Here is a 72,089-nt window from a genome sequence, read left to right as displayed (position 1 = left end):
AGCTGACAAGCACTGTAATGTGGGGTGAAGCAAGTAAACTGCACTAAAAGTTCATTCTCAAACATGCTGAACATTCAGTTCCCAGAACTGAACCAAACATAGCTGGTAACTGCAATAGGTAGACATTCTCTCACAGCTAATGCTTGTTCTCAGCCAGAGCACTTGTCATTTGATGGATGCAATGCTTGACAGTTAAAATTTTGCCAACCTTAGGAATAATTATACATTGGTCTTTATTACTGCCATAAATTATGAACAGCATCCCCCTGTGCCACAGTTCACACAGAGCTATCTGACATAATGGACATATTTTGGGGGCTGCCTTACCTGGAGGTGACCAACCAATAGAGATGAGAGTTGCTGTCCTACTGGGTCATTTCTCTTAACTCCTAAATGCAGACTGCTCACATGTATGCTTTTCTTCTCCTCCCACATTTTGTCATCTTGCCTCATTACAGAGGTGCTCATTAATGCCCATTACTGTATATTATTGACACCTTCAGAACAAACAAAGGAATAAGGTTTAATCCATATGATGAGCATGCTACCAACAGACTGTGATGGTAAAGTACTCCAAATACTGACATAACTTTATTAGCATACCTGTGCTTCTCAACCAGTGTAACAATCCCACAGAGACTAGATGGAACAAGTTTTACATGCAAAGGTGCAGCTTCCGTGTAACAGTCACATTAGGACTCTTGCTACCATGGCTCTGGCAATCAGAGATTGCGCTGTTTCTCTCACATGGTTTGTCTACTGGAGTTTGCTGTGGCAAAACAAAACACCCAGGTGAGTGTTAGGCTGACTCACAGAACATTCAACAGCTGGCAGCATATGTGACTGGAAAGCAGGACACACATAGAGAGATGGGAGTGGACATGTCCAGCCCAGAAACACAGTCAAATTGTAAATATGTTTACATTTAGGTACATTGCCTCTCTACTGAAACACATACACCGGAGCTTGGATCTGAAAGAACCTAGCAGCTCATTAACAGCACAGATCATAGAATCATAGAAACAAAGAACCACAGAATGACAGAATGGTTTGGGTTGGAAGGGACCTTAAAGATCATCTAGCTACACCATGGGCAAGGACACCTCCCAATAGATCTAGCTGCCCAAAGCCCCATTCAAGCTGGCCTTTTTTTTCTCCAAGCTGAATAACCTCAACTTTCCAAGCCTGTCGTCACAGGAAAGGTGTTCCAGCCCTCTGATCATCCTCTTGGCCCTCTGGATTCACTCTGATAGATCCATGTCCTCCTTATAGTGGGGGCCCCAGAGCTGAATGCAACACTCCAGGTCTCAAGAGCAGAGCCGGGGGGGGGGGGGGGGGGGGGGGGGGGATGGGAATCACCTCTCTCATCTTGCTGGCCACGCTTCTCTTGGTGCAGCCCAGGATACAGTTGGCTTTCTGGGCTGCAAGCTCACATGGCTGGCTCATGTTGAGCTTCTCATCAACCAACACCCCCAGGTGCTTCTCTGCAGGACTGCTCTCAATCCATTCTCCACCCAGCCTGTATTAGTGCTTGGGGTTGCCCTGACCCAGTAGCAGGAACTTGCACTTTGCCTTGTTGAACATCATGTTCACACAGGCCCACCTCTCAAGCCCATTGAAGTCCCAGTGGAAGTCATCCTTTCCCTCCAGTGTGGAAGAGCACAGAGGTGGGTTTCAGCCACAGACTTAGACTCATAGAATCATAGAATCATTTAGGTTGGAAAAGAGCTCTAAGATCCGATCTAGTCCCTACCAAGTCCACCATTAAACTATGTCACTAAGTTCTACACATTTTTGAAGACACCCAGGGATGGTGACTCAGAATCACAGAATCACAGAATCGTCTAGGTTGGAAGAGATCTCCAAGATCACTGAGTCCAACCTCTGACCTAACACTAACAAGTCCTCCACTAAACCATATCACTAAGTCCAACATCTAAATGTCTCTTATAAGACCTCCAGGGACGGTGACTCAACCACTTCCCTGGGCAGCCCATTCCAATCCCTAACAACCCTTTCGGTAAAGAAGTTCTTCCTAATATCCAACCTAAACCTCCCCTGGCACAATTTTAGCCCATTCCCCCTCGTCCTGTCACCAGGCACATGGGAGAATAGACCAACCCCCACCTCGCTACAGCCTCCTTTAAGGTACCTGTAGAGTGCGATGAGGTCGCCCCTGAGCCTCCTCTTCTCCAGGCTGAACAACCCCAGCTCCCTCAGCCGCTCCTCATAAGACTTGTTCTCCAGACCCCTCACCAGCTTCGTTGCCCTTCTCTGGACTCTCTCGAGCACCTCCATGTCCTTCTTGTAGAGAGGGGCCCAAAACTGAACGCAGTACTCGAGGTGCGGCCTCACCAGAGCCGAGTACAGGGGGACGATCACTTCCCTCGCCCTGCTGGCCACACTGTTTCTGATACGAGCCAGGATGCCGTTGGCCTTCTTGGCCACCTGAGCACACTGCTGGCTCATATTCAGCCGACTATCAACCAGTACTCCCAGGTCCTTCTCTGCCAGGCAGCTTTCTAACCACTCGCCTCCCAGCCTGTAGCACTGCTTGGGGTTGTTGTGCCCCAGGTGCAGGACCCGGCACTTGGCCTTGTTGAGTTTCATACAGCTGGCCTCAGCCCATCGGTCCAGCCTATCCAGATCCTCCTGCAGAGCCTCCTTGAGCAGATCAACACATGCATGTAACTTGGCGTTGTCTGCGCACTTACTGAGGGTGCACTCAATCCCTTCATCCAGATCATCGATAAAGATATTAAAGAGAACTGGCCCTAGTACTGAACCCTGGGGGATTCCACTAGTGACCGGCCTCCAACTGGATTTAACTCCAGTTAAATTGAACTGGATTACAACAGCAGGTGTGCTTCCAGACACAAGTGGTTCAGAGGAACATCTCTGCAGAGCCTTGCAAGGACAGAACCCCCCCGGCACCTCGCTGCGCACAAGGGGCTCAGCAGCCACTGCACAGCGTGCTTGCGCTCCAGCCGCCTGAGCCTTGTGCATGCCACACCACTGCCAGCCTCTCCCCAGAGGGCTGCCATTCCTCCCCCCGCCCCACAGATTGTGGGTAGGTGCTCCAGCTGACCCAGCCTGGGCCAAAGGTGCCACGAGGGACTCCCCCTGCAGACGCAAAAATGTCTCCAGTCATCTCTGCTTGGGCAACACTCCGATAAAGTACGATTTCTGCTTCTCCAGCCACGGCCAGGCCAGGAATGCCTTTTTCCAGAGAAAAAGCCAAAGAACATGGCAAACCACAGCCTGCTGCACCCTGAGGGGCAAAGGCAGAGCAAACCCCAGGCTGGCGCAGCTGGGAGCATCCCTGCAGAGAGCTGCAACGTCCCTGACAGCAGTTTTGTTCAGGGGGACTCGGGGCCAGGTGGGACAGCCTCTGGTGTGCCTCCCACTGCGCGCTGCAGCCTCTCTCGCCTCCAGATGGGTCACTGTTCTCTGCAACGTGCCGTGCCCTTCAGCACACTTTCCCCGTCTTTTTCCTGGGGAAGAAACCTCTGACTTACTCTTACACGTTCGGTATTTGTGGGTAGGGAAAGGAGGAGAAAATACTCTGTATAGAAATGCCTTCTCTTTCTTGTGGGGAGGCAGCAGGCCATCCAGGCAGCGTTCCCTCATTCCCATTACAATTGCCTGCTTTATTCTAACCTGGCTCTCCGCAAGAACGCGGGCTGAACTTCCCAACGGTCTGATGTGCTCATGCAGCAACATGGAAGCTGCTCTGCAAGCTCCGTGCATTCACTTATGGTCAAACGAAGCCAAATGCCACTTTGTCCTGGTAAGCGACCAACAAGGGTCACTGAAATCTGTCGCTGGGGCTGGGGACCCACTGCGTGGGGAACTCCACTGGTTTCAGCAGAGCCCCCCTGCACGACGTCAGGCAGAATTCTGACCAGAATTGGACTGATTTTGGTCACACAAAGGCTAGAGGTCAGACTGATCTTAACGATGTCCTTCAGTTTCCTTTAGGAGTATCCTTTCTGTTAAGGGAAGCGTCCCTGCAAATGATGTATAAAATTGACACCACTTCAGCTGCTTTTATTTGTAGTAGAGTTTTGGGATTTCTTAGTTTTTCCTCAACTTTACTCTTTAGCTGAAATAAAGTTCATTTCAAAGCAATTTCTGCTACAGCTACTCGATTCACCTCCCCAGAATCACAACCCGGGGCTTTGGGCTTTTCCATGTTTATTATTCACTTAGTTCTTCCTTCGTGCTTCCACGGTGGGCAGGAACAGACGTGTCCCCCTGCGCGGCGATGGGGGGCAGCCGGGGGGCTCCTCTCTGCTTGCCTCTCCTCTTCCAGCCGCACGCACAGGCAGCGATGGGACGGAACCGGGACACGCTCCTGGCCTCTCCCCCTCGGCGGGGAGCTCTCAGAGCTCTGCAGGGCAGGCAGCACAGCCCCACCCGGACCCCAGCACGCTCCCACAGCCTGCTGGCACGGCCCTGCAGCCCTGCACACACCCCTGGGTGCCTTTTCCACCACCCGGCCCAGGCCTGGGCTCCGTATCACCTGCTGCCACCCCGCAGTGATGCACTGCCCATGTCACAGCAGGCAGGGGGTGCCCCCTGTCACAAAGGGGCGCGGACGGCCTCGGCCCCGGAACACTGGCCCCAACGGCCACGCAGGCCTGAGATGGCTGCCCGTGCTGACAGGGAGGCTGCTCAGCTGCCTGCTCCTGCTGCTCCAGCCTCAGCTCTGGACACACACTCAGCCAGAGGAACTCAGCTCGTCTCTCCTCTCTCCTCAGGCCCACACCTCAAACGGCTTTCAGCACCCTACAGGACACTGACCGAACCAAACCACCGCACACACCTGGCCACTCCTTTCCAGCACTGTGCCGGACAATAGCCCACGCTCTACAGGACAGGTAACATCACCCCAACCCGCACCCTACCATGCAAGCAGCCAGGTGACACGCTTGGGACAGGATGGCAGTGACCGCTCCATCAGGACGACGGGACACGGACAGCCTCGGTGAGACGCTGGAGACTCTTGGGCAGAGAGGCAGGGGCTGCCCGTGGTCACAGGGGGATGCTGCTCCGTTTGGTGCTTCTTCTCTTTCAGCCAGAATCACGCAGCGATGGGACCAGGCCACAGCACTATCCTGGCCTCTCTCCCCTTGACAACTCAGCTCGAAAAGATGCCAGCACTCTACAGGACAGATAAGACAGCCCCATCCCATTCCCCACCATGGTCTCACTGCCAGCCGGACGGTGATGGCTTGGCCCAACACAGCTGACTCTTGGCTGTCAGGAGACACAGGATGGACAGCATTAATGTCAGGCTGGGAGAGCCTTAGGCTGGGAGGCATGGTCTGCTCCTGGCCACAGGGGAAGGCTGCTCTCTTTTGGCTTCCTCTCTTACAGCTGGAAACACACACAGCGATGGGACCAGACCATGGCACGATCCTGGCCTCACTGCCCTCGACCACTCAGCTGGAAGGAAGAGCTGCTAATGCTCTACGGGACAGGTAAGATCACCCCAACCCACACCCACCACGGTCCACAGCAAACAGACAGGTGAGACGCTCGGGCCAGGACGGCAGTGACCGCTCCATCAGGACGACAGGACACGGACAGCCTCGGTGAGACGCTAGAGACTCTTGGGCAGAGAGGCAGGGGCTGCCCGTGGTCACAGGGGGGTGCTGCTCCGTTTGGTGCTTCTTCTCTTTCAGCCAGAAACACACAGCGATGGGGCAAGACCACGGCACGCTCCTGGCCTCTCTGCCCTTGAGAATTCAGCTGGAAGGAAGAGCTGCCAACACTCTACAGGACAGGTAAGCGATCCCCAACCCATACCCCACCACAGTCTCACAGCATGCCAGAAGATGACACGGTTGGGCTACGAGGGGCATCTCCTGGCCGTCAGGGAGACGTGAGATGGACGGCCTTGGAGTGAGGCTGGGAGAGCCTTGCTCAGGGAGGAAGGGATGGCTTTCAGTGTTGGCAGGGGGTGGCTGCTCTGTTTGTCACCTCCTCTATTACAGGTGGACTCACTGAGAGTGAGGGAATGAAGCCATGGCACACTCCTGGCCTCTCTCTTCCAGCACTCTGATGGAGAATTCACCACGCTCTCCAGGACAGATAAGATCACCCCAACCCATTCCCCTCCCCGGTCTCACTGCCTGCGGGAAGGTGATGGGCTTGGCCCAACACGGCTGACTCTTGGCTGTCAGGGAGACACAGGCAGGACGGCCTTGCTGTCAGGCTGCGAGTGCCTCACGCAGGGAGGCTGGGACTGCTCCTGGCCATGGGCTGGGGCTGCCCTTTTTGATCATTTTCCTTTCTCACCCCATCACAGAGCCCCGAGCACACCAAGGTGTGCCACTCTCCCTTCCCTCCTCTGCCCAATCCATCCACGGCCACTGACCTGAAAGCTGCTGCAGCTTTCTACAACCGCAGCCACCGAAGGAGCAGGAAGCACACAAGGACCCCGTCTCTACCCTACTGTGGTCCTACAAGCACAACAACGGGCCCTGCAGCTATGGACAAAGAGAGCTCGGCACGCCTCCACGCCACCCCACCCCATCCCATGTCTCTCTCTAATGTTGCTCAAATAAAGGTTCTGATTCACAACCTCATCGGCTGCTTTTTCCCGCCCTTCCTGGGGAAACCTTGGGGGGCTTTGCCTTTTGCAGAAGGAGCGAGTGCACCAGCCTCCGCTTCTTCAGACACTGGCATCAAGAGTATTTCAAAGCAGATTAAGGGTCCTAATTTAAGACCAGAGTCTGCAGGCGTGGGTCTGGAAACCAGTTTGCTCCCTCTTTTACCAAGGGACCACATGTGTATAAGGAAGGAAGAACACTTAACACAAAAACCTCATCTGCTCTGATGGAACTGCTTGAGGGAATTCCCCTTCCTGACATGCGCTCTGCACCCAACGTGCAGCCGCTGGGGGGGCTGCCCTGCTGCTGCAAATCAAAGAGAACCATGCTTTCTACCTGGGAAATTAAGCGCCTCTCCTAGCTTTGCTGCACATTTCTCCCACGCACCAGCCTTGCCAGGGCTGGCCATCACAGCTCACTTTAGGCCAACTTCTTCCCAGTGGGCTTGGCTACCTCCTGGTTACAAACCTGACTGCCAGAAGCAAACTGGGACTGATTAAAAACAAAAGCCCAGGGGACGGCGCTACTTTTGCACACTCATGCTCCCGCTCTTGTAGGAGACGCATCCAGAAACGCCCCATGCACTGAAACACAGACCTGCGCTGGGAGGGAACCTACAGAACCTTTCTACCCTCGAGCAGACCGACACATGCACCTACCTTGGTGTTGTCTGCAAACTTACTGAGGGTGCACTGAATGCCCTCATCTAGATCATCGATAAAGATATTAAAGAGGACTGGCCCTAATACTGAGCCCTGGGGGATTCCACTAGTGACCGGCCTCCAACTGGATTTAACTCCAGTTAAATTGAACTGGATTACAACAGCAGGTGTGCTTCCAGACACAAGTGGTTCAGAGGAACATCTCTGCAGAGCCTTGCAAGGACAGAACCCCCCTGGCACCTCGCTGCGCCCAAGGGGCTCAGCAGCCACTGCACAGCGTGCTTGCGCTCCAGCCGCCTGAGCCTTGTGCATGCCACACCACCGCCAGCCTCTCCCCAGAGGGCTGCCATTCCCCCCTCCGCCCCACAGATTGTGGGGAGGTGCTCCAGCTGACCCAGCCTGGGTCAAAGGTGCCACGAGGGACTCCCCCTGCAGAGGCAAAAATGGAACGCCAAGAATGCCTTTTTCCAGAGAGAAAGCCGAAGAACATGGCAAAGCTGGCAAACCGCAGCCTGCTGCACCCTGAGGGGCAAGGGAAGAGCAAACCCTGGGCTGGAACAGCTGGGAGCTGAGAGCTGCAACGTCCCTGACAGCAGTTTTGTTCAGCGGGATCCAGGGCCACGTTGGACAGCCTCTGGTGTGCCTCCCACTGCGCGCTGCAGCCTCTCTCGCCTCCAGATGGGTCACTGTTCTCTGCAACGTGCCGTGCCCTTCAGCACACTTTCCCCCTCTTTTTCCTGGGGAAGAAACCTCTGACTTACTCTTACACGTTCGGTATTTGTGGGTAGAGAAAGGAGGAGAAAATACTCTGTATAGAAATGCCTTCTCTTTCTTGTGGGGAGGCAGCAGGCCATCCAGGCAGTGTTCCCTCATTCCCATTACAATTGCCTGCTTTATTCTAACCTGGCTCTCCGCAAGAACGCGGGCTGACCTTCCCAACGGCCTGATGTGCTCATGCAGCAACATGGAAGCTGCTCTGCAAGCTCCGTGCATTCACTTATGGTCAAACGAAGCCAAATGCCACTTTGTCCTGGTAAGCGACCAACAAGGGTCACTGAAGTCTGTCGCTGGGGCTGGGGACCCACTGCGTGGGGAACTCCGCTGGCTTCAGCAGAGCCCCCCTGCACGACGTCAGGCAGAATTCTGACCAGAATTGGACTGATTTTGGTCACACAAAGAGGTCAGGCTAGAGGTCAGACTGATCTTAACAATGTCCTTCAGTTTCCTTTAGGAGTATCCTTTCTGTTAAGGGAAGTGTCCCTGCAAATGATGTATAAAATTGACACCACTTCAGCTGCTTTCATTTTTAGTAGAGTTTTGGGATTTCTTAGTTTTTCCTCAACTTTACTCTTTAGCTGAAATAAAGTTCATTTCAATGCAATTTCTGCTACAGCTACTCGATTCCCCTCCCCAGAATCACAGCCCGGAGATTTGGGCTTTTCCATGTTTATTATTCACTTAGTTCTTCCTTCGTGCTTCCACGGTGGGCAGGAACAGACGTGTCCCCCTGCGCGGCGATGGGGGGCAGCCGGGGGGCTCCTCTCTGCTTGCCTCTCCTCTTCCAGCCGCACGCACAGGCAGCGATGGGACGGAACCGGGACACGCTGCTGGCCTCTCCCCCTCGGCGGGGAGCTCTCAGAGCTCTGCAGGGCAGGCAGCACAGCCCCACCCGGACCCCAGCACACTCCCACAGCCTGCTGGCACGGCCCTGCAGCCCTGCACACACCCCTGGGCGCCTTTTCCACCACCCGGCCCAGGCCTGGGCTCCGTATCACCTGCTGCCACCCCGCAGTGATGCACTGCCCATGTCACAGCAGGCAGGGGGTGCCCCCTGTCACAAAGGGGCGCGGACGGCCTCGGCCCCGGAACACTGGCCCCAACGGCCACGCAGGCCTGAGATGGCTGCCCGTGCTGACAGGGAGGCTGCTCAGCTGCCTGCTCCTGCTGCTCCAGCCTCAGCTCTGGACACACACTCAGCCAGAGGAATTCAGCTCCTCTTTCCTCTCTCCTCAGGCCCTCACCTCAAATGGCTCTCGGTGCCCTACAGGACACTGACCGAACCAAACCACCGCACACTCCTGGCCACTCCTTTCCAGCACTGTGCCGGACAATTGTCCACGCTCTACAGGACAGGTAACATCACCCCAACCCGCACCCTACCACGCTGTCACAGCAAGCAGCCAGGTGACATGCTCAGGCCAGGACGGCAGTTACTGGTCCGTCAGAATGATGGGAGAGGGACGGCTTTGGTGAGATGCTGGAGACCCTTGGGCAGCCCGTGGTCACAGGGGGATGCTGCGCGGTTTGTTCCTTCTCTCATTAAAGCCAGGCACACACGACAGCGAGACCAGACCATGGCACACTCCTGGCTGCTCTCCCCTTGAGAACTCAGCTGGCAGGAAGAGCTGTGAATGCTCTCCAGGACAGATAAGACAGCCCCAGCCTATTCCCCACCACCGTCTCACCTCGCTAAGTGGGAACGTGACACGGTTGAGCTACAACAAACGTCTCCTGGACATCAGGAAGATGCGAGATAGGTGGCCTTGGTGTGAGGCTGGGAGAGCCTCGCGCAGGGAGGAAGGAACGGCTTCCAGTGCTGACAGGGGGTGGCTGCTCGGTTTGTCGCCTCCTCTATTACAGCTGGACACACTGACAGTGATGGAATGAAGCCACGGCACACTCCTGGCCTCTCTCCTGTTGAGAAGTCAGCTGGAAAAGGTGTCAATGCTCTCCAGGACAGGTAAGATAGTACCAACCCACACCCCACCACGGTCTCATAGCAAGCAGGACAGTGACACGCTCAGGCCAGGACGGCAGTGACCGCTCCATCAGGACGACGGGACACGGACAGCCTCGGTGAGACGCTAGAGACTCTTGGGCAGAGAGGCAGGGGCTGCCCGTGGTCACAGGGGGATGCTGCTCCGTTTGGTGCTTCTTCTCTTTCAGCCAGAAACACACAGCGATGGGACCAGACCACGGCACAATCCTGGCCTCACTGCTCTTGACCACTCAGCTGGAAGGAAGAGCTGCCAACGCTCTACAGGACAGGTAAGATCGCCCCAACCCACACCCACCAGGGTCCACAGCAAGCAGGAAGGTGACATGATTGGCCAGGACGGCAGTGACCGCTCCATCAGGACGATGGCAGAGGGACAGACATGGTGAGATGCTGGAGACCCTTGGGCAGAGAGGCTGGGGCAGCCTGTGGTCACAGGAGGATGCTGTGCGGTTTGTTCCTTCTCTTATTAAAGCCAGACTCAGACAGCGATGGGACCAGACCACGGATCACTCCTGGCCTCTCTCCCCTTGAGAACTCAGCTGGCAGGAAGAACTGCCAACGCTCTACAGGACAGATAAGACAGCCCCAACCCATTCCCCACCATGGTCTCACACCATACCAGAAGATGACACGGTTGGGTTATGATGGGCATCTCCTGGCCGCCAGGGAGACGTGAGATGGACGGCCTTGGAGTGAGGCTGGGAGAGCCTTGCTCAGGGGTGCAGGGGCTGCCCCTGGCCGTGGGCTGGGGTTGCTCTTTTTGATCATTTTCCTTTCTTACCCCATCACAAAGCCCAGAGCAGAGCAAGGTCTGCCGCTGTCCTTTCCCTCCTCTGCCCTCTCCCTCTGCGGCCACTGGCCTGAAGCCTGGTGCAGCTTTCTACAACCACAGCCACTGAAGGAGAAGAAAGCACACAAGGACCCCGTCTCTACCCTGCCATGGTCCTACAAGCACACCAACGGGCTCCGCGCCTTTGGACATTGAGAGCTCGGCACGCCTCTCCGCCACCTCACCCCACCCCACGTCTCTCTCAAACGTTGCTTAAATAAAGGTTCTGATTCACAACCTCATCGGCTACTTTTTCCTGCCCTTCTTGGGGAAAACTTGTGGGGCTTTGCCTTTCGCAGAAGGAGCGAGTGCACCAGCCTCCGCTTCTTCGGATGCTGGCATCAAGAGAATTTCAAAGCAGATTGAGTGTCCTAATCTAAGACCAGTCTGCAGGCATGGGTCTGGAAACCAGTTTGTTCCCTCTTTCACCGAGGGACCACATGTGTACAAGAAAGGAACAACATTTAACACAAAAACCTCATCTGCTCTGATGGAACTGCTTGAGGGAATTCCCCTTCCTGACATGCGCTCCGCACCCAACGTGCAGCCGCTGGGGGGGCTGCCCCGCTGCTGTAAATCAAAGAGAACCATGCTTTCTACCTGGGAAATTGAGCGCCTCTCATAACTTTGCTGCACATTTCTCCCACGCACCAGCCTTGCCAGGACTGGCCATCACAGCTCACTTTAGGCCAACTTCTTCCCAGTGGGCTTGGCTACCTCCTGGTTACAAACCTGACTGCCAGAAGCAAACTGGGACTGATTAAAAGCAAAAGCCCAGGGGACGGCGCTACTTTTGCACACTCACGCTCCCGACTCTTGTAGGAGACGCATCCAGAAACGCCCCATGCACTGAAACACAGACCTGCGCTGGGAGGGAACCCGCAGCTGCAGGCACTCGGAGTCAGGGGCCTGTTGGAAGGCCGAAAGGGAAAGGTTGAGGAGATTGGGAAGTTTTGTGTCAACCTCAGCACGGGGAGAAATGACTCCCCAGCATGCAGAGTGCTCCCAGTTTCCCCACAGCCCTCCTTCCTCTCAAAGAGCTTTTCAGAGAAGGAGAAAACAGTGTTCCAGCCCCAAACACGCTGACGACCACAAATGGCAACTCACAGAACTAAGCTGTGGAATTACTCAAGAAGGATGAAGAAGACCCCAGTGCTGCCAATGAAACAATGAAATGCTGCCACGGGGGACTGGGAGCAACAGATGCTTGTCAAGAACAAATCCTTGGGCTTTCAGGAGACATCTTTTCTATTACCACTTGTTTTAGGAGGCAGCAAGATAAAGGAGCGCAAAGCAAATTAACAAAGGAAAACACACATATATACAAACATATATACAAACAGATATACTATCTTGGGTTTTGAGATACCCATCTTCACTTGGGAACAAGGCCTTCAGTTTACAACAGACGGTTTTAAAAGTACTTCATTTTGGTGCTTAACAGTAGTTATCATTCTCCCTTAAAAAGGTTATTGTCAAACTGAAAAAAGTAAAAAAAAAAAAAAGGGCAAAAAACCATGAAAGTTATCTAAAGTACGAAGTAGCTACAAAAGGAAAAACAATTAAGCAAATCAGAGTTCTTCAGTCCAGAGAAAAGACTACTCCTTGGAAATAATAATAGAGGGTTAAAAAACAACAAGAGGCATTGAAGCGTTGCAGTAGGGATTTCTTGTTTACTCTTTCTATAAACACCAGGGAGCATCCACTGAAGCTTACAGAAGCCTCATTGGAGTCAAACAAGTCTTGGTTCTTCATCTTCTTTTATCATGCGCAAGATCTTTTGCAAGAAGCTCCACCAATTCACTGTATGAAATTTACATTAATTCAGCAGAAGATAGGAGAGATTATTCTGGAGAAGTGAGATATGAGAGATCATGTATTTAAGTTTAGAGATCATTCTGGAGAAGTGCTGCTGCATGCCATATTGTTCTATTTTTATTTTGGGTGGTCTTTTGCAGACAGGATACTAAGCTTGACCAGCCACCAGGCTTTACTCTGACCTACAGTCACAGATGTATTAGAAACAGTGCTGGTTTTAGATAGTAATGGAGAATGATTAATTGTTTAAAATAGATGTACAACAAAAATATGTAATTTATGTATGGATATTTTTCAGGTAAATATTCTAAATTTATGAAACTTCATGTAAGGTAGAGCGAGTGCTTTTAATTGCGTGTGTTAACTACAGTTGTCCTTACTATCATTTTAGGAGCATGATGAAGAAAATATTGAAAGTTTTCAAATGTGTTAGTCCTGTAGCAAAAGCAATGAAAGCAATTAACAGGAGCATAAATGGTGCAAGGATGTTACCTTTAATCCTGCAGTTTTCTGTTTTTCTTACTCCATGAATATATATTTTGCTTATCTAATTTGTTAGTTTTTTCTCAATTTTACTATTTCCCACTTGCTTTAGATGAGTGGTAAGTAGGGTTTTGCCAAAACCAAGAACATCTGCTTCCTAATTTCTGTTTTTATCTATGCGTTTCTTTTCCATTTAGGGGAGAGCATAGCTACTCAGCAATACTGAATCTGTGGCAAGTGCTGCAGTTACTCACATTTTCTTGCTTCCCTTCTTCAAGATTACAGATTATACACTCTCCAGGATGTTATGTGAATACAGATGGCTCTTTCATTTGTGGGTAAAGAAGAGCACACTAATAAGAAATTTGACCTAGAAGAAGAATCACAGAATCACAGAATCATCTAGGTTGGAAGAGACCTCCAAGATCACTGAGTCCGACCTCTGACCTAACACTAACAAGTCCTCCACTAAACCATATCACTAAGCTCTACATCTAAACGTCTTTTAAAGACCTCCAGGGACGGTGACTCAACCACTTCCCTGGGCAGCCCATTCCAATCCCTAACAACCCCTTCGGTAAAGAAGCTTTTCCTAATATCCAACCTAGACCTCCCCTGGCACAACTTTAGCCCATTCCCCCTTGTCCTATCACCAGGCACATGGGAGAATAGACCAACCCCCACCTTGCTACAGCCTCCTTTAGGGTACCTGTAGAGTGCGATAAGGTCGCCCCTGAGCCTCCTCTTCTCCAGGTTGAACAATCCCAGCTCCCTCAGCCGCTCCTCATAAGACTTGTTCTCCAGACCCCTCACCAGCTTCGTTGCCCTTCTCTGGACTCACTCGAGCACCTCCATGTCCTTCTTGTAGAGAGGGGCCCAAAACTGAACGCAGTACTCGAGGTGCGGCCTCACCAGAGCCGAGTACAGGGGGACGATCACTTCCCTCGCCCTGCTGCCCACACTGTTTCTGATACAAGCCAGGATTCTGTATATGACTTCTTCAACTTCTTCCCTGAGCAGCCTGTACTTCACAATGCTTTCTGTGAAGAATTTTTTTCTAATATCCAAGCTAAACATCCCCTGGCACAACTTGCTGAAAGTGCACACAAAGTGACTGTCCATGTCACCAACAAAGATGTTAAATAATATTGGTTCTAATCTGGACCTCCAAGGAACATTACTCATCACTGGTCTCCACCTGAAGATTGAGCTCTTGACTGCAGCTCTTTGAGTATGACCATTCAGCCAATTCCTTGCCTACTGAGTGGTCCATCTATCAAATCCACGTCTCTCCAATTTAGAGACAAGGGTGTTGTGCAGGGCAGTGTCAAACACTTTGCACAAGTCCAAGTAGATAATCCCAGGTAGACCATAGTAGCCTTAAACTGGCTCTTTTCCGGTGTTTGAATCACACCAATAGTTCTGGATGGTTTATGGACTCCAGCACCACTATGATCCCATCTATCTTCATGTAAACACTGCATTGTGCATGGACCACATGTACCTTTCCTCCTTCTCCTGGCCACCACAGAGACAGACAACCAGGAAAGCTGGTTGCAGCCACACTGTGAAGCTTATGTCATGCTGGCTGACACTAGATAAGTTAGTCCTGAAGGATTCAAGTCATAGTGTCTCTGCAGGGTGATCAATACATCCTTCACAGTCACTAGCATTTTTTTTTCCATTATCCAAAGCATCTCCACCTCCTTTGGCCTAGAAAACACATAGCTGACTATGTAGTCAGCCTGTTATACTGGTCCTGCCAGCAAACAGCACCTGGAAAATGTTTATCTCTAAGTGCAGAGAATGTTATTACTCCTGAGAAAAAACATAGGTAACACAATCCCTCCTGGCTATTTTTGAGTTGACTAAATTTATTCAAATTTTGGGCAACCAGCTCTAGGTAGCCCTGCCTGAGCAGAGGGCTTGGACCACATAACCTCCAGAGGTCCCTTCCAACCTCAACCTTCTGTGATTCTGTGATAATGAAACCTGAGTTCCAAAGGACTGTTATGGTAGGTAGACATCATACTGCTTGATTCCCAGGAGAGCTACCTATCTAGACAGGTGCTACATGTCTTCAGGCATTACAAAATGAATGTTAAAATTGTTGGGCCCAGATGGTATTCAACAAGGATTAATGAGAAAACTCAGGAACAAAATAGCTGAATTCATAACAGTAGTATGTTGCCTCTTGCAAAAATTGCACTTGAATGCTAGGAGCCAATGCATAATTAAAAGCAAGTTCTGCAGGGTCCACGGATCTATGATCCTGTGAGCCACATATCTGTACTGAGCCAGTTAGTAGAGGTTATAACTAGAGCCATCACTGTGGAACTTTTATATCTTTTTGGGCAAAGCCAGCTTAGCTTTTGTAAAGAGAAATCTAGGCTTAATAATGTTTTGGAGTTTTGGGAAGAAGAAGGACACACATGAAGATAAGGGTGATCCAGCAGGTAGTCTACCCAGATTTCCAAAACATTTCTGGCATAATTACCTATCAAAGGCTTTTAAAGAAAACTAAGCAGCTGTGGAAGGTCCTATCATGGAAAAGTAGCAGAGTAGAAGACAGAAAACAAAGGGCACGAGGAAAATGGTTGGTCTTCACAATGTAGGCAGTTCACCAGAGCAGTGTTGGACCTGTACTGTTCTACATTTTCATAATTGTTCTGAAAAAGTTTGAGCAGTGAGGAATAAAAGTTTGCCAAAGACACAAAGTTAGTCAAGACAGTGGGGACTTAGGCAGGCTGCAAATAATTGCAGAAGAACCTTGTAAGACTGACTGAGCAATGAAGAGACAGATGAAACGAATATGAATAACTGTAAAGTAAGGTGCATAGAGGAAAAACGTCCTAGCTTGCCATACAGAATTATGTATGCAAAAATAATTGCATGCAGAATTATGTGTGTTGCAAAATGACTGTAACTGCTCAGGAGTGATATGCTGAAGTTACAAGCAGTTGCATGAAAACACCAAAACAGTTTTCCAGAGAAGAAAGAAAATAAAATCAAACATTACGAGCTATTGGGAAAGCACCAGGGAACAAAACAGAAGTCATCACTCCATCATATGTGGCTTGAATATCATGTGTAGCTGAGGGACAGCACATAGGAAGGTGAAGGCCTTGGTGAATGTGTCAGTACTGGAGTGACTGAATTGGCCAAGACTCCTCAACCTGAAAATCAGCTGAGAGGAAGAGAAACTGACAGCAGCCTACAAAATTGCAAGTGGCAAGGGTAAGGCAGTTACGGGCTCATTCATCCTCCTCCCCTTTAAGAGCCAAAGTCTACCAATGAAGATAGCAGAAATGAGGCTTGACAGAGATGAGCCTTGGGGAGCGATGCCAGGGTTGGGGGTTAGGGCAATGGCCCAACTGAAGTGCATCTACAATAATGCACACAGCACAGGCAACAAACAGGAGGAGCTGGAAGCCATTGTGCGGCAGGCAAACTATGACGTAGTCACCATCACTGAAATGTGGTGGGACCACTCCCATGACTGCAGCGCTGCAATGGATGGCTATAAGCTCCTAAGAAGGGACAGGCAACAAAGGAGGTGCAGTGGCATAGCTCTCTATATTAGAGAGTGTTTCGATGTTGTTGAGCTCAGGCCTGGGAATGTTAAGGTAGACTCTGTATGGATAAAATCAGAGGATTCCAGGTAGGCTGAACACTCCTCAAGAAGGAAGTCTTAAAGGCATAAGAGCAGGTTGTCCCTGTGTGTCCTAAGATGAGCCGATGGGGAAGAAGACTGACGTGGCTGAACAGGGAACTTTAGCTGAGTGTCTGGGAGCAAAACAGAATTCATGTCCTTTGGAAGAAGGACCAGGAAACTCGGGGAGAGTACAAGGAAATTGCCAGCATATGCAGAGAGAAAATCAGAAGGCTAAAGTCCAGCACAAGCTCAAGCTGACCGCTATGGCTACAGATAACAAAAAATGTTTTTACAAATACATTAAAGAGGAGGGCCAAGGAGAATCTCCATCCTGTACTGGAAGCAAGGGGGAAAATGACTACTGAGGATAAGGAGAAGGCTGAAGTTCTTAATGCCTTCTTTACATCTGTCTTTACTAGTCAGACCACTTATCCTTGGGGTACTCAGCCTCCTGACCTGGAAGTCTGGGATGGAGAGCAGAAGAACCCTCCCACAGTTCTGGTGGAAACAGAGGCCTGCTGTTCCATCTGGACTGTCACAAGTCCATAGGGCCAGATGGGATCCATCCAAGGGTGCTGAGGGAGTAGGCGGATGTGATTGCTGGGCTGCTTTCCAGCATCTATCAGTGGTCATGGTCATCCAGAGAGGTCCAGGATGACTGGAGGCTTGCTAACATGATGGCCATCTATGAGAAGGGTTGTAAGGAGGACCTGGGGAACTAGAGGATTGTCAGCCTGATCAGGCTCAGTCAGCATGGGTTCACGAAAGGCAAGTCCTGCCTGATCAGCCTCATCTCCTTCTATGACCGGGTGACCTGCCTGGTGGATGAGGGAAAGGCTGTTGACGTAGTCTACCTAGACTTCAGCAAAGCCTTTGACACAGTCTCCCACAGTATTTTCCTGAAAAAGCTGGCAGCCCATGGCTTGGACAGGTACACGCTTTTCTGGGTTAAAAACTGGCTGGATGACCAGGCCCAGAGAGTGGTGGTGAACGGAGTGAAATCCAGCTGGTCACAAGTGGTGTTCCTCAGGGGTTCGTGTTGGGACCCATCCTCTTTAATATCTTTACTGATGTTATGGATGAGGGAATTGAGTGCACCCTCAGTAAGTTTGCAGATGACACCAAGTTTGGGGGAAGTATCCATCTGCCAGAGGGTAGGAAGACCCTGCAGATGGACCTGGACAGGTTGGATTGATGGGCAGAGGGCAATGGGATGAGGTTCAACATGGCTAAGTGCCAGGTCCTGCACTTTGGTCACAACAACCCCATGCAATGCTACAGGCTTGGGACAGAGTGGTTGGAAAGCTGTGCAGAGGAAAAGGATCTGGGGGTGTTGGTCGATGCTTGCCTGAACATGAGGCGGCAGTGTGCCCAGGTGTGCAACAGCATCCTGGCTTGTATCAGGCATAGTGTAGCCAGCAGGACCAGGAGGTGATCGTCCCCCTGTACTCAGCTCTGGTGAGGCCACACCTCGAGTACTGTGTTCAGCTTTGGGCCCCTTAGTGCAAGAAGGACATCAAGGCCTTGGAGCACGTCCAGCAAAGGGCTACAAAGCTAGTGAAGGGCCTGGAGCACAAGTCCTATGGGGAGCGGCTGAGGGAACTGGGGTTGTTTAGTCCGGAGAAAAGGAGGCTCAGGGCAGACCTTATTGCTCTCTACAGCTACCTGAAAGGAAGGTGGGGGGAGCTGGGAGTCGGCCTCTTCTCACAGATAACTAGTGATAGGACTAGAGGGAATGGCTTCAAGTTGTGCCAGGGGAGGTTCAGGTTGGAAATTCGGAGACATTTCTTTTCAGGAAGAGTAGTCAGGCATTGGAAAGGTTTGCCCAGGGAGGTGGTGGAGTCACCGTCCCTGAGGTTGTTCAAGGAAAGTCTGGATGTGGTGCTTAGAGACACAGTTTAGTGGGTGACATTGTTGGTAGGGTGATGGCTGGACCAGATGATCTTGGAGGTCTTCTGCAACCTTCATGATTCTGTTTGTATGATCCTGATTCAAAGGAAGTAAAATGATTTTGATTTTCACAGCAAGACATCTAAATGATGTTACTAAAATAGACCAGCCACATCAGATTTAATGAAGCCATTGTGCTGAAAATTGTGCTGGATGTTGGGAGAGTATTGTGGGGTATATGGCACTTGCTTGCGTTGTTTTTGCTCCTCTGTGGGTACTTGCCTATAACTACTCTTTGTTGCTGTCACACATGCAGTTTGAGTTACAGATTAATATTTAGTAGCAGCAGTTTTTCTCACAGATGGCAATGAGTTTAGCTCCTCCTGCCTTCATTTGTCCTCACCCCCTTCCCTTTTCCTCTGGGCTTCAGGGTACATTGCGACAGCTCCATAGCATATCATTCATGTGGCACTGCAATGTGACAAACTTCCCCAGCCACAACTAATGTCAATCTGTTACGTTGACCGTGTGCCCTGTTCAGCAGTTCTGCTGTTTTTTGACACAGCTACTGACATCTTACTGCCTTGCAGACCTCCAGAAGCATGGATGAGCAGGCTGTGCTCAGTGGGCTCTGGGTCTGAGCCAGCAGAGCCATTGTTATGTGTGGAGGTTCACTGCTCACTGTTCAAAAGGTTAGACAGAGGCCTCACAGCTCCTGTGCTTCAACTCGTCTTGCAGATCCACGGCTGCAGACAGTGAATGACAGCGACTGCCTCCCTCCCTGGTGTTCAGCCAAGCCCTCATCCAGCAAACCAGGCGGAAGCTGTTTCAAGAAAAAAGTAACCTTTGCCTCCCTCCAGGTTTAACTTTAACTGATTACTCTTCACCTATCCACCACAAGGTCATGCATGCTTGTGACAATATGAGGGAATGGTGTGATAAAGCTGTCAGGCCAGAGGAAACACCGCCTTACAGTCTCTTAGCTGCAGCACGTGCTCAAGCTGACTGTGAAACCATGACACTGTGCACACAAATTACATTGATTTCTAACTCCCTGACACTTTCAAGGATTATTTTTCACAGCATCCCAACCTCATATAAGCTATGAGTGGGGTGTGTTTTTTTTGTTTGTTTGTTTGTTTTGCACTGATTGGTGTTTAAACTGCAAAGTTAGCACTCAGGAAAATATTTGTATTTATATATAATATATAATATTTTTTTAATAGCAGAAGGTGACTACCTTTATACCAATCAGTCTTGCCTGAGGACACAGTTTCAAAGAAAGCATAGAAGCCTATCCCACCCTCCTGGGCTAACTGTTCTTGCTCCATTGCTATCTGGCTATATACAAACACAATTGTCAATTAAAAGAATTAATTCAAATTTCTGTAATCTTTAATTCTTTAATCAATCCTCTTCAGCAATGCTAGTTTTCTGTTGCATCAACTCCCTAACCTGCTTTCCTACTCAGCTGCATAAGAACCGGTGCCTGAGAAAGAAGGGTAAGAAAAACACGATTGTAGCACAGCAGCTGCTGTAGTGTAACCCAGCAGGCAGCTCAGCACCAGATAGACATTTGCGCACAGTGGGTTGGGAGAGAAAATCGGAAGAAGATAAAACTTGTGGGCTGAGATGAAGACAAGTCTAATAGGACAGAAGATGAAGGAAAAAAACATAGTAGTAGTAGTAGTAGTAACAATATTAATAATAATTATAATGATGATAAAGGCATATACAAAGAACATGATGCACAATGCAATTGTTCACCGTTGATGCCCAGCCAGACTCCGAGCAGTGACAGACCCCCAGGCCAACTCCCCCATTCCTATTGTCCAGCATGACGCCATGTGGCATGGGACACCCGTCTGGCCCCCTTGGGCCAGCTGTCCTGGCTGTGTCCCCTCCCAGCTCCTTGTGCACCTCCAGCCTCCTCACTGGCAGGGCAGCATGAGGAGCTGAAGAGGCCTTGACTTGGCGTAAGCACAGCTCAGCAACAACTGAAACATCAGCATGTTAGCAGCATTCTTCTCATCCTAAACATAGCACCAGCAAGAAAATTAACTCTATCCCAGCTGAAACAAGGACAAAAACCACCCCTTATTCTATACCATCTATGTCATGGTACCCCACTTTCCAATACATCCCAATTAATCGCCACTAACTTTCTTGTCTTTTGATACATATACAGACAGATATCATTCCTTCACAATATGCACCATCCTTCCAAAATGGCTCTTGAATTCATTTAGTTAATGGCTTTGGGCTCCATCTGTCATAACAGTCCTTCAGGGCAGAAGAGCTGGTGTTGGACTGCTGTATGCTGAAGCCAGTTCTGGTTCCATCACCACTGCTCTTTGCTCGGTTCCATCAAAATTAATTCCTCGTTAATCCAGTTGACTGTAATACCATTGATAGGGCATACAGCAACCATAGCAGTGATGACTTACAGTATTATGTAGCAATTATATAGCAACCACCAGAGAGATTAACTGTATCCCAGCCAAAACTAGGACAACAGCTTAAGATGCTCTTCCACGATAACAAGTGGCTTACAACATTCTAACCTCATATACATTTTGTTTAAACTTGCAACTTCTTTTATTATAGTCTGTATCATAGAGTATGACCTGCCTGTCCCATTAATGGGAGCAAATTTAACCCTTTATTCTAAATTAGGATAAGGATTTGCAATGCAGCTATAGATGGGATACCTGTATCAAAAGTAAGGATTTACCTTGCTACAATTTGTCCCTGTTTTGAGCTGAAGAAAAGCTGAACAAGAAAACAAGACAATTCTTATATGGGTTCCTCCTCTTTATCTGTAGTTTAGTTTGCTCTTTGTTGCACTTGGGTTGAGGCAAATTAAGACACACTTGCAGCATTGTTTATTTAGGAGATACAGATCTTAAAAACAGTTGAATGTTTGATTAAATCCTCAGTATCAGTTCTCTCCTAACCACACAGTAGTTCATTGCAGAGCATAATGATCCCCACGAGCAGTAGAACTCAGAATTTCACCCTCCTCTCCATCCCAACATAAAACCCAGATGATATCAGTAAAACAGTGAAGGAAAATCAAAATGGACTTTAGTGATCTATACTATAAAAAGAAACACAACTAAAAAGAGCTTTTCACAGCATGCAGTGAGCACATAGATGATTGTGGGCTCCTTGAACAGTCTTCTCCAAACTATGTCACATATGGTACAATCTCTTTAAAGATAAACCATTCTATTAATTAAAACTTTTTATCAAAAAGCTTTCAACTACACAATAGTAATGCCTAACTCTTATGCATGTCATTGGCAGACCTCTGTTGTAGGTAAGAGTTGAAAGACTCTTCCCTGCAACCTGCTTTTTCAATCCATAAGTGAGGAAGCACTGAAAAAGCTATGCTTTAACTTCTGGGATGTTACAGAAAGAAGTATTTTAGATATATTTGATGCAATATATACTGCTACACAAGATTGTAGTTTCTGTAAGTTGTAGTTTCTTCAATTTCTACAATTTCAGGAACACAACAGCCCTCCAAGACTGAGTGGCTATATTAAGCCTATTATTTTTCAGCAACGTAAGAGTCATCCATTGATCATGAGTGATATCATTGTGGTATTATGCGGACACTCACAGACAATTCATCACCTTTAAAACATTATCATGCTTTAACTCCAGCAGGCAGCTAAGCAACACACAGCCATTCTCTCACTCTCCCCAGGTGAGGTGGGGGAAGAGAATCGGAAAGATAAAAGTGTGAAAACTCAAATGTTGAGATAACAACAGTTCACTAGGTAAAGCAAAAGCCACATGCACAAGCAAAGCAAAGCAAGGAATTCATTTACTACTTCCCACCAGCAGGCAAGTGTTCAGCCACTTCCAGGAAAGCAAGGTTCATCACACATAACTGTTTCTTCGGAAGATAAATTGCATCACTCCCAATGTACCCTCCTTCCTTCTTTATCCCTCATTTTTATTGTTCAGCATGATACTATATGGTATGGGACACCTCTCTGGTCAGCTTGGGCCAGCTGTCCTGGCTGTGCCCCCTCCCGGCTCCTTGTGCACCCCCAGCTTCCTCACTGGCAGAGCAGCATGAGAAGCTGAAAAGTCCTTGACTTAGCATAAGCACTGCTCAGCAACAACTGAAACATCAGTGAGTTATCACCAAAAATCAGAGTATTTTTTGGACTGACAGCTTTTCTATTTGCTTGTGTTTGCAGAAATCCCGCTATACTTAAGTCTCAGGTCACTTTAATGCTCGTGCAATGTACAGCTTGGTGAAAATTACCAGGATTGCAAGATTTGACAGAATGTATCTAAATCCTACCAGCAAATGTATACCATCAGCTTTTTAGAGAAGTTGATATGATTGCATATTCATGAGTGATCACAAATGCGCGGGGGAGGAGGATTTAAGATATTTAGAAATCTAAACATGATTTATCTCTCATTGTTTCCCCAGAGTTCTGAACCATTTGGAACCATTTGGTTTAGTTATCTACTGATAAGGGAATAAAGTTTTGCTCTAATGAAATGTATCATTTGGTGTTTTTACTTGACACATTTATATGTTACAGCTATAAAAGTCAGACTTCTAATTCACTAATAGGAATGATATCTCTGCTACCTGAAACCCAGCAAGGTGAACTTCTCAGTCTTTTGAAGAACATATAAATGCATAAAAGAAAGCACACAACTCAAATGTGTTATAAAAAATCGTATTAGGTATCTTAAAAAATACAAGACATTATATAAAAATCAAACCTATTCATCAAAATTTTGTTAAACGGACCCATTTAAGATCAGGTACTCATGAGTATTAAGTAACAGCATATTATCTCAACATCTCAACTAACATTTAATTTAGCTCAGTGCTAGCTGATAACAAGTTCAGCTGGTCAACTCAAAAAGATAACCTTACCAGACTACTACCATGTTAGTATTTACAACATGAAAATTTTAAAAATACAGTAAGATTACATTATACTTAAGATAATAAGCACTCATGCTGCTGGACCCCCACCAAGATGGTGGAACAGATTCTCCTTTCCTTCTCACTACTGTTTCAAAAAACATTCAGTGTTAAGCATGTACACAGTGCAAGGTCCCATACAAACAATGCGTTTAATATATTACAGTTAAAGCCAAACAAAACAGATTTCTCTGTTAATTAAATATACTAGAAACTCTACATAACATTCCAGTGACATTTGCCTTTTTGGCAGCTTCAATATTGAACAAAAACTTCTTCAACCACAACACACTTTGAGGTGAGCAGCACTTCTGCAAAGCATCAGAAATGTCATTATTTGTTTTCCCAGCATGGTTTGAAGATTTATCTGCTTGCTATTTCTATAAAGGATAAGCAGATGCCAGTTCTGAAATCCAGGCTTCAATGTGAGTCAAAAAGCAAAGGTGTTCTGTTATACAAAATAACTTTCTTGTCTTCCTTTCAACAACAGTAGTAAGAGTTCACTTTTCTTCTAGGACTAAACTCAGTAGGTTGATTCAGTGGTTCCATTTGAGTTTGAAGAGTAAGAAATGGATTTCTTGGGGTATCTATTTGATGAGAGAGAAACCTGCATCCTCCGTGTAGTTCGCACACTTCGGCAAAGAAGAGCGTATCTCAGATTGCCTCTGAAGTCTTTTGAAATATAGTAATATATGAATGGATCAATACAACTGTTCAGAGTAGAAAGACACAGTGCAGTTATGTATGACCCATACAGATGGCTTTGGTTGTATTTTTTGATGAGTAAATAGTGCACAATAAGAAACACATTGCTAGGTGTAAAACAGATGAGGTACATTGACAGGACAGCAATAATGAGTTTGATTGCTCTTTTTCGTTTCTTCCCAGTGTTTATATCTGAGCTGGAAGCATTCAGAGTCTTAATCATTAGTATGTAAGCAACAGCAGTGACGAGAGCTGGGATTAGGAAGAGTCCAATTGCAAGTGAGAGGAAGTAATTGAACATGTCCTTAGCCAAAACATTTTCAGGCAACACATCATGGCAGGTAGTGATGTTAAGAGCTGAAATATATACTGTCTGATTAACAAGATACAGTGGAATGGTGCCCAGCAAAATCAGTATCCAGATAGCAAGAGAGATGCCCAGAGCAATTTCAGACTTCTTTCTTGAGTTCACTATGGGGTTCACTACAACCCAATACCTTTGCACACTGAGACATGTCATAAAAAGAATAGAGCAGTACATATTTCCATAGAAAAATCCAACAAGCACTTTGCAAAGACCTTCTCCGAATAGCCAATTATTGCCATTTACATGGTATGCAATCTTCAGTGGGAACCATACAACAAAGAGAAGGTCTGCAAATGCCAAGTTAACCATATAAATCACAGCAGGATGTTTCTTCTTTGTTCTGAAAAAGAAGACCCAAATGGCCATGGCATTGCTTGGCAAACCAATGATAAAGACAATGACATACACAATAGGAAGAAAAACTGTAGTCAGCTTTCCTGTAAGGACTTCTGCTGCAAAGTCATCCACTTTGTAGGACTCCCCAGAGGCATTATTTGCATTTGTAACTTTCTGGCCCACAAAACTTCTTCCTTTTGGCTTGGTGGTTATATTTTTCACTAGAAAAAAAATATATTGAGAAGTCACTGTTACTGAAGTGCAAACATAACTTTCCTTTTTTTTTTTTTATTTAATAAACTAGACAACATGATTTACACTGAAGAATTAAAGAGGGTCTTATCAACAGAAAAATTAGACTGCTTTTCAAATACTTGACAATTTTTCTTCCCTTCATTTTAGTTTACTATCCAAAATGCACATATATCCTTGTTTAATGGTTGTGTATCAGTAACCAGAATGCTTTTCCACCTCACCAGTAATATAACAATACATTATTGAAATGGCTGTCAGGTGTTTTAACTCTTCAGATTGTAGGAACAAACTTGTTCAAGTAACCCAGGGGCACGATTATCTTTTTTCATGGCACTGCCAGATTACTCAAATGCTGGAATTTCTAGAACTTTCCAGCATACTTACAATATATCTGCAGTAGAAGTTTTCTTGGCCTCAATCTGCTGATGAAAAGATGGTCTCAAACCCAGCTGTGCATTAAAGACAGTATGCTGTCCTCAGTCAGACTAGGTAGAACTGAAACAGTCAGAATGCAAAGCAGGAAGCTATGCTCAAGTGACCTCTGAAGACAGATGTCTATTGCACTATATCTGAAGTAAAATATGAAGAGACTGGCCCTGTTGCATCTTCATGCTTAAAGTTAGTCATCTGTCGTGTCCTTCTAATTCACAGATAAGATGGTCAAACAATCTCTACAATTTCTACTCACACCACTAGATCAGTAGAGCTGCCAGGTATGGTCGCTGGAAAGCACCATTGTACTCAAGCAAATAGATAGGGCAAGAAGAATGGTTTTAAACTAAAAGAGGAGAGATTTAGATTAGATATTAGAAGGAAATTTTTCACTCAGAAGGTGGTGAGGCACTGGAACAGGTTGCCCAGAGAAGCTGTGGATGTCCCATCTCTGGAGGTGTTCAAGACAAGGTTGGATGGGGCTTTGAACAACCTGGTCTAGTAGGTAGCATCCCTGTGCATGACAGGGGTTGGAACTGGATGGTCTTTAAGGTCCTTTCCAACACAAGCTGTTCTGTGACTCTATGGTTGCTTCCTACACCAGAAAGCTATCACTTCAGGTTTTGCTCTACCTCTTTGAATGCCACATGAACCTGTAAACCATATACGCAAGCCAGACATTCCTGACCGCTCTGTCTTGTATGACAGCCTTCAGATGGCTCAGTCCAGAGACCCCTACCACAACACCTTCCATACTCAACAGAGTCCTCTTATACAGACAAGTTAAACTGCACAGATACTGTTAAAGAACTCACTCTGTTCTAAAAAGTCATATATCCACCAAGCTAGACTCAACGTACATGATACATGATTGTTTGTAAGAGTAGTTTAATCGTATCACAAATTCTATCAATATTTGTGGATAATTTTAGCCACTCCCTCCCCCCCAAAAAAGCCACCAACGAAAACAGCAACATCATAAAACACAACAGTATAAAGAAGAGTTTTATTGAGCAAGCAGGTCTGTATTTAACATGTCATGAAGAGTGTTGAAAGATGGTGCTTTTGTCTTTCAATAAACAGTAGTTTTGATACAATCCCAGCAAGGAATAAATTAGACTAACACCTTACATTTTAAAGTAAGCACTGGAACAGGCTCCCCAGGGAAGGGGTCAGGGCACTGAGCCTGACAGAGGTCAAGAAGAGCTTGGAAAACGGTCTTAGACACATGGACTTTATTTATTTAGGGTGGTCCTTTGGGGACCCAGGAGTTGGACATGATGATCCTTGTGGGTCCCTTACAATTCGGATATTCTATGATTCTATGAATGTATAAGACAAGAATTATCATACAATAAATAAATAAACACACAAGTATGTGTGTTTTCCACAATAGATTCTCAAAAGTAGCACAACTCTAGATAGCTGTTCAAGTTAGTACAACAAATGCCTGATGTACTGTATTAGGGTCCTGCCTAGGCTGAGTGACCTCTTTCCTAAAGAGGTACAGAAATATGGCATATATTGGTGTTCTTTAGAGTTTTGAATTAAGTTACCCTAGCTCTAGTTAGCAAGGGTTTGTCAAGTTCAAGGCACAGGCAGGCTTCACTGGAAGACTGTGGCGTAAGAAAGCTTTTTGCCAGTGCAATGACATGGACTTCAGTCTTTGTGCAGTCTACTGCAAAGATTTGTCTAAATTATATCAGCAGAACAGTCCTAAAGAAAATAAACTGCAATGACAAATATTCATTTTGACCTATTTGTGGTATAATTACAAAAGGGCAGAATCACACAAATCCTGCTGTCAGGTCTTCAAGTCACATGATTATGTCAATACCTTTAAGGACTGTAAACTTTGCTTGCATATCACAGAATAACCAGGTCCCTAACCTGAGGAGTGAATAGAAAAATATAGAATCAGCCTAAAGAACATAGCTCATTGAGACATTAGATGTAAATGATAAAAAGCAATACTTCTTTCCCTAGGTTCGCTGAGAAAGCTCCCAGAGTGCTCAGACCCTTTACTACAAGCTGGCAGCAGTTCTCAGAGTACCACAATAAAGCTTAGCATAGCACTGTGCAACTGTACATCAACAAGTAGTTTACCTTATCAAACTGCAGTCATACTATTCATATTCCGTTCAAAAGACTTAAATAAATATTTTGTGACCAGATACAAAAGCAATGCTTTGCCATTGGTGTTCATAGGCTGGGTGGAAAGAAATAAGCATAGTCTCCAAAAACCTAGAGTGTTAGCATGTCACAAAAGAACAAGAGTGACACAAAATAGACTGGAAGACACATGACCCACAAACAGGACTTGGTATTGTAAGAGTGAGATAAAGTTTTTCTTATTATTTATTCTATTTTTGAAGGCATGGTCAAATTAAACATATGATTTCAGGCACCAAGTTTTGCTTTTATGCTTACTTGAAGGATATGTTTCAGTTTTGGCCTCAAAATTTCTGACTGCAGATACTGGGCAGCTTTTGTTAGCCCAGCTGGCATGCATACAGGGAGACATTTCAGTATCCTGTTTCTCTTTGCAGTTAACAATCCCTCCAAGAGCAACCAATCCTTTGTTAGGTATGTGCATTTTCTACTCCTTTTCTTACTCTTTCTCTGCTTGCTGTTTTCCATAACAATTGAGGTTTTTGTTGGTGGTGGTGTTTTTTTTTTCTTTTTTTTTCTTTTTTTTTTCCAAGAACAGTTTCACCCTGCCTGACTCACATACAGAGAATGCAGTTAACTTGCTAATCTGCCCACAGGAAAAGCTTACTTGGCATCATGGGAACAAACACACTCTCTCCCACAAGAAGACCGTTTCAACATCGCTAGCTTTGCTATTTGTCTAGAAGATATAAACCATCACACCAAACAAAGGATGATGTCTGCCCTGCAGCACTGAGTATCTAAACCATCTTAGGTCACGGTGGCAATACTCACCCATACAGGACTAAGGTTAAGGCTCTTGATTCTGCAGCACAGATTCACCACAACCCCACAAGTGCCTTAGCCTGTTTGTAAACAGTCATGTCCCCTGACTTGCAGTGCATCTGCCTTGGCTGGGAGGGGAATACCATTTCCAGCTCATCTCACTTCCCAACACCAGAAGGTCAAGCAACCTGATAAAACATTTAAGCAGACTACCTTTTCCAACCCAAGTTGATATTGTCCCCTATACAGCTTACGCCTTCCCCAGTCAGATAGTTGGGATATCAAGAGGCAATCCGGTATCACCAACTCTGCTGTCAACCACCAAATTTGCACCTAATGGCTCACTGATTTTTACTGCCTTAAGATTTTAAGGATGCTATCATCCGTTTGTTACAACCTACAATAACCCTAGGTAGCACAAAGTGATGCAAAATATACCACACAACAGAACAAAATAAAATATCTGATACCATCATGCACTGGTTTGACCATGCAGGTGATAACCACGTATTAAATATCTAGTGTCTATTTGCTGAGAAAATAGGAACTACCATAAGCTTGGTTTCAATATTTACATAGTCTTTATGCATGTACTTTTACTATGTAAGTAGGCACAGGGAGAACTAATGCAGAGAGGCACAGTGCAAAGTGCACAAATATGGCAATGGGACTTGGAGGCTTACTATAAAAAGGTAGCAAAACATGAACTGTAGGGCGGTGAAATTTGAATCTTTTTTTTTTCTTTTTTTTTTTTTAAACGTTATTTACGTTCAGAAAGCAATATAAAATAACAAAGATAAGAATTAAGTTTTTTTTTTTTAATGAAAAAAAAAAAAAGACTGTCGTCTTCACTTCAGAACCTGATTTTCTTCTTCCAGATCTGAAAAGCTAGGGTTTTTCCTTTCTTTTCGTTTCACTTACGCACACCTTTAGGCGAGTTGCTGAGCTCCAGGTGAGGCACAGCAGCACCTGATGCTGGCGATGCCTCGTTCAGACCGACCACACGGCCGAGCCCCGACCCCGCAGCGCTGCTCGGGGCTCCCCGCTCCCTGCCCGGTGTCCGACGGGCTGCGCCCCAACGCGATCAAGCCCCATCGCCTCGCCCTGCGCCCCGCCGCCCCCCTCAGCCACAGCACCGGCGGTGCCGCTTCTCGCCCCTCTGCCGTAGCCCTGCCGCGGGGCTCCGGTGCCCGCAGCGGCGGCTCGCACCCCGCCCGGCGCTGCCCAGCTCACCTGTGGGCGTGACGGCTTCCAGCAGGGCGCTGAGCAGGAGCAGGAGCAGCAACAGGCACAGCCCGCGGCGCCCAGCCATCGTCCCTCCCGCCGCGCTCCGGCCGCTGCCGTCCTGTCCTGTCCTGTCCCGCACGCACGACCAGTTTCGCCTGATACCTGAGCTAGGAGGGGGCGGAGGGTGCGGCCTGACCGGTACCGGCAGGGCAGGACCGCCCCTCGGGGCTTGGCGGGGCGGCACCTAAAATGGCGGGGGCGAACCCCGCTGCGGGGTGCGCGGAGCCCGCCCCAAAATGGCTGGGGGCGAGGGTGGTGTTGGGACTGCGGGTCGTGGGGTGCCTTGCCTCGCGGCTGGTGCCTCAGCTGCGGGGCCGAGGGTGTCCTGCAGGGTTTCGGCCCTTCCTCAATCTGCTCTCCGACTGCTACCTGAGCCCGGCCGCAGGGTAGGGAGGTGAGGCTGTCGCCTGTGGCAGGTGCCTGACGAGGAGTCCCGCCTGTACCCTCAACTAGGCCAGCCCATGGGGCTGCTTTTGAGGTTTTAAGTTTTGGGTGACGTGGCCTGCAATGGCTGTGGAGTCTTCTGCGGTGCTAGAAATCACGTTGGAGTACATCTGGTTAGTTGTCATGCACAGCATACCTGGTGCGTGACGGACCAGGTGAAGTAATAGGCTGTGTGTGCAGTGTGACGTCTTTGGGGTACGATGCCTCGAAGTGAAGGTGTCTGAGGTTTAGGGAGGGGGAAATCCCCCCAGATCACCTGTGTTGAGTGCTCCATATATGGCTTTTATTGTGCTTCTGTAATGCTGTTTGTTCGTTGAGTTTGTATTAGAAGAGTAGCAAAGTGCATGTTTAATTAACATTTTTATGAAGTTACAGCCAGTGATGCATTGTTTGACCTGCCACTTACGGGAAGGCTGTGTGGTAGTTTTACTCAGGTGGCAGCTGAGATCCACCACAACCACTCTCTTTATCCCCCTCCTCAAAGGGAAACGGGGAGAAAATACAGTGAAAAGTGCTCAAAGGTTGAGATAAGGACAGGGAGATCACTCAACAACTATCATAATGGGCAAAAAAGTCTCAGAGCAGGGAGATTAGTAACTTTATTGCCTATTACTAACAAGCTAGAGAAGTGAGAAACTAAGGAAGCAAACTAAAAACATCTTCCCCCCATCCACCCTCTTCCATCTCCTCCACCCGAGCAGCCTGGGGGAATGGGGGTTGCGGTCCGTCTATAACACTCTCCACTGCTCCTTCACTGCCCCTGCTCCAAGTGGGTCCATCCCATGGGATGCGGTCCTTCCCAAACTGATCCTGCATGGGCTGCCCACAGGCAGCAGCTCTCCAAGAACTGCTCCCACACGGCTCCGTACCACGGGGTCCATCCCCCAGGAGCAAACTGCTCCAGCACGGGTCCCCCACGGGCGGCAGCTCCCCCCAGACCCCCTGCTCCTGCGTGGGCTCCTCTCCACGGGCTGCAGCTCCGGCCTGGAATCTGCTCTGGAGAGCGTTCTCCATAGGCCACAACCTCCTTCAGGGCAGGTCCACCTTCTCCACCAGGGGCTCTTCCACAGGCTGCAGCATGGAGATCTGCTCTGCTGTGGTATACCAGGGGCTGCAGAGGGAATTTCAGCTCCAGCACCTGGAGTACCTCCTCTCCCTCCTTCACTGACCTTGGGGTCTGCGGGGCTGGTTCTCACTCTCCCAGCGGCTGTTGTGCAGCAATTTTCTTTTTTTCTTCTTTCTTAAATCTGCTTTCATAGAGGCACAAACAACATCACTTGTTGGCTCAGCTCTAGGCAGCGGCGGGTCCCTTTGGAGCCAGCTGAAACAGGCCCTTTTCTAACATGGGGCAGCTTCTGGATTCTTCTCACAGAAGCCACCTCTGCAGCCTTCTGCTACCAAAAGCTTGCCACATAAACCCACTACAGACTGCCATGATTTTTGCTGAACTGTGCCTTGGAGGGAGCCGGTTGGGAATAGAGATGTGCTAGTGAGGACTGGGGCCAAAGGGGTGTTTCTTTGGGACAGTGTAACTCCTGCTGACTCAAAGTATTCCTTTGTGTTTGCCAAGTTTCAAACCATTTTTCTTTGTGTTGTCAAATGAAAAACAGGTAGGAAAATGTGTAATGTTTGCTTAACCTATTACATTTGTGGTACTGTATGGGTAACCCAGCACAAGAAAGGGATGCTTTCATTATCAGCCTCTCTTAGGCTCAGGGAGCACCAACTTTATTTTTGCAAATACTTATTTCAAGAGTAATACAACTGAATGTAGTGCAATGCCAGAATTGTTTTCAATTTATACACATAAATATGAATTTTAACAGTGTTTTGGGGTTTGTAAAAATCAGGCATGCAAGTTGCCAAATTCCAAAATTAAAACATGTTCAGCTCTAATTCACACCTCTAGACAAGTAAGTGGCTTTTGAGTTATAGCAGTAGTTTCCCACCTCCCTTGGTTAGTCTGCAGAATGCTCAGTGTTCAGTTGGTAATAAACTTGTTGCTTTTTTCCCTTTTTTTTTTTCTTTTTAATGAGTATATTATGAATGTACTCTGTTCTATGCTGCTCTGAAGACAGAATTGTTCTTTTTGCGTACTGTGATGCTCATGAAGTCTGACTACGAGTGTAGGAAGTCTGCATTATTCTCATTTCACAGACAGATAATGGAGTATAAAGAAAGATAAATGTGCTTGGAAGTTTTGGGTGTCTGAGTTGAGCTCCAGGCCTTCTCTTTTTTGGGTTCTTTGTTATAAGTCACTCCTTACTCAAAGCATGATTTTTTACTTATTTGTCATCACTCACAGCACCTGTTGGTTCCTATGTGTCATCCACCCAGCTAAGTCTGCTTAAAGACTTCTCATCTTAGTTTCAGCCCCCCTGCTGAGCACCAGGAAAGTCATAGCCCATCCCTCCAGACTTCCTCCCTGTCTCCTTTCTCACTTGCAGTGCTTTTTTTGTTTACTTTGCCATTACAGACTGCTTCATGGGTACTTAGTATCCTGCTCCTAATCACCTTGTCAGATGAGCTGTAGTCTTATCAACTGTTTTTTTATCTAATCTCCCTTTCAAACAGGCATGTACATATGCGCTGGTTTCGATTTTCTAATGTTTTCCCTCTCAGACCTGAAGTATTCAGTCCTTCTCTCATTAGTGTCTGCTCTAGCCAGTGCTCTCCTGCTGTCTGCCATCACCAAGTTCCAGTTTTCACTGTCCATCTTCTCTTGGTTTACTCTGTCCAGTCTGTTTCTTTGTCCCCTTTACATTCAAGCAGAGAGCCTGGATCTAGCAACAAGAAAAGGGACTGAGAACAAAAGAGAAAAGAATACATTTCTGTCACTAAACAAAATCTCTTATAGACTCTCCCATGATGGGTCAGAGCTGCAGCTGGAGAAGTTCCATGGCTCTGTGTAGAAGCAAGCATCATTGCCTGTGCATCTTCTGGAAATACAACTCTGAACTTAGCCTCTGTATGGAAGGTAAACAAGCTAACAGAAGTTTATAGCTTGGCTAGGTGTTCACAGGAGTTTCAGAAACATGTAATTGACATAAAGATCATCTTTCAAAATCTCATGAGATTCACAAGTAATTAAAAATAGAAGTTAAAGAAGAGTGTCAGGTAGCTTTAGTGTTGGAGAACTCTCAACCTACTTTTCAACAAACTAGTGGTCATGAGCAGTTTAAGCAGCAGTTTCTAGTGCTTGATCTATGTGTGGCTAGCAAGGCATTTGCTCTGGTTTTGTTCTACTTATTTACATTTATCAAGTCAGTGTTCCTAGTTAACATCTTCAGCAGGCATAAAAAATTCTAGGAAGATTACCAATTTGTAGTCTACGATTTAGTTCTCACTCATGACGTGGAAAGTGTATAGTAGAAGATAGACATATTTTTGCCCTTATTCAAATCACCTCTTCAAACCACCTCTTCACCTATTCAAACCATCAAAAGAAGTATGCAACTTTAGGTGCTTATTAGGACCCAAGACAATGGCTTGAAGCTGTGACAGGGGAGGTTCAGACTGGATATTAGGAAAAGGCTCATCACCAAGAGGGTGATCAGGCACTGGAAGAGGCTCCCGAGGGAAGCGGTCGTGACACTGAGCTGCTGGAGTTCAAGACATGGACAATGCTCTGAGACACATGATCTGGTGTTTTGTGGGTTATTTTTGTTGGTCTATTGGGGACCCAGGAGTTGGACTCGATGGTCCATGTGAGTCCCTTCCAACCCAGATATTCTACAATTAAACCTCAGTCCTCTATTACAAATTGGTATTTTTTTTTTTACTGCTATGCAATTTTTCTGCTACATATACAGATACATATAGTTATATACACCTATATACATAGCATTATATATATATGTGTGTGTTATGTCTACCTATTTTCTGCTAGAAATATAATGAGTTAGGACGAATCAACTTGCCACTTTATACAGTGGATGAAGGGATCTTTGAACACATGCATCACTTGTGCCATGGCAGTGTTTGTTCTTAAAGCATGTTCAAAATGACAACAACAAAAGTTACCAGCAGCTTGTAACTCCCTGCTCTACCAATGGTTGGCTGGGGCATGTTATCAGGAAAGTTTTGTGCATCTTTGGACAAAGGGCGTAACTTACAACGTACTCTCCCTCTCTTTTTGAGTATCTGCTGCGTGTGGTGGTAATAACACAGTTCAGCATGGGGGCTCTGGAGGGGACTTACTGTTTTGCAGGGCTTGTGAGTCTTACATCTTACATCTGTAATTCATTTTACATCTGTAATTCATTTTTAATGTCATAAAGGTATGACTTAATCCCGAAGATATATTACTTTCTCAAACATACTTCGTACCCCTTTATTAACTGAGAAGTGGATGTGTCTTCATTGCAAGGTAATTGTCAGTGCTAGTACAGTTGCTTCTGCTAGGATAAGGGGATGGGAACACTTTCAATATACAGAGCTTGGTTTCTGTGCTTGGGTCACCCTGTGAACTTCTGAGTTTGGTCAGCCAGTGTGTTTTTTAGCAAGTGGTTTACTGTAATCTAATCACGTGTCTGTTGGGGAAAAAGGTAAGGGATGACTATTCATGTCATATACCTTACACAAACATATGGATTGTTTTATTTAATTATTCAAGTGCAAAAGAACTTCTTTTTTTTTTGAAGGGAGAGGAAATAAAAATCTCCTAACTTTAAAAATCAGTATGTCTTGCAGTGATGGCACAAGCACTTAAAATATGCTTCAAAGTGTGCAGTGTGCTAGGGTTCAAGGAGAGAGGTTGAAGTTTGATTTGAATAAAAGAATGAGAATAATTTCACTTTTAAAACTTCAGTATAATGAAGTTCTCTATCCTTCGTCCTTGTTTCTTAGTCCTAAAATGTCAGAAACTGTCATCTTAAACAGTCTGTCACCCCCCTTCCCCCTCCCCCCGCTTTTTTTTTTTTTTTTGGCAGAGCCTTTTAATAGGTCTTGGAGTATTTCCTGCTCAGTTCTTGTCAGGCTTACTGGCAGACTTATAAGGTTCTGCATAGTAGTTGTCACATATGTCCTTGACACTATGTGTCCAGCCAGGATCCTAGGAAATGAGGGGTAATAGGCAACAGCTGTACATTGTTTTTATTTCTCTGGTAGCAAAGGTCCATTTAATTTAACTCTGTAGGAATTCACTTGCACTGCCTTTCGTACCTTATCTACCCCAAGATCCTTGCAATTTTTAGAAATTCTATCCATGGTAAATGTGTGTTTGATGAGCTTGCTACGGTGGTGTTAGTCCTGGGTATGACAGTATGGTTAGCATATTAATTTATGGCATTATGGTCTCATTGTTTAGTGACATTACATCTAATCTCTTCTGTGGTGCATTGCATGGAGTGTATGCTCATGAATAAGCAGGTAATCTCAAGTCGTTATACCTCTGTTCACAAGTATAGGTATTCTCAAGGTTCCAGCATTTAGCTGGTACTGACCTGTTATGCTACTACTGTTGTAAACTGGGGAATTATTCTCCCTGCATAGATAGCAATTCAGAGGAAGGTGTGTGCAGACTGCCTGCAACTCATCAGTGCAGCCACTAGTTCTCTCCTCTGGCGTGTCTACTGCCTTTCTGTTACCTGCAGTAAGTGAAACAACAGTTTATTATTCAGTTTAGGGTGGAAAAAAAAAGTAACAGCTCAACATAAAGCAACATTGTTAATTGTGTTGGCATGTTTGTTGGAATGGGTGCTAATGTGCCCTTTGTAATAGCCAGCCATTCTCCAGAGAATGCCACCTGCAAGCAGACACTGATAAATGAATGTGCACCAACACTTGGGATTAAAAATAAGGTCAGCCTTATGACAATGGAAACAAGATTATTAAAGAGCTACATGCTTAGAGAGGCAACCTATTTGCAGCAGAAATATAATGGGGAAGGATGTGGCAGAAAATTAATCACAATATTAATCATGCTGAACTAGATAGGGATTTTCCATGTCTTTCTCTTTCAGAACCCCATTGGTCCATCTTGCATAAGAGGTTTATTGATGGTTTATCAGAAATGTAGCTTAGTTTTTATTGATACTATAGGTCTATCCAAACACCAAATTACTTTTAAGAAAGGATCTTTTTTAAGATCATTAACCATTACAGTTTTAACGTATCACTTTAATGATTAATTATATAACTGAAAATGTTGCAAGCATTATGAAAAATCTTAAAAGCCCATTTCTACCCACTGTATTCCTTTTTAGCAATGTAGTGAAACCATGCCAGTTCCAAGGGACAGTTTTTGTCATAAACTTTAAGCTAAATCTTTCTGGTGACAGCAAAAGATTGCAAAATGATGAGTATAATGAAGTGTTAACCCTATGCAGTAGGAAGAGGTAAAGGTTCCTCAGCTAATCTTCAGGTTTTCCTTCTGGAGATTAATTTTAAATGATTATGGGGGTATATAATCCAAACTGAGGAGTTTTGCATGCACACTTTCTTTCGCATACATGCTTCCTTTCTTTTGCATGCACTTTTGTTTCAGTTGAGCTGCTGTTTGTACATACTAGTTTGTAAAACTGTTTTGAAGGGCATTGACACATAACTTCAGTATGAGTCTATTACAATTGTTGTCTAATCCACCTACATCTGCACTGGAAACAATATAGGGTAGAGTGTATAAAATAACAATTCCTCCTAAAATGATCTGAATTATTGCAATGAATCACAAACTCAATGAGTCAACAGTGTTGTTGTGCAGCAAGTTGTGTTTTTGTCTAATATATATGAAGAAATACCTCCTATGTTCAGCACTAGTAGGTTATTTGTTGAAGGATATTTTCAGCTTACTCCACGTCTTCTGTAAAGAAAACTGAATGAAGTCCAGAGAATATGTGAACAATTAGAAGTATTTGAAAAATATTTGGAGCTTTTTTTTATCCTAAATGAGGTTACGGACAGACATGATGACATATTCAAGTATGTCCAAAGCTGGTACATGTTTTCAGTGCTCACTGGGTTGACTGAAAAGGTAGCAGGGTTATACGTTATGAAAAAGTTTCTAACAATTGCCACTAGTTGTATTGAGCTCTTACTTCCTAGGGAGCCAGTGTGGCCCTAATCACTGGCAATTTTAAGTTTGTTTTACACAAACAGAAATGATGTAGGTATGTATAGTTCATCTTGGCAGGAGAAGCAGGTGAAGCTTCACCTACTTCTTGAGTAACTCTTCCAGTTACTCTTCACCTACCTTGAGTAACTCTTCCAGTCCAGCTGTTGGTGACTCTGCAACAATGTCCCTAGCAGAATAAAACCCAGTCCTCTATTACACTGACCTCAGTCATCTTACTCTTGTTGGGCCTCTGAATGCAGTAAGATTTCACATGATATTCTACGTTGTGAGTCAAGTTGTGGTCTTGCACTCATGTGGCTCTGTTCAAAAGCAGATGCTATTCAAATACTATCCAGGCCCTCTCTTATCTGATTCTAGCTTGGGAAGAGTTCAGATTCTCAGGTCACGTTCATCATTTCTGAGCAATCATGACTCAGGCAATAGCAAGGTGTCTGAGTTCTTTGGTATTTTTTTATTGTTTTATTTATTTATTTATTTATTTATTTTTATTTTTTATTTTTCACACTGGAGAGACAAGCTTGTACAAGCCTTTCTGCATTTTTCTTTCCTAACCACACAGAGATGACAGCAGTGTTGCAACCAACTGACCCGTCAGCCCAGAGGGAAAATCGTAAAGCATCTTCTTATGGCACTGAGGACTAAACCCATAAAGTTTGGTGGACAGTGGGTAGAGCTGTGCTTTATGAGTCTGAGATAAAACACAAGAAGAGGGTGACATTGATCCACAGACCTGTTCACCTTAAAAAACAGCATTAAGATCTCAGAGATTTGGCAGCTGACTGAATCACAGACAGACATTGGAAAGTGAGGAGACAGCCCAAAATGTGGGAGGGGATTTGCAGGAAATCAGTGCTGCCAGAAATTTCACTCTTTCTCTGGCAAGAAAGCTTTAAAAGAAACTAATCCTATGTATGAAACAGATGCCATCATAGTTGTGTGTGACTTATCCCTCGAGGGATAAGCAGGAAATTGTTTGATTTATTGTTGGTGCTTTTGCTTATTTTACATGTAGAACATAGATGTCTGAAAAACCAAGTGCTTATTAGGGTGCTAAAGGCATACATTGTGTTCTCCCCTCACTTCCTGGGCAGTCAGGTTAAAAGTTTAAATAAATAATTCTTCATTTAAGTGATGTGATTAAAAACAATCTCTAAGGGTTGATCCTTCTGCCTGTGTTGACCTAATCCAGGTTGGGAGAATGCCGTACAAGCAAACTGGAATACGAGATGCTCTTCTGGTTTTATCGTGACTTTTTGAACTGATTCCTTTTCTGCCTTGTGGGCATATATCTCAGAATTAGTAATCTGTAGCAAGTATAACCCACGGGAGAAATAACCTACAGATATGCTAATGTAGTTACTAGCCTGACCATTACCTTCACTCCTGCCTTTGGTTGTTTGCATTCTCTCTCCTTGTGCTGCCAGCCAGCAGAATGACATTGCCTGCCTGATGCATCTGCATTCACTGGCCCTTAAAGTTTCACAGTTCAGTAGAAACATGCATGTTTTTCTAGTGTTTTCCTTCTGCTAGCACACAGTTACTACTCCTCATGCTACAATCCCCAGAACACTATCAGAAGAGGATTTTTTCTTCTAGCTCACTTTTAGCAAAGGCAAGCCAATAGAAAGAGAATTCACAAGTCAAGGTAAAAAACAATGTCTTGTGAGTGGTGACCTGGAAATGCATTATTTTTTTTCCCCTCAAGATCCCTTCATCTATTGAGAGCTTTCCAGCGTTCCACTGTACTGTTCAATGCTTAAGTAGATCCATGACAAACTTACAGAGGAGGAAAGTAGAAGTGGACACACACGGATGTGTGGAGGAAGAGTCATATCAGGAAGAACACTCAGACAGAGAAAGAGAAGAATACAATGACTGAGACTTCAGAAGCTGGCTACCTTTATTTGTCTAAAGGTAAATCAGCCATCAAAAGAGGGAGTGGCACTTCCAGCTTCATAGTCCCACCATGTCCCCTGTGCCAAAGATGGCATTTTTTTGAATCAAGAGATAGATAGGAAAACACTCTCTAATCCAAGAGCTAGGAAAATGCTAACTAATCCAGAAGAGGTGTAGTGGTAATGAATAGCAGTCCTGCTTCCCAGGGGATCAGAACTGGTACGAAGGAGGCAGAACAGCACAAGTAAGGGACAGTGAGACTCCATGGTCAAAATGCCAACTGCTCTTTGTGAAAGAAGGTAGCAATATTCTACAGAAAACGGAGGAGATAAAAAGATTCTGACAGCAGGTGAGGGGGTCTCCAAATTGTCTATGCAACCATTCTTGCAGGTCCTTGAAATAAAGTGTCATGACATGCACAACAAGTTAAAGCTGTAGGTATACTCCAGCAAAGTCATTGTCAGTAAAAGGCAGGTTGTGCTTTCACGCACGCTGAACTGCAGAAGTGAAATGGCGTCAGAATCTGAGCTGTGATTTGGCCCGTGTATCTTGCCTGCTTCAGTTTCAGGTGTTGGTTTCAATTACGTCAGCTTTATGGTTATTATGTAAACACTTTAGTGTAGATAACGCCTGGGACAGCGTTTGGAGGGATGGACTCTGGCTGAAAATTGTTAATGGCTCCCTAGGAACTTGGGACTTCCCCAAGCAATAATGCCATTCTCAGTTGTGAGAGGATGCCAGGATTCAATATCCAAGAAATTATCGGCAACTGTCAGATATGACTTGATGATCCTTAAGGGTCCCTTCCAACTCAGGATATTCTATGATTCTATGATTCTATGATATTGCCTGTGCCATTAAATATTTGCTAATACTGTCTAGTCAGAGTGTCTTTTTAGATTCCAATTAATGTTTACAAAAAACAAAGTGGAAATGAATTCTGAGAGCTTCACAGGAAGTTTCATTGGCAAGTTTTTAGTTCAGAACAGATGGACATTTGACATTCACTCAGAACAGTGCTGACTGATGTCAAAATTATATGATTTTTTTCCAGCATTGGAACTGTTTTCCAGACTTAAAAACAAAACTTCCAGATCTGAAAACCCTCTAATACTAAATGTCTGTAAATTTATGATTGCCTAATCAAGTCTCTATTTTTAGGACCTGTCTGAGTCTTCCTTGAAAATCAGTATTTATAATGACCAATAAAAGTAGTAAATGCTTTGAGATGAATAAATGATTTGTTGAATCATAATATTATTTTCCTAAATGGGAAAGGGAACTGAATCTAACATTTGCGTAGCATCTATCATTTTTTATTCTGTATTTTCTGAAGTTTGTTATGCTGCTAGTCTGAATTGCACTGAAACTTGCATGTGTGAAATATAGTATATTAACCACATTTCCTGACTAATTGTAGGTGCCTTCCTTGTAAAAAATGACACATTTATTAACCTCTGACTATGAATTCCACTTAGAGCATTTGACTTGGCCATTTAGCTGATCTGTCAGTATCTGTGATATTTTCTGGTGTCTCATCATGTTTTACTAATATGTTCTTAATTTACGAGTGATCTAAATTAGAAATCAAAAAGAATGACCTGGAAATTAAAACTTTTATAGTAGTTATGACAGTGAAATATTACAATAGCCATCTGGTAGGATTAAGGGTGAAAAGTATAAATACTTTTAAGGTCATAGCTTTCTCTTTTCTCAGCATGTGCGTGGACTTGCACTGTCCCACTCTTCCCCAGTTCTGCTGGCCCATATGTCCCTACAGCCTCACAGGGGCCCTGGGAAATGAATCCAGTCAGAGGCAGAATTTCACCAAGATCAGTCCTCCAGTCTGTTTTTTGCGTGCCTGTGTTGGCATAAAAGAGGGAGTGTTTCAGAGACATGCACAAATGTCCAAGGGCACTGGGAGGTCAGGCAGTTCATGTGGCTGCAGTCCTGGCTTACAACAATTTAAGCAGTATGTGAAATTAGCATTCAAGAGACCACATTGCAAGTAAAAAGAAATAATTACTGTTTTGGGATTGCCTTGTTTGGCAGAGACTAGTATTTTTTCTATTGCAGTTTTATGCTGATAAATTAAATAGAAGGAAGTTAAGCAATAGACATACGTGCCTCTTAACTTAAATCCTGTTCAATCTAGTTTTTAACTTCTACATCTGGGAATAATAGACAATGTGTACAGTCACATTTACAGTTTAGGCTCTGACAAATTCCAGCAATATTTATGGTACATCTTTGAAAATGTTGAGTAACTTCAGGATGAAGTTACTCAATAAAAGCTGACAGAGCAGACATTAACTCTTGAATCTGAAATAAAGACAACACTGTGGGCAGTCAGTTGCCGTTTGCAACCTCTGTCAGTGCAGAACTAGGGGCTGGGGCCATCTACTCAAATACTGAGAGCCAGCTTCAAACCTGTTGTGCAGAGGACAACCAGCAGGTAAGAAATCTGTGGAGCTCTTTGCCAAAGGATGCTGGGGATACAAGAAAATTCCGTAAGTTCCTTGGAAGATGTGGATGGCATCCAGGCCAGTGGGCCTTCCTTTGAATACTGTGGTCATTTGCCTTAGTTCTGAGGCACTCTGATATGAAAGGGATGTGTCTGTCTGTCTGGTTTTGAGCATATTTGGTCTTTTCATAGTTTCAGTGACCCATCCCTCTAGCTTCAACATATGCTGTTCCACCATAGTTCAAGTGGTTTGCAAATTGCTTTTTGTGAATTCCTGTGATCATTGTCATTGAGGTGAAAGGGGACTGCTTTTGTACTGCTTAGGATATTTGTTAAAAAAACACAGAGATAGGGAACATTTTTGTAACTATTTTATCAGCATGGTTGTGGTGTGTTTAGAAGCAAAGAGCAGCATCTAAAATGAAGTGAGTTTAATGGAAAAAGTATGCTGTTTGGCCAGGACTCCAGAAAACTTTTTGCAAACTGCCCTTGCTAAGAAAGGACATGAGGAGGAGATCTACAGAGCGATGCTGAGTCACATGCTGCCCACACAGCCATCCAGCTGTTCTCACATTGTTTGTTCAGCAGAGCAGGAACCTGCCTCATCTCCAGCTTTTCAGCCCACCTTCCACTGTCTGCACAACTTGGTGAAAGCCACAAACTCCTTATCAGATCCAATGCAGTCATTTGGCCTGAACTTTAGGACCACCATGCTACCCACCCCCCAGAAAAAGCTAGCATTTAAAACACAGCTATCATTATTATGCAGGTTTAGTGATATTTGTTATTCTATTTAGCTGAAACTTGTCAAACATCTAACCTACAGCTAAGTAATAGTCTCATGCAAACATTCTCATAGCATCTACAACCTTAGTCAACGTGTGCTTAGAAATGTGGGGAACAGAGTGGCTAGGGTTTGCAAGTGATTAGCTGCACGTGCACAGCCACCATTTTCACCCTTAGTGTTTTGTGAAGGACCATGAGAGGAGGAAGAAAATTCTCCCTTCAGCCTTGCTGCAGCTTCTGAATGCTACTTTGTTTCGGTGTCTGCCCAGGCTTCCTTTGGGGGTGGCAGGAGACAGTGATTGCACACAATACTGTACCTAGCAGTCCTGCTCTTATCTCCTGAGCACAGCAGGGCAATACAGGAGCCCACTGCAAATGCAGGGCCATTGCTGCAAGGCACAGAATCAAGACACCTTTCCTTTTTCCCTGCTGCTGAAAACTGCTCTGCATCTGGGGGGACGCACAAAGTGGAAGCAAGATTTGGATTCTCTGATAAGGCTCCCTGTTCTGGCTCTTTCTGAGTGAGAAGCTACTTTTCCCTTCCTCCATCTCCAACTCCCAGCTGAGTACTGCTTTGGCTGGATGAGACTGGAGGTCTCCTCACCTGCCAGACTTCCCCACTCCAGGGGAAGTTCCCTCAGGCTCTGCAATGAACTCACACCCACCAGCTTCCTTGGCTAAGTCCAGTCTCCAGCCCACTGGACCTGGATGCAGTAAATACTTCTCTGGGTGTAGGGGTTGGATGCCAGCTTCTCCCATTCTGCTGTGTCTATCTGCAGTAATGTCAGAGGAGCCTGAGCTCCCTGCCTCAGAGGATGTTGTCCCACTTTGCACTGTGTGGCTGCTGTGGGACTGTGAGCCACCTGCCCCTCTGGCTGTTCTTTGGCTAAGGGGTTTCAGTCAGATGCCTTCACTCACCTTGTGTTAAAACATGTCCTATGTAGTAACTGCCTGTGCATTACTCAGCTAGGGAAATATCAGGGTGGTCACTCACTACGTGACCCAGGTTCAGAGGTGTGTTTCAGCCTGGGTCACCCTGTTGCCCCTGATCCATGAAATCACCGCACAACCCCAAACTATGTGAGCAAAAACTTTAATATGCAGAAGTGACATGTAATACCCTGCCTGACGTGCAGAATGTGAATTTGTCAATCCCTCATCCCTTCCACATTTTACAATACGGTTAATAGTTTTACCCGTAAAGAATGTGATCTTACATTAATATAGTCCTCTGGCAGTTGATGAATGTTTGTTTGTTTATTTGTTTTTGTTTTTGTTTGTTTGTTTTTCAAAATGGTATAAAATGCTGAAGTGCAGGACTGCTTTTATTTTAATTGCATGGAAATTCTGCATGGCTGTTGAAAGTACTCAGTGTATTAACTATCATCGATATGTTTGATGGAAAATTAATTAGGAGCTCAGGGAATTAAGAATTAAGAAAGTCTAAATGTTTCACAAATATTTGGTTGGTGAAAGCTATATTCATAGAATTTCAAAGGTTAATTTCTCATATCCGATTCAACATATCAGTTGGTGATGACAGCTTCAATACTATCCTTCTTGCTGTGAATTGGTTCATTTTCTGCAAAATGAACCACAAGGCTTTTCTACCTAATTTTTGTCTACTGCAGTACCAGGGATTCAAACCAAGGAAAATTTTGGAGTTTATTCTCCCACTGTGTTTAGGTTTGTTAATAGTATGGCAGAAAAGCTGGTTGAGCTGGTTTTTCTAGGATAGAGTCATTCCTGTATTATGTTTCCTGAGTTGGTGAAAGATTTCCTTTTTTATAACATGCATATCATAGCCTACCCACAAAAATAATTGAAATAGGATTAATTTACCTCTACTTAAAGAGATAAATTACATTTAAAGTATTTAATTAAATACTTGGTACAGGTCGTAGGAGTCTACAATGAAGTATTGTATGAAGTTTTGAAGGATTTATGGAAGGTAATTAGGTGGCGGTTCATGATGAAGACCTCTACTAAAGAGCTAAAAATCATGATATCTGGCTTCAGACCTCTTACATGGAGTGGAGCAGGCAGGAGGCAGCCCCAGCCGGCTCAGACATGAATACTTGTAACCTCTGAGTGAACCCCTGGAGCGGTCTCTCCAAAAACAGTTTCCTTTTGGCCTTACTGGGAGTTGTTTGTATCCTCTTGTGGAATAGGAGAGGTCGAGGTGATCTGTACAAGTGGAGCCTGGGGACAATGTGTCCCTCTGTCTCTGCTCTGACATCCCAGCTCCAGAGTGAACACAAAAACAGCAAAATGGGAAAAAAACATCTCTGCTTTGGGGTGGGATTCGTGCAGGTACCTGGCTGGTGCCAGCAATGCCAAGGAGCTCTGGTCAGGGCAAGGATACAGCCTGCCCCGCGTGAGAGATGCCAGATATCTAACACAGAAAACCCTGGTTCAGCTTTGCATTACTGGCTGTGGCAAAACTAAGCTCTTCATCACTCTCAGTCTACTTCCAAAAAGAAAACATGCAGAAAGAGTAGGAAGAGGAGCATTTTTTTTTTTCTCTTTTACACAGGACTTTAAGAATTGTAAAGACCTGGGATCAATGTGTAAAGGGTTTTCAGGCCTTATACCTCCTTATCCTAACACAGTGCTCCTATTTCCAAGCTAAGAGATACTGAAACCCCTGGACATTTTCATTTTCTCCTGGGGAAACTGTTCCTCTTTACTTAATATACTTAAGTGTTTATTAGCACACTGGCATCCCTCATCCTACTTATTAACAGTGACAAGGCAGGATATGACTGAACACTACACGATCTTAAAAAATGTGAAATAAAAATGCTGAGGGAAGATCTGTGCATCGCTTTTAACCTCCTGAGTGCCTTCAACACTGAAGTGAACAATTATCACATATTAAAACTCTGCAAGATTTCTGGGTTCATGCTCAAGAGGTACTCAGGAGCAACGTGTGCCCCTATTCTGTCACTAACTTTGTAACAGAATGGCTCTTACCACAACCCCCCAGCAGGAGCAACCTGTCTTAGATTACTTGATTATGGAGCTGTAAAATAATGCACTTTTTTTTTTCCTTCATTTGTGCTTGATAGTTTATGGCTTTTTAATGAGTATGTATTCTCTTTTTTTTTTTTTTTAATTTATTTATTTTTTAATCTCTCCCTTTAGGTCCCAACATACTACCACATACCAGGCAATTGGAAAAAACAAAACAAAACAAAACCACATCTGCTGAAAACTAAACAGTGGTAACAGTGTGCCTGTATTCAAGAGTTAAAGGAATGTGCTGAGTGTCCCTGCCCAGTCTCATACTGCTTTACAAGTAGTAAGCGTCACCTTTTCATTTATTGTTTGTAGCTGGAGTCACTAGAATAGACACAGATGCATTTTTAAAGTATTTTCATTTCCTCTGGGAAAATAAGGACTTTTACAATTTTAAAACAAAAACTGGATTTTTCATGTAACTAAGTCCAGCATTAAAAAGTAAAAAAGCTGTAATTATTATAATCCTCATAATAAATCCTCTTGGATGGCAATTATCAGCTCTTCAGGGCAAGGATTGCCTTGTGGCTTACTCAGTAGGTGCACTGTTTTTGCTTGACTTTTCTGGGTGCTATCAAAACACACATTCAGCTCACCATAAGGAAGAAAAGAAAACAGTCTGAAGTGAAGAAATGAGGAGGTAGCCTGGAGCAATTCCAGCACTGTGCCAGTGCCAACCCTGAGTTGTTGACACAGAGCTCACAGTACACAGAAGGCAACCAGGAAATGTGCTGCTGGGTACACCTTTCTGTTCTGTTCCCCACCCGCCTGTAAGTATTCCTGTGACGGTAAAATGGGTCGGGTGATACTGTGAAGTATCTTCCCTGCTGCAGGATGCAGGATTCCTTCCCCACTTGACAGTACTAAAGGCCTTGGGGTCTCTTAGTTTGGGTGCAGTAAACCTGTACCCAAATACACCATCAGTGTCTTCTGTTGATTTTCAGCAGTCAAATACATCTAAACTGTCAAAGATAGGATGTTCTCTTATTCATATTTGTACATTCTCAGTTTTAACTCGGCTAATGTTATTCCTCAGAATGATTTCTTATCTCAATATTTCTGTCATAATGGAAGTAAGGTTCCAGTTGATGATAGCGGATAGTTGCCATCATCTGCAGCTCATTAGTCTGAAGCTCTCAATTAATCATAACCATGTTCGAAATAGGTATTGAGAACCTGGCTAATGGGAGTTTAGCCATTAACTTCCAAGGGATGAAAATATCACATCTGATCTTTTCTTGGGGTTGGACTTCAATAGAATTGAGGCATATGGATTAGGTGACACACATTGTAGCTATTAATTGGTTTCAAAAGGCTTGAAAAATCCATATTTTTGTGCTTAAATTGGAAGACAATTATCTCAAAGTGCTTTACAAAATAAAAATACTAACTTTCAGATCATCCAGGAAAAATGCACATTACTAAATCCTGATATGTGACATAAACAAAACTGTGATGAATTAGTGTGGGGAACTCTCATTTCGTCATGTGCTTTACTAGTGACCAGTTATGACTGGAATTAAAAAAAAAAAAAAAAAAAAAGGACAGTCTTCTGAATTTGGCTGGGGACCATAATCCTGTAAATAGTACTTATTTCACTGAAAGGACCAAAAAAGGAAAAGTATGAACAGTGACTTCAATTTATGCACCCAGCCCCCTGAACAGTCTGTTGCCCTCACAGTTCGAACAAAAGGACAGGTATCTGTCTTCTAGTGTATCTATTTTAATGCAATTGCCTTAATGCTTGTGACATATTAAATTCAGACCTAGAGATAGCAATATTTTAGTTTTTCTGTTCAGATGCAGGATAAGTTTTCCCAGCAGTGTTTTCTGAGCCTGTGGTGTGTTCAGTTGGGTAGTGTAGAGGCCACTGGCAGTGGTTGGAGTGTTAAAGAAGCTCCAGTACAATTAAAGGGGAAAAACTTCTTACTCCCAATAGTTCTATTCACTGTTGCTACAACAAGCAGAATGGCAAGACAGAGAACTTAAATAACTAGTTTTTACTGGTAGACAGTTCTCAAGAGATGAGCATAAATAATTCCTCTGTTTGATCAGTGATGACACATGAAGAGGTCATTACAAAGCAGTGTGCATGAGCCTTCTTCTAAGGTAGATGAATTCAGAGAATCTGTGGAGCTGACCATTAGTTTGGGATTGGATTCCTCTACAGCCAGATTTCTCACACTTGTGCTTGTACTTGAGAAACTTCATTAGTCTACAGGGCTGCTTATCAAAAGGTCTGTCTATACTGAACCAGATCCTCCCCCACTGAGCTTCAAAGTCCCAGTTGGCTTCATTTCCAGAGTGGAATGCAGGGGAAAAAAAGCAGATTATCAGTCAGCTATGTCATGCAGTTGGGGAAAAAAAATAAAAAAATAAAAAAAGACAAACATCGTACTAGATGTAGCAGGAAGAGTACAGGCTGGATAGTGAGCCAAGTTAATGTATTCAACATCTGCAAAGCATCATCTGGAGTACATTGTGGGCACTGTATTTCAGGAAAGATACAGAACAAAACAGCAAGGCTAGGGAAGGAGGACAAGAAGTCTAGGAAACAATCTGTTAATGAGAATTTGAAAGGTTTATAATTGTTTAACCTGGAAATTAGAAGACTGGTAGAAACCAATAAATATATAAAATCTGGTTGAAGAAGAAGGGAGAGGAGAGGAGAAATATAGAGGCTGGCAACAGATGTTGAGGCAGGCTATGAAGTCTCCATCACTGAAGGTTTCTGGAAACAGGTTAGACAGGCATCAGTGAAGAGTGACACAGAGACGGCTGATTCTATCTTGGGGGAAGCTGATATACAAATGCTTTCCTGAAGAGCTTTCTTTCTATCTGATTTTTAGTGACTACCACTTGATCATTGCCACTCCTCCTATAGTTACTAGTAGGAGCATATTGCTGTGAGATGCCTGGATACTCTTTGTGACCTCTATTAGGCTTTTCTATACTTGTTGCTACACAGACCACAGAAATGGGATAGCTGAACCTATTCCTTGGCTAGAGCAGGAGAGGGTAACCCCTGACCCTGCTCAAAACATATATGCTAGCTGTGGATCTATTTATCATCTTGACATTTCCAAACCATCTGGGCTTCAGAACCAGGGATCAATGTAGATAGAGCTGGAATGACTAACCGTTTATTAGATACAAAGGTTTTCATGGCCAATAACTTTGTTTTGTTAATATATTTGCGAATGATGGCATTTCTGACTCATTATGACAGCTGCCGTTACACAATCATCTGACTAAGCCACTTATGTTGTGGGTGTTATGGGTAACAGCACTGTTAGAACTCTTGTGCTTATGGATATTTGGCTAGATGATAAAATAAAGACAGAATTGCGAAGAGGACTTGTTCCTACTGCATTGGGAGACAGGAGAACTTCCTAGGGAATAGCATTGCTGTGTGCCTCCTGAGTGCCTGGTGAAAGGGAAGAGAGGGGACAGGAGTCACCATAACCACAAAGCAGAGTGACAAGGCTGAGAGGGGCTCCTTTTCTGGGCAGGAGCACTAAAGGCTGTACTCCTCAGTTTAGGCATCTCAGTTCTTTCCTCAGTGGGAATGGGCTAAATAACAAAACCTCTCCCATGTGCGGAGGCATGCATGCTTTTCTTCCATTCAGCTCCCCATTCAGTGAGGGGACTTCAAGGTGTATACAGAGGGAGAGGCCTCCTAGGATTGTCCATTGGGTCATGTCCATTCAAGTAGGAGGACAGCCTGTTTCTGGTACTGACTGAGAAATTACAAGAGCTGCACATAGTTAAAAGCACAGTAGAACTTCAGAGGATAAAATGCTCTGCAATCCAGTACAAGATTCAATGAAAAGAAGGGAAAATCATTTGAATACAACAGTGAAAGCTATTACAGTGCGAGTCTCATGGCTATTAAAAATTGCCATATCCTCTAGCTAGATTGGAAGATAAATTTATTTCATTAAATGGTTGAGAAATTTTCTCTACTACTACCTTTTTACACGCCTGCTCATTTGCGGAGTCATAGTACTTGATGAGAAATACAGTAAGAATAATGTGAAAGAAAGGCATCTGCAAAACAATGTTTTGAGGGTTATGTAGTCATGCTTTCTACCAGGCAGTGAATTTTACAAAATTACTGTTGCAGAGTGAGTATTTCTGACACACTTGGCAAAGCTGGTCTGGGATGTGCCAAGCTTCACTGAAACTGCAGGGTGTGACAACTTTCCTTCAATTAAAAAACAGTTACAATTCTTTAGAGAATTGGCTGCTACACCCTACACACATGCCCATGAAACTAAAACCAAGATAAGCGCAAAATTTGTAGGTGCTGAATCTAACAGAAGCCTCTGCAACAAAGACCAGAAATTTTCTTTGGACTGAGCACTGACTAGGCAGTGACAGGGGCTATGAGAAGAGAAACATAGACCTGCTGTTCTCTGGCTAACACCTTCAACCTATTGTGTAACTAGCATTTTTATTGCAACAAGAATTGCTACAGTAAACAAACGACAACTGTCATTTATACCTTTCCGGATGAACCACTCACAACACTCAGTAGAGTCTTAGAATAAGCAGCAAATGTACAACACGCTGAAAGAGTTGGTGGTAAGACGGCAACAACAACATATATTGGTCATAGTGCAAATCATGCTATCCTTGCTGTGTTCCAGCCAAAACATGTCAGCATTAAAGTAGGTTCTTGTCTAGTACAACAAGTAAATGTAAAAAAAATTCTATGCAAACTCATTTTTGTCACAAAACGTTTGCTTGATGAGTTTAAGCAGCTAACAGGCCCCTCATGCACAATATTGTTACTTGATTATTAAGGTTAGCTCAAGATGTTTCCCCATGTGATGTCTGTTTCCGATGATCTATAGTAGATCACCCTTAAAAACTTCTTCCTTTTGTTGCATGCAGTCTCATTGCTGCAGAATGTAACTTGTGGTTTGCTGAAGAAGCCCTGGGTTTAGTCTGTGGGCTTGGATATCTTTATTAGTGTTGTAAAAAGTAATCAGTTCTGGTTATGACTTATGAAACATGTGGGTTTTGTATTCAAGAAAGAAACCTAGGAAATGCCTGCCTGACCATGCTGCTGCCATGGTTACAGCAATGAATTTAAGGCCAGCAGAGGAGCTGTGCTTGTTCATCGTCCAAGGGTAATGCCTCCTCTAGTGCCATGGTCCTACATTTCTCACCTATTTCCTTCCTTTCCTTCCTCCTCCTCCTCCATCAGAAGGCCTGGTGCAGGTTTTTCCTGTTACGAGAGTTGTAAATGTGGGCCATTTATACATTGCTTAACATGGAAGATGAAATGCTGAAGTAAATCTGGAGGCAGTACCTCTCTTTGATGTTGCTTGTTCCTCAGGCTGAATGTAATCAATGCTGGATGCTAGTCCAGAAGGTGAAGGTGAAAAAAGAAAAACAAACAAACCAAAAAACAAAAAAACTTGTTTCATCAAGAGACAAATAGTAAGTCCTGTGACCAAGTAAAGGTAAAATATTTGGGTAAAAATAGCAAGAGCTCTTGGCTGATTTGAAGTTTTAAAATATTTGCTCTGTGTTAACAAAACATGCGAGTAGATGAACAGATCAAGCTTTACTACTGATAGTATTTTAGAAAACGCAAATCTGTAAGACTACCCAGAAGGGCTTAAAATACCCTAAATATTGTTTTTGTTTGTTTGTTTTCCACCAATATGTATCAGTTGGGCTAAGGAAAGATATGTCTTCAGGCAAGCCTGTCTCTTAAATTTGAATTAATTTTCCACAACAAAACTCTTTATCTCTGGTACAGAGATATAAAATATCTAGATATATTTGAATTTAACCATTTAAAGAGAAATGTCTGTATAATTCATGGCAAAATTACAAATACATGTTGTAAGTAAAACATACTAAGTCCCTCCTTTCAAAAGAGTTTTCTAAAGATAATATGCAAAGAGAAAAAAGAAAAAAAATGATAAAGGAAAGTAGGAGACCTAAGATGAATTTCAGAGCTTCTGTAAATATAAATAAGCATTTTTACTGGAAGGGGTACTGTTTTCTTGGTCACCCCTAGCCTGTGTTTGAATGACAGAAAGCAAAAATCTTTGGCATAATTTGCATTTCCACAGGTATTTAGTTTTATAGAAAAAGTAGCATCAGCTAACTGGATTTATTATATTCTTTCTATGTAGAATTGCATGTACCTCTTAAAGTCAGCAAAGGTGGAGACAAAAAAGGAAAACTTTGTTGTTGTTGTTTTTTAAGAAAAAAAAAAAGAAATTACACAATTTGCAGAGATATCATAGTTGATTCCTGATGTGGCCTATAACAAAATCACACAATAAAGTATTTAGAAATACAGTTAAAATACTATTCTGAAGGAGTGAGATTTATTACCCACTGATAAAACAGTATAAAAGCCTGAGTAATTGCATTTTCTTTCTCCCCCTCTTTGTTATTCTCTCTCCAGAACTGGGTTTGTAGTACAATGTGGTTTATGCAGCTGTAAGGTTTTATCCACATACATGATGTGTAATTACTCCATTCAAGCTAGCTGGCAGGATATTTAACTTAACAAATTTCTTGCATTTTATGGTTTCTGGAAAAACTTGTCAGATATGAGTTGTATCACTTTGCAAACCCACAAGATTGCTGGAACAAAATAAAGAAAACATAATTTTTTATTCAAATTTGCAACAATAAAGATGAAAGGTTGGAACAAGCAGTAAAAATTGACAGCTGCAAAAGAGAAAATAGAAGAGGAATATTGGAGGAAAGAAATTTAAATCAGTGAGATAAGCTGTACTAAGTAAAGACTAACTCTGGCTGATAGTAAAACCCATATGATAGAGCAAATTCCCAGGGCACCTTGCTTGCAAATGATGAGAAGGACTGTGTGGTGTCTGTCTTGGATGAGAAATGATCAGTTCTTAGGGAAATATCAGTAAACAGGACATTACAGCAGGAAGCGGTCATGACAAAACACATCCTCCAGATCTGGATTCTTGTTTCCGAATAAGTGTTGTGCTGTCTGAAAGGAAGCAAGACTCCCGTGGCATGTGCTCAGCTGCATCAGCTCACTGGTTGATACACCAACATGTCCCCATCCTGCAGGTGTGCAGCACCAAAGGGAGGCTCCACACCTGCTGAAGTATAAACTGAATGAATGGACTTAATTTTCTTCTGAAACAGAGTTTTGAAAGGTTTGGTCTTAGGATCCCAATCTGCTTCTCGTATTGCTGATGATGAGTTGCTCTAGAACACTATAAGGAGATAATAGAGCTAATAATTATAGAAAGTCTGTTTCTGATAGTCTATTCAGTTATTTCCCTTTTCCATTTTCAGGCTCTTGAGGGAAGAAGCAGTGACTGACTGCCTTCACCAGCTGAATCAAAGGGAGAAATATGGCAAGCCACCATAAGCAGGCTGCAAGCCATGCAGGACAATGACAGGGGAGCGCTCTGTGCCCAGTCTCTGTGGGCACATGCTGACCCATTCAGGAGGGTGAAAAAATATAAAAAAAGTTCCCAAGAATTTCTGCCTCCAGTACATAATGGTACAGCACAAAACAAAACAAACAAAAAACAAAAATCAGACACCAAATTCCCAATTCAAAACCCCAGAATGATCAAAGAATGACAATGATGGTGAATTCTCTAGACTTACAATGGGATAGACATGAATTTGTTTCAATGTAAAGTGCTTCATTTTGGTGATTAAACACCAAGCCAGGTTTTCATTGTTGGCATTATGTTTGTGTGTTGACTTTGTCTTCTCTGACCTGGATAGTAGTACACTGCTGTGTGCAGTGTGTTGGACAGTAGCCTCACAGCTAAAATTGCAGGCTTTGCTTTTGAGGAGAGAGGCTTGATTGTGGTGCTTCAGTGTGACAGGGACTGCTATTAGAAGCACAAAGGTAAGGAAAATGATTCCTCAAAATTTTCCTGAACCTTTATACAAAATCTGTTTTTAAAAAAATTACCCACTTTTCCAAGATATTTCCAATACTTTTTCATGTGTCCAAATCCACATAATTATCTACAGAGAGCTGTTCAGTTTTTCACAGCTCAGCATGTTCAGATCCAGTTACTAATGATCTCCACCTCAGCAAGCCAAATTGCAACAGCTGTGCCTAATCATTTTAATGCTCTCTAGTGTTGACTTGGATTATAGCATGTTATTTCTGTTCACTTCTCCAGCTCTACTAGCTATTACTAAACAACTTCTAGCACTTGCAAAATGCAAAACATTATGCAAAGACATTTATATGGGTCATGAGTTTTAACTGCATGATAGGTCCCATTCATTTTTTTATTTACTCAACATTTTGCAGGATCAAACTGCGATCAAATCAAAAAAGATGAAATGATTTAAGAAAAAACATTAGCAAACAATTTATTTAAATATCACACCTGGATCATCTCTCTCCTCCTCCAGCTGTCAGAGATCTCTATGGCAGAGCTGTAGTTGGTGATACGCTGCCTCTGAATCTTTCTGTTTCTGTCTCTGGATCCCATCACAAGACAAGAGAGATCCAGTGACAACAGCCTGTATCAAAATGTCACGTATGTTTTACAGTCACGCTCATGTTTCTGGCCTGGATTAAAATAATTATGTGGGGAACAGAGCTAGCAAACAGCAGTCCATATTTGTCTGCACTCTAGCTGCAAGGAGCAGGTTGTAATGGCAGGCGCATGCTTGGGATTAACAGATAAAGGTAATGTGTGAATTCATCAATCCCTATAAAATTGTTGCCTTGCTAAATCAAGCAGGCCTTCTCCCTGTGAATGTAGTTACTCCAGTGACAGAAGCTATGTGAGATGTTTTGCCAACAGAAGACATGCCAATTACAAATCTCACTCCCCACGCTTCCAGCCAATATTGCTAAAACATGGATCTGCCATATTGGCAACATTAGCAAGTTTTTTTTTTTTTTTTTTCATTTTGCATTTTTAATGTGTCACACCTCCTCACCTCCAAATATCACCTGGGACAAGTTTGTTTGCTTCCTGCATACGGAAAATGCTTAATCCCCACCTAATGGAAAAAAAAAAAAAAATAAAGAGGAGAGGACATGAGCAAAACAGAGTGGAAACACTGATAGATTTTATTTATTTTCATTATAGTCAAGTTTTTACTCCTTCCCTCTGAAAAGTTTTTGTTTCCTTTCCCAGCCGGTACTGCGAGGGTGCATTAAGCATGAAGAGGTGGTTAGCTTTTCCTGTTAGCTTGATCATGCTTTCCTTGAATAGCTACCACATTGCTTCGTGCTACCCTCAGTAGTTGTAACCTCATTTTAAATGTTGTTTGTGCCTGATATTGGTTCAATAAACCACTGCTGCAAGAGCAGGTCTTTTCTCTCTTGCTGTAAAATGCAGCAGCAAAAGCAGACACTGAGAAGTGCAGCACATCCTAACTACACAGTTGGTTGCACAGAAATGGCACATTCAGTAAGATTTCAGCTGTCAATGTATTGGTATAAGACTCTTGCAGTTATGTAGTATTTTTCTGATTTTTTTGGGGGTGGGTGGGCTCTGAAGCAGCAGTTTACCATTTTTGCAGTCATATCAGGCTGATGGAGGCTTTAGCCAGAAGAGCTGTGACACTAGCTCTGTGAACTTAAAAGAAAGAAAAATTGTGAATGCTTCATTTGCTGTGAAAAGATGGTATTTACTTTATGTTGTAGCAAGTATTATGCAGTGCAGGAATTGACTTATTAATCATGTCTAAATACGCAGCAGAGGTATGCATTTGTAGGCTTGCTGAAGCACTTGCAGCAGATCAATATTTGTGGAATACATATGCACGTGGAATGGTAGTGTTTTCAGACATGCTTAGACAACATAAAAATACTTTTCAAAGGCAACTATCACCACTTTATCTCGTTACCAAGAATTTAAGAGATCTATTTGATTTGTAAAGTGTTTTCATTTAAGGGTTTCGTATTAACAGCCATTTATGTGTTTGGTTTTCTTTTTTTTGATATTTGCATGCAAGCAATTGAAGCTGTGTAATGCTGCAAAATATTATCCTTAAAAAATTCAGTCAAAGACTTTTAAATTATTTGTTTTGGGTAAATGTTTCACCCGCTGACTTGTACTTATTCATTTTTGTCTTGTTCTTGCTGTGAAAATTTTATATAAAAACATGGACACTGGTTTTCTGTAACATCAGGCTAGTGCTGTGTCAGTTTTCACAGAAATACAGGACCCAGATTCAGACTGGAACAGAAGCATTCAGGGGGCTTAGTACAAACAATTTGACTTCACAGAGTCACAAGTGACGGAGTAATTCTGTGGGTTTCACTGCATGTTATGTATCTATTGAACAAATATATTATGGCACTGAGGAAAATACAGACATCCCTTGTAGTATACATATGTCTGTGTGTGTGTATATATGTATATATATATATACATGTGTATATATATATATATACACATATGTATATATACATGTGTATATATGTATACACACACAGACATATATATACTTACGCGTCAATACTGGTTATGATTTCTTCCATCCTTAAAATGTCTCAAGTTAAAAGCATGATTTTGTGACTCTTAAGTGTTGTGTCTGTGGCTGGAACAGCAATCTTTTTGACACTGCAGGGAGCCCAACAAACTTCCAGAGGCTTGCATGTTTAGTATTACAGGTCCAAAGCAGTTTAAAGCAACAGAATTATACCTTGAATAAATAGAGACTAATTTATTTGGTTAACATAGGAATACGTAACAAGAAATGAACACAATGGGTAAATATTTACATATTTTACTTCAGTTTATAATACAAAAATTTAAAACATTAAGTACCTATCCTCCTAGTTTGTAATACTGTCCCTTGCAAGGCTGACTGAACAGTTTCTTTAGGCTATCTGAAAATAAACCTCTATCATGAAACAAAATATCACTACATTGAAACAACTCCCAGTTACCTGATAGATCTGAAAAAGCAGTCTCCCAGCTTTTAGCTACAGGAAGCACAGGCTTAATTTTTGTGGAAGCAGGAAGCTGTTTAACCATAGTTTTAAGATGAACTTATTTACTTTTTCTGCTGAAAAAACCAAAACAACTGCTAATACAATATTAAACAAAATGTGAATGTATCTGAGTGTGTCATATAAATGTTTTTTTTTTTTTTTTTTTTTTTTAGCTTTACAAATTATACAAACATATATTTTTAGTTCCTCATGTACTTATTCAGAAAGTAGCAAATACTTGAGAACAAAGAATTATAGTGTCTGGTAATTCAGCATTTAATTATGTTTAAGCCTGTTAAGGAATGGATACAAAATGGCAAGAGATCATGATAACAAGGAGGTTTCTCACTTTCACAATATCTGCAGAAAGATTAGGTTTATCACTTGTGATGAAAAAAAGACAGCATTTGTGCCTTGCTGTTGGTCTTGGCAGATTCCCGTGGCAAATCCTATATTAACCAAACTCCGACTTTAATTGGGTTCCATCTTCATGTAAAGTCCTTTTACCTACAAATTTATTTCTAAAACCAATTTCATGTTATTTAACTTTACTGTCTTTTGTAGCAAAAGAATGCAACCAAGAATGAAGTTAGCTATTTACCTCTATATGACAGCAATTTTAGTTAAAGAGGGCATAATCAAAAATGTAAAAAACATCCAGACTTGGCAGACATAAATGCTACTTCCAAGTTCGAATCATGCACATGATGACTAATCATGTGCAAGAAAGCACACATTTGCAAACCGCATAGCAAGATGATGAATAATGCTTTTTCAGTATATTTTCTGTAGTGCCATTCAACATTGATGTATTATGGAATTTGGTTCTGAAGATACCGCCATCCTAACCAAGACACTTTGCATATACTAATGGTAGGAATATCAAAAGAAAGGCTAGTTATAGCTGCTGAGAATGATTTTCTCTGACAATTTTCAACAATTAATAGCTGTTTTTCATTTGTTCAAATTCCTCACGCCATATAGACTATTTTGAATATATATACTATATAGACTGTTTTGAGTATATAAATATGTCTACAGCTATGGGCCTATGTTGCAAAATAATGCTAAAAAATTACATTTGTGGATTATTTTAGAAATAAAGACAAATAGGAAAAAATCTGCCTGAAAAGCTATTTTCACTTTATTCATAAAATTATGGTTAGATGACTAATTTCATGAGTAGGAATTTAATCTATCTGATAGTTTAAAATCCTAAAATGGGATTTCATAAACCCCCCACAATAAGTTGAACAATGTAAAGCATTTGTCTGAAAAAAAGGAAGTTTATTTGCAAAACACTCAACAGTTATTATAAAGAAATTACTTTTTCCCTCTACATTAATCTATTTACATATACTATATATATACATATACATACACATGTACTATGTTATAATTTGGATTGTGCATTACTGTAAGGAAACCATAGAACTAGGTATTGTACAACTTGATATAAGCAAAAGCTTGGATATAATACAGTCTTTTTTTTTGTCTGAAACTGTATAAAAATTAAGCATATGTAAGACATTATTTCACTGTATTGCTAGTAATTTGCTGTAGACACTGTTATTTACATTAGTAGAGCAGGTACCCCTTCTGCTATTGGTAGACATTGACTGGCCACTGCTGTTACTACTGTTAGGATCTAAAGTCCCTTTAGAGCTGATGAGGCTGAAAAGTTGTCTCTGATACTGAGAAGAAGCATAGTAGTAAACAAGGGGATCAATGCAACAGCTAACACTACTGATACAAACACACAGGAGATAGGCAAAGTAGAGATACTCTAAACTGTTGTCATATGAATAATTGATATAATGAATTAATAGGAGGACATTTGTTGGTCCAAAACAAATAATGAAAACAGAAAAAACCGCCACACACAAAAGCAAGGCACGTGTCTTCTTATTTTGTTTTGCAACAATATTAGAAGAACTCAAACACCGAATGATACACACGTAACAGATGGTAGTTATTATAAATGGCACTATAAAGAAAACAGAAGAGAAGATGGAGAAAAAGTGAAGGTAGTATTTGTGAAGTTCGGATTCCCGTAGCACATCATGGCAGGTTGTTATATTTAAGTTGGGTATTTCCATGGTTTGCTCTCTGATGAGAAAAGGTATAACCCCAGTGATTGCTACAAGCCATATGATGAAACAAATCACTGTGGCACGTGTTAATGTACGCCAGCCAAGGGCCTGCATGGGGTACACCACTGCTAAGAAGCGATCAAAGCTTATGCTTGTCATAAGCATTATTGAACAGTACATGTTGCAGTAGAAAGCAGCAGTGATGAAGCGGCACATTTGAGGTCCAAATAACCAGTTGTTTCCAGAGAAATGATAAGCAATCTTAAAGGGAAGCACACTTACAAACAGTACATCTGCAAGGGCCAAATTCAGCATGTATATTACAGCGGGCTTTTCGATTTTCATTTTTTTCAGAAACACGAATATGGCTGTAACATTCAGAGGGAGGCTCAGCACAAACACTAAGGTGTAAACCGAAGGAACAAAACGGGTCAGCCATGGACTAGTGAGGTATCTTGCTGTTTCCACTGACACAGTTCGTTGTTCACGTGGAGGTGATCTGGTCTGGTTGGTGGAACCTAATCGAAATTCTGACTCATTTTCAGCACTGCTTTCAATGTCTTCCATAGGTATAGGGTCACCACGGTCAGGTATCAGAAAAGCTCTGGCCCTTGGGCTGCTGCTGTTGTATCTGTAGGCTGAAAGAGAAGACAGTATAAAGATTTAAAAGCAGATATTTCATGCTATGGGGGAGTGAAAATATGTTTCAAAAAAGAAAGCTAAAATTATATCAGCAACACAAAATAATGCAGTTAATACCTTATTCAAAGTGTGGATGGCTCACAGATCTTGGTCCATCCCATTTTGTTTTAGCCCCTGTTACAGTTTGGGTAATACTTCCCCCTTTAACTCCTCTCTCTTAAATTCTAAGCTCTTTATGATAGGGACCAAACTCTATCTGAGCTTAAGGAACCAATCTCATCTATACAGACCTTCTCTGTAGGCTACTTAAACAAAAATACAACTGTAAATTTGTCACCCATTAATTTTCTTTGCCAGATGCTTCATAAAGTTTGTAAGGATTGAGGTGCTGGGATAAATGTTGATATTCATACACAGAAGTACATATCACCAAAGTAACAAAAAGTGTGATTAAAATACCAAGTTTCTGAGATATTTCTGTGGTCTCTGGACACATCCTGATGGCCAGATGAACATAAAGACGGATGGCAGAAGTCTTCACACAGTTTTCATGGCTGACATGAATCACCCTCCTGCTTGGATTGAACAGGTAGACACAGATTTCACTGAAACACTTTCCCAGTTCTACTTATTGTATGCTGCAGTGTCCATCCAGCGTGCCCTTGATGCCCTTCTGAAATGTGCCACAGACATTGCCTCCAGAGTGATGTTTTCTGCAGCATGGTTCACTGACTACAACTGAGATGTGTCAGGACAGAGCATAGGACAGAGCATCCCTGCCTTCTGAATGTAGACAGAACAAGTTAAAACAGTGAGAATTAAAAACTGCGAATTACAAACTGTTGCAGGTGTGGTAAGGGCATATGCATGTAAAAACAAACAAAGCAAACATATGGGCACTTTTTCTGGAAGAAAACTATTTTCAGCCTATTGTAGTTATGTGAAGGTTATTTCAAACATATTATGAGCAGGTAGAACTGAGGGAGCTACTACTATTAAGTAACCATTCATCTACCTAGCTATGCACCTGATCACTTGTTAAATACTAGACTACTAAAATAAAAATTAAGCTGTGTAAGCCTAAATCAGTGAGCCAGAAGTACTCAGGCATGATTCATCTATCTATGCCTCAGGAGCAATTATTTGTTCTATAGTAATTCAATCCTTTTTTTTTTTTTTTTTTTTAATGCAGATGAGAACAAAAGCATCCAAAGGAGGCAGATGGCAAAGAAAGGAATGACTGCAGCTTTAAGCAGCCAGCTACCAACCTTTGTGAGCAGGGCTGTGAGAGAGGAGCCTTGCCCAGCCTGAATGTTAGTAAAATCCAGACTTGAATGTGGGATGGGATCAAAGCAGAGATAGAGGGATTTGGGCATTTTTTAGTTTTTAAAAGTGCTGTGCGGCAGATATCATGCTGTATCACAGCAGCACTCTGAGGTAATAGAAGACAAATGAGGACAAATGTGTTTGTGATATGTGTTTTTATACACAGTTATTTGACTGCATTCTCTACGGGCCAGAAAAAGGTTGCTGGGTAAGAATTCAAGTCTGGGAGCCTGTCTGTGTAGACTGAAGTAGGAACTATTTAATAAGTATACCAAAACACAAGTGTCACAGACATATGTGGGATTCAGCATGCAGTGTTTGCACAGAAATGCACTATGCAAAGTTATACAAGGATCTGTTCTTCATTACAGATGAGAACATTAACAAAAAGCAAAGCTACAGAACCTTAACCTTTAACATTACTTTAAAATTTTAGTGCAAGTGATTAGATGGCTTAGTCAGCTCTTAATTTAGCAGTTCAGATACAGCATAAATTAACACCTCTTACTTTAGCCTGTAGCTAACATTGAATAATTAGGTGATTTCCACTACTTAATGATTATCACAATAAAAACCTTTCACAACTGACACCATTGGTATTCACCTCTTTTGGGAGGATCATAATTTTATTTGAATTAAACAAAAAACCACCAACCTAATTTCTTCTGCCAGAGGCAAGTCTTCATGGTAAAGCTTAGAGGCATCAGTAAGAGTGATGAAAGAACTTGAATTTTACTTCTGATATTTCCAGTACACACTTCTTTTATGAATTCAAGACTTCATATGCTATGAATATAATTTTCTTCCATTGCTTTTTATAAAATCAAAAATTTTGGAAAAGGAATATAATGACAACCCAGAGCTCTATGCTTCCTTCTTGGTTCCTCTGCCACTGAAGAACAATGAATAGGTGACATGGTTTCATGTGAGCTAGGCACATTTTGAGGGAGCACAGGTATAAATGAGCCTGGTGAGAAGCAGGGTAGAGCTGTGTTTAGTGACAGGAATTGTGTTACCAAGATCACCTCTGCGTGATGTGGCAACTGAGGTGCTTCTAACAAGCACCTCTCGTATCCCTGTATCCCTGAACTTTGAAGGTTTTCACCTGTGCTGCCTCACTGTGGGCTTCACAGTGTTTCTGTGAACTCTCAGAAGTGCTGCTGTGTCTCTCTTTTTGAGGACTAGCAAGCAAACTAGGTGGAACCACAGACCCTTAAATGGCTGGGGGTTAAGTTACTTATCACGAAAACTCTTGCCAGTAACCTGACCCATTTCTCATCAGTGACTCACTAGAACAGTATCAAAATAAGCTAGAGAAGAAAAATGATGATTGAGAGACGTTCTGTATATCAACCACTAGCCTTTGAATAAGCTGTTCCTTGTAGTTACTTAAACATTGCTAATAATTTTAATTATATACTGAATTATTGGATCTAATTTCTTTCCAAGATGAGTTCTAGATGGAAGTATTTACAGTCCACATTACTCCATTACCAAACTTTCCTAGAAGTAGAATCCTATTAGAATAACTCAGGGCAAGAAGATTTCATAAATATTTTTAATTGAGTTAAAATTCTACAGAATAATACTTCAATTTGGCAAAAACTATGTGTTCTTCATACAAGCAATGACTTTCTAAATTCAGAGTTGAACTCAACCTTGAACAACAACTCCATGTTGTGTACTGTGCTCAGTCCACATCTTTATCTAGAACTTAGATGGCATGAGGTACTACTTCAAAGACAGCTGTATGGGAAAATGGGATGAGACCTCAATCTTGCTGTTTCTCTCTGCTGCTCTCTAATACAGATAACAGGAATCTAAACTTTCTTAATGAAATCAAATTGAATTTTAATTTAGGATATTGATAACCACATATCAGTTCTTTTCCTTTGCAAGGATATTTTTATGTTTGTGTGACCCAATGTCTGTACATTATTAGAAAAACCAGCAGTGCACTCATGCTTTATAAAATGGAAAGCAAGACAGTAAGTGCCCTGGGGTTCTGGATTCCTTTTGTGTCAGTTTATTTGAGAAAGGCAGTGATCAGAGATTTATACATACAAGAGTGGATGATTAAATTATGTCTTATTAAAAAAAAAAAACTGTCATAGGAAACAGACTCTATCTATAAGCTCTGATAATACAACAAAGCTCTATAGTAGCTCTACAGAAAAGATTTTCTGTACAAATAATGTATGAATACCAGAATGCGCCAGGTATTCCTTTTGAGCTGTTTTAAAGATGCAATGGAATACGTCTTTAAAATACATTTGACTAGAGCTTAAGACATTTTTAATCACAGAAATAATCTGTTAGGAAAACAGAGGTAAAGCTTTGATAGCATAAGGATCATAAACGTTCGGTCATCCTGCTTCTGCTAGGTTATCACCCTAGGCTATCTTTGGGAAGAGCTCAAAACTTGTGGATTATTATTTATATGATTAATGGTATTCTCACTGCTGATCTAACAGAGTTAATAGCTGTATCAAAATAATTGTAATATATAAAGAGCTCTGGCTTAACTGAGAACAAACAGGATAAAGCATAGGAGTTTTATTCTCATGGTGTGCAGTCAGGACACTACACTATGTACACTCTTCCCTTTGCTTCTGATAAGGACTTCAAAAGACAAAAAATAAGCAAAATCAGTATAATACTCAAATTCCCTGAAGTTTTCTTTTATTGCTTTTGCACTGATTATTCAACAAGGACATGCAGAAATGATATAGAAAGCTAGAAAGTGCACAAACTGTAGAAAGTTTGTGACTGATTTTAACAACCCTTTGTATTCTATTTTCCATCAAGTACCAAATACTGTTGATCTCATGGTTAGCACACACATATTCTGCTTGTCCTGAAAGATGATGCTTTGTTTTTACGAAGAGCTATTTTGTAATTTCATGTCTGTTTTCATATGCAGGGGGCTACTGTGTGTGCTGTTTTGTGAAAGGAAAAGTAGAGAGCAAAATATATAACAGCTTCAGCCAATCTTAAACAGCACTCCACATCTCTTGAGCACCAGAAGAAAATTTTGAACTATTTCTATAAACCCATAAACCTAGACAGTTACAAACCCGCAGTGTTCATCTTCATCTCACAAAATACCTTTTTTGTTGTTGTTGTTTGTTTGTTTGTTTTTAATAAGGTGAAAAACTAAACACATTAGACTCTGACTCAAGGCAGTTAAAGATATTCTCTGTGTGCCACCGGACAAGTATAAATACTGATTTCTAGGCATTACGGATTGTAGTGCTGCACCACTGGCTTACAACAAGAAGTCTATTCCTCTTATCTTCCCTTCATATAATCTGCATAGATGCTCATCTAGAATCTAAATTTTTAGTGGCCCAAAAATTAGGTACTGGAAGACAGAATGAGAAGTGCAAGCCAGATGTTTATAAGTAAGGTAAGCCACAGTCTTGTAGGACAGGTGACAATTATTTCCTTTTGTAACAATAAACACCATGTTTTCTTTTTAAAATGTTCTTTAACACATATCTCCATTCATGCAGAGTTCATTATTGTAGTACATGAGTAATGCAGTAACAATTTTCACACATTTTTATGAAGTCTCATTTTCTTGCCAACAGATGTCTGTTCCTTTTTGCTTTCCTTTCTCAACAGCTTTCACCATGCGTGCTGGCTTCAAGCAACGGTACCATCTGTCTCTTTACCCAGCTGTCAGTGTCCCCACACAGGAAAGTCTGGGCAACTTCAGACCTCAGCCAGCTACCTTGGTGTGCCCAGCCTTTGAGAGGCAGCACCCCGTGATCTTAGGAGCAAGCACCCAGCACCAAGCCACTGCAAAGATGTTTTTTTTTGTTCTTTTTTTTTTTTTTCAGTTACCCACAGGACTAGCAGAGGCCAATAAGGCAAGAACTGTGGGTGTTAAGGGATCAAGTAGGAAGTGGGGGAGAAGCCACAGGTGCAAGAGAAGAGCTGGCCTAGGGATGCAGCAATACACATGCAGTGGGAATTAAGAGCATTGTGGTTAAAATAGGGAAGGTTATGTTGGACAGCAGGGAAAGGACATTATTGCTGTGGGAGTGAGTGAAAGGGGATCAGAAGACACATGCAGATGGCTGGGCTTTATTAGTTCTACTGCGCACGAAATAACTTGTTTGAATTTTTCTTTTCTTAGTGTTAGTGATGTAATACAGTAAGCATTTTATTCATTGTTTCCTAAGGAAGCAGCAATTAAATAGTTTACTTCAGGATACTCTTCAATGAAGATTACAATTGTAAAAGACAGGAAAACAAGCTTGGATGTTTCCATAAACTGGAAGAAGAGCGTTGAAGAGTATGATCTTTTTCCAACAATAATTTCTATAGTTCATAATTACCTCCCACGCATACATTGCCCCCCCCCCCCCCCTTTTTTTTTTAATAAGGACACTTCCTTTCAACTTCCAATATGAACACAGTTGTGGTCTCTTTTTTGCCCACTTGTCCTTGTGACAAAAAGTTGTTTAGCTGAAAGTTTCCCCTCTCCGACATTTCCCTCAGCATAATTACAAACACTAGCTCTGCCCTCTCTCAGCCTTCATTTTAGTAGTCACAGAACGCCACACTTAAATTTCCCCTTAGCTGGCAGACACTCTGTTCCTCTTATTGGCCCTTATCTGTACTTTGAGCTTACACTGAGACTTCCCAGCGGGTATCTCAAGAGGTGAACTTCTGATGTTTTAGTAGGGTTTTACAGGATTGAAAGAAACACTAAACAGAATTTTACAGAAAATAAAAATAAAAATGTTGCTATCTCTAAGTGCCTGATCTAGCCCCTAGTATCATTATACGCTTACTAGAAACCGTGAGGCTAAACACACTTCTCTTCTCTTAAATTCCTCCCCTGAGCACGTGCACTGTCAGACAAGTTCAGAGCTAGACAGATCCAGCATCTCACCACATACAGCACACATGTTGTCATTAGTGCTATACCTAATTAAACAAAGAGGAAAGTCATCTAACTGGGGTGCATATTATGAACTGTTTTGTGTTGGCAGATCTTCCAGTCTTTGTTGCTGCCAAATATTTGGCAGGCAGTCTATCTCCTGAAGTTGTTAACAAAAGGCAATGTCATTCTTTTCATGAGACTCACCAGTACATCTCGCCAACCTCGTCTCTTCTTTCCACCTTCCATAATCTGCTATTGCTAGGTCATCTTTTCAGCCATGGGACAATTATAAATCCTTCTTCATCTTTAATCACCTCACCTGTGGCACGGTGTCACTCTGAAATCTGTGTATTTCAGGTCCATGGCACTGCCTTTTACCCAAGTAAATAAACAAGGCAGTTCTCTCGCCGAACAACAAGGCTGACACCACTCTACCCAGCCTGACATGTGCTAGCCTGCTCTCGCGGCCGTGAGAACAAACCGGGCGCAGCGCAGTGAATGGCCGAAGGAAGCCAGCCCTAATTAAAACCAGAAAGCAGAACCCCGTTGCCCCGGCTACCCGCGGGCACATGCCGCTTATTTCCCTCTGCCAGCGGGAAATTCATTTATTTCCCTCCGCTCCGGCCGGACCGGAGCCCACCCCCATGCCCCCCTTCTCGAGGCTCAGCACCCCCCCGGCACCCCCCGTCGGGGCCACTCACCGGCCTGTGCCGCGGCGGGCGGCGGCGGCAGCGGGCAGCTGAGCACGGCCAGGGCGCAGAGCAGCGCCGGCAGCCCCATGGCCGCCGCCGGCTGCCTATCTCCCTCCCTCCCTCCGGCCGTCTGTCCGTCCGTCCGTCCCTCCCCAGCTCCGGTCCGTGCGTCCCGGCCGCGCCGGGGGAGGCGAGGGAGGGCCGGGAGGGGCGGCTCCACAGAGCCGGGGCGGGGCGGGGACGGGCACGGGGACGGGGACGGGGACGGGGACGGGGATGGGCGGTGGGTTCTTGCCCGCCCGCTCCTCCTCGGCTCTATCTGGGCTCAGGGAAGGGGGAAGGCGCCAGGGGCTTGGGCGCGGTGCGGCGGCAGGAAGTACCAGACAAAGGATAATCCCCCCCAAAATGAGTCTGAGTTTAAGGAGAGGAGTTTGCGGAGTTTTGTGCGTGTGATTCCAGTCGCTAAGACCCCGCAGCAGCATAGGAGGTTGAAGTAGCTGCAGTGTTAGTGGTAGGGAGGTGATGCTCATTCAGAAAAGCTCCTTCGCACAGAAATCAGCCTTCAATACAATAACCAACAGCTCACCTTCCTCTGCCTGGGCTCGGTAAGCTCACGGCCCTAGAAGCACAGGCCAACCTGAAAGGAGATGTGCTACTCAACTGTGCAGTTCTCGTGTCTGTTTTTTGTTGTTTTTATTTTTTTTGTTTTTATTTATTTACTTATTTATTTTGTTTTTATTCCAAGGATGCACGTGAAGCGCTACCTCCTGAGCTCAACGGCACATGCCTTGGATGGGAAAGCTTTGCTCTGTCCTTCCTGAGTTGCTCATGAATGAGAAACTGCTTGAGCTGAAAGCTAATCAAAACTACAGAGGAAAATAACTTTGCAGCTATTATTTAGGCTCTTCTGTTGTTGTTGTTGGTGGTGGTGGTAGTGAAAATACTTATTCTGCTGGAAGTTTAGTGCATTGTAATCCTTAGGTGTGTAATACAATCAAAAGCTTTACAAGTAGATGCTCCATCGTTTGCTAGAGTGTGCTGCCCCATCCTGAAGTGTATATATTTCAGTTTATGGCAATACAGACAGGATGGGAGGCAAGCTCTGTTTAGAACTTGGTCAGATACATGAAGCTGAGCTGTTGCGGAAATGTTGGCCTATACTCTTTAACTGAGAGTAATAGCTGTAAAAAATAAATCATTCCTGAGAGCAAGTACTGGTTCCCAGTAAATTCCAGTCCTAATCTTTGCTTGCTCTACTATGTTTGTCCCACAATTCTAGCCCTTGGTCTGTGTTATGGCAATGTTAAGGTTGACATCGGATTGCACAGACCAAGAAGTAATGAGTTTTACTGTGGGCTGGCCTTTCCTCAGGTCGGTAAGAAGACCTTGTAATTTGGTGAGAAACATGCAAGACAAACTCTGTCATCCCTGAAAACACCGGGGAACCACAGAGAATACCTTATACTGAATTGTTTCTTTTCATCAATTTAGAAAATATTTTAATTACAGATTATTTATTTTAATCTATTTGGGAAGAGAGAGAGAAGCTATTCTTGGATATTTCCATGGTCTTGCAGCTTTATAAGCATACCCAAATGCGATGTAATAGCAGTGGCTTTTTCTGCCCAACCCTATTTGCTCAGTGTATGCATAAGCAGAAGCTCCTTGTGAGCTGAATTCCTTCTATGCTGCAGTTTCCTTAAGGATGCTATAGCTGAGAGATAGGCCTTCAAGAGAGAAGAGAGAATGAGTTATAGAATATTTGTGGGAATATTTGTGTAGGGAAAACTCATTTTGCCATTAAAGTGAATTTTATTTATTTATTTATTATTATTTTAAAGCATTAATCTGCTCTTCCACAGGTTGAGAAAAACTAACCGGATTTTCTATATGGAATGAAATTTAAACACCCTCTGAAAACAGAAAGGGAGTTCTGTGAAAGTGCTTTACATTAGAGGCACTCTATTTTTATAGTGTGTATTTATACAGACTCAAATGCATTTTAATCTATGTAAATAAGCACAGCAGAGTGACATCTGTGACCTAAATGTAGACTGCCTTGAAAAAAAAAAAAAAAAAGAAGCAAATGAGGAACTAACTCTTAACACACCATATATAGTAAAAACATACCATGGACCCATTTCCAGTCTCAGATATGACAGCATTTTAAGAGCTCTGTCTTAGTGAGAAATGCAACAGGAAACATCTTGCCAAGAGTTCAAACTGGAGATTTGAGAGCTGACATTAAGGTTGGTAGGGGGACTAGATCCACAAGCTGTGAAAACTTATGTTCTTTGAACACTTTAGTTTGATAAAGAAACATTACACCTGATTTCCCCAACATTCATTACATGCCAAATTACTGTGACACGCACTTGAACATGAAAATGAGCAAGCATTTCAATTCTGGAAGAATGTTTTTAACATGTTTCTTCCACCTTTGGGAATCAGTCTTATACGATGCCTTTCTCACAAAAAACATCCTCCTACGTGTTTTTGAGACATTCTTTAAGATAAAAGAAAATTAAAAATCTGATGTCTGGTTCAAGAATTTGGTCATGTACAGGAGACAGGCAGAAAAATTGATAGGGTGAAGCTGACAAAATATGTTTTCTCCCCAGACATTTCAGTCACCTATCTGGTCTAACGCTACACAGCTGGAGGCATGTCCAAGAAATGTCCATGAATACTTACATTTAGTATCCTGAAGGTACATGGGTTGGGTCAGCTTCTCAGTGTTGTAAAGAGTTAGGCATCTGGAAACAAGATCAGCTTCTGGACCAGTGTGCAATACAGTTAACCTTTAGTCACAAGCTGGGAACAAGCATTGTTGAAGGAAATATCTGCAAAGAAATGTCTATTTTTTACCTCCAATTTGTGAGTTTAAAACGTAAAATTTCTAAGCCTAAAATAGAGGTAACCTAAATACCAGTCAGTCTTAAAATGTCCTGGTTTTTGCTGTCATAGGGTTAAATTTCTTTTTAGTAGCTGGCATGGTGCTGTGCTTTGGATTTTTGATGAAAATAGTGGTGATAACACACTGATGTCTTAGTTGCTGCAAAGCACTCACACAAAGCCCAGGACTTCTCAGCTTCTCATGCTGCCCCGCCATTGAGGAGGCTGGGGGTGCACAAGGAGCTGGGAGGGGACACAGCCAGGACAGCTGGCCCAAGGGAGCCAGACGGGTGTCCCATACCACACGGTGTCATGATGGACAATAGGAACGGGGGAGTTGGCCTCGGGGGAGGGCTGGGGGGGGGGCAAAAATTGGGGATCGGCTGAGCATTGACCAGCTGGTGGTGAAAAACTGTGTTTTGCATCACTTTTTTCTTTTTATTAATATTATTATTATTTATTAAACTTCATCTCAATCCATGAGTTCTTGCACTTTTAGCTTTTTCATTTCTCTCCTCCATACCACTAGGATGGCGAGGTAAAAGCTGTGTGTAACTTAGCTATCTGCTAGGTTAAATGACAACATAAATATATTTTTCTAAATGTTTTACCAGACCCCAGAAAAAAAAAAAAATTTTTTTTGTTACTTAGGTTCCAGAGGCCTTTACCAGTGGGCCAGAGTTTGAGGCATAAGCCACTGTCTGCCAAATCTGTGAAATATGTGAAGGGAAACTCACATCATACCTACAATGATAACCTTCCTTTCAGTTATAAGTAACAGTCACAGAGCTATGTCCTTTGTATCCTTGTAAATTGGATTACTATAGATATAGGAAGTGAATTAAAAAACTATATATTTTTTTTTAGATTTTCTGTTTGTATACTTGAACCAAATTTAAGCATACTTTCTCTGTCTGGATAAGCTAATTGTAATGGAGGTGAAGAGTTCACAGCTTCTAAAACTTGTACCGCTTTTAAATTCTACTTCTTGCTTCTTTTTCAGTAGGCTTTTTTTGGTGTTTTTTTTTTTTTTTTTTTTTTTTTTTCCTCCCCCTCAGGAGCATGTTACAGTATAAAACTTCATTCCTGTAAAACACACCAGGTCTACCAAGAAAGCCTGGAACCATCTGGCCACATCGCTATGTCGATGGGGAAGAAGCCACCGTTGTGCTGTTCAGGAGCTACCAGACTGCCCTAGTGCGTGCCTGGGGTTGGTAGTTACTGATCTAAAAGGGTGAGGTTAGAACCATATTTCAGAGGCAAAACCAGTCCTCCAGGTCTGGGAAGAGGGTTGTGTTGTCTAAGTAGTTATGAACTGTTTGAAGTCAGATGTGACTGATGCTGTTTAGATTTGCTATTAGAGGGAAGTTTGCTTTGTTGTTCTTGCTTGCTTTTAAAAAAAACACTAACAGAGGTCTGCAGATAGGCACCACGTAAAACAGAACAGAGCAATCACTTGTGATAGTATTTCTCTCTGCTTAGCCAAATAAGATAGATGTTGTTCATTCCACAATCTTGTGGATTGTTTTAGAGCTTCAGAGTCCCATCAGAATGAGTAAGCGCCAAATTAAACCAAGTGAATTGCAAAGCGCTCTTAGTTAACTCTAAAAATGATATGGTAGAAAAATGCAAACTCTTAAGTCTAACAGACAACGACCATTGACTATTATAATTTCACTAGCACTGTCTAGGAAAACAAACTTAATAGATGGGCAGGTCTTTCAAGGAAAGACTTAGTTCCTCCTATACTGAGAACAGTTGAGTAAAACACTATTCAGCTATGCTGTTTTTATCCTCATTTTTTGTCACCAGCAAGGCAAGTCTTTCCACAAGACCATTTCATGAATGAAACTAGATTCATCAACGCATATCTAACCATGTATAATCGGAGGCCCTAAACCACGGTTCACAGTAACCTCCAAAAAGCCCATTTTCCTACTTTCTAGTAGATATCATCAGTATATGACAGCAACTGGTGGGTACAGAATTACTTTGCCCAATTACATAGTACCGGTACTACCTGTCAATCTTATATTTAGGTAGAACCATTATGGTCAGCCTTGTTTAGCAGGGTTCATTATTTGTTCAGTGACAAGGTCCTAAACTGAACCAGCTAATTAAGAAAAAAGCTTCTGAAAGAGTTCAAAGAAATTTAAGTGGAAGTTTTTCTTTGATGTGTACCAGGAGAGCAGGAATATCAAGAAACAGTTGGAAAAGATGAAATCTGGCATACAGACTGTACCTTTCATACATGTCATTACCAATAAGCTTTCATAAGCATATGTACTTCAGGTGCAGCTAGGAGGTGACCAAGGAAGGTTCTGCTCACAGTAGAACCTAGCAGGAACTAGGTGTGTCAAGTACATCACACAAAGCAACGTGTCTAGGACTGACTTATTCTCACAAAGGCAGTGGATCTCTAGTAAGTTACACCGGCATATTTCCAGGCTTTTGACATGTCACTTCAAAGGTCTGATTTTAATGGTCAACACCCCACTTGTGTAGACTTACAGCTCAGATGGAATTTGTCAAAACTGTGCAGGGATTAGCCTCCCTGGTCACTTATGACAGGACACAAGGGAAGAGCACAAAGCTGTGCCAGGGGGATGTCCAGTTCAGACTGGACACGAGGAAAAGTTCCTTTACTGTGAGGGCAGTCAAACCCTGGAAGAGGCTTCCTAGATGGATGGCTAATGCCCCATGCCTGTCAGTGCTCAACAGGCATTTGAATAACCCCCTCAGTAACATGCTTTAACTTCTGGTTATCCCTGAAGAGGTCAGGTAGTTGGACTAGACGATCTCAGAATAGAAGAGTTCAGTTAGAAGGGGCCTTCAAAGTGCTACTTTCATATTCCCTAACAGCTATTTTAAGTGAATCTGGGTATC

General features: G+C 43.2%; 2 protein-coding genes and 1 long non-coding RNA gene across 5 annotated transcripts; 1 reads left to right on the top strand and 2 right to left on the bottom strand.

The window, feature by feature from the left end:
- Positions 1-23,435: 23,435 nt before the first annotated feature.
- On the bottom strand, positions 23,436-30,186 carry F2RL1 (F2R like trypsin receptor 1). Of its 2 annotated transcripts, XM_083816397.1 has the most exons (3): positions 29,971-30,112; positions 27,638-27,690; positions 23,436-25,334 (listed from the first exon to the last, which is right to left on the bottom strand). In XM_083816397.1, the coding sequence occupies exons 2-3, from the start codon at positions 27,663-27,665 to the stop codon at positions 24,229-24,231; spliced, it is 1,134 nt and encodes a 377-aa protein (XP_083672523.1). In that variant the 5' UTR covers positions 27,666-27,690; positions 29,971-30,112; the 3' UTR covers positions 23,436-24,228. The 2 variants fall into 2 exon arrangements, with proteins under 2 accessions (XP_083672523.1, XP_083672522.1); XM_083816396.1 differs by lacking the exon at positions 27,638-27,690 and having other exon boundaries at positions 29,971-30,186.
- Positions 30,187-33,342: 3,156 nt separating this feature from the next.
- LOC310889223 lies at positions 33,343-56,829 on the top strand. The gene is made up of 3 exons (XR_014576467.1): positions 33,343-41,894; positions 45,837-46,480; positions 53,022-56,829. It is a non-coding gene; the product is annotated as an uncharacterized lncRNA (long non-coding RNA).
- Positions 56,830-57,924: 1,095 nt separating this feature from the next.
- On the bottom strand, positions 57,925-66,516 carry F2R (coagulation factor II thrombin receptor). Of its 2 annotated transcripts, none has more exons than XM_083816399.1 (2): positions 66,318-66,516; positions 57,925-59,389 (listed from the first exon to the last, which is right to left on the bottom strand). In XM_083816399.1, the coding sequence occupies exons 1-2, from the start codon at positions 66,394-66,396 to the stop codon at positions 58,194-58,196; spliced, it is 1,275 nt and encodes a 424-aa protein (XP_083672525.1). In that variant the 5' UTR covers positions 66,397-66,516; the 3' UTR covers positions 57,925-58,193. The 2 variants fall into 2 exon arrangements, with proteins under 2 accessions (XP_083672525.1, XP_083672524.1); XM_083816398.1 differs by lacking the exon at positions 66,318-66,516 and adding an exon at positions 65,821-66,235.
- Positions 66,517-72,089: the final 5,573 nt, after the last annotated feature.

This window comes from Anser anser, assembly GCF_964211835.1.
Source record: "Anser anser genome assembly, chromosome: Z".
NCBI classification, from domain to species: Eukaryota; Metazoa; Chordata; class Aves; order Anseriformes; family Anatidae; genus Anser; species Anser anser.
This window is presented reverse-complemented; position numbering and strand designations above follow the sequence as displayed.

Coding starts and splice junctions, on each gene's coding strand:
- F2RL1 (XM_083816396.1), bottom strand. CDS start 30,049: ATGGCTGGGCGCCGCGGGCTGTGCCTGTTGCTGCTCCTGCTCCTGCTC. Junction 25,335..29,970: donor GGAAGCCGTCACGCCCACAG/GTGAGCTGGGCA, acceptor TTTTTTTTCTAG/TGAAAAATATAACCACCAAG.
- F2R (XM_083816399.1), bottom strand. CDS start 66,396: ATGGGGCTGCCGGCGCTGCTCTGCGCCCTGGCCGTGCTCAGCTGCCCG. Junction 59,390..66,317: donor GCCCGCCGCGGCACAGGCCG/GTGAGTGGCCCC, acceptor CTTCTCTTTCAG/CCTACAGATACAACAGCAGC.